The sequence below is a fragment of the Nicotiana tomentosiformis genome, chromosome 12, assembly GCF_000390325.3.
Source record: "Nicotiana tomentosiformis chromosome 12, ASM39032v3, whole genome shotgun sequence".
Classification (NCBI taxonomy): domain Eukaryota; kingdom Viridiplantae; phylum Streptophyta; class Magnoliopsida; order Solanales; family Solanaceae; genus Nicotiana; species Nicotiana tomentosiformis.
In genome coordinates, this window is record NC_090823.1 from 38,968,428 (window position 1) to 39,040,516 (window position 72,089).

Consider the following 72,089-nt stretch of genomic DNA (forward strand, 5'->3'; position numbering starts at 1 on the left):
CGTTATTGATGAAGTCAATATAGAGCTGGATCTTTCCTTAGTACCGGTTCAAGAAGGAAAGGATCATAGAGTGATTAGAAAGCCTAAGATATTTTCCTCAAGAGCCTTCATTCTTACTGATGTCTCATTAGAAAATGAAGAACAACTGGAACAACAAACTTACAGCCATACCATACCTCCTTTTCGCCTTGACCAATAGTTTCTAGATATGTGTCCAGGAAGCAAGGTTACGGTTTAAGAGCAAGTTTGCAATGATGATATTGAACCAGTCCTTGATATTCCGTGTATTATATCCAACAACAATCCTACCTTGTCTTGTAATCAAGGTATAATTGCAAAGTTTGATGACACTGCCTACAAAGATTGTGAGGTAGATATTGTAACGGATAATCATCATAAGACTATGATTTCTCTAAATCCGATGATGAATTTGTCAGAAGTTGTAGAAACTCTTTTCAGGAGGAAAGTGTGGCCAATACTCCCACGCAAAATGTTACCTACTTCAACAACCTCTCTCCTAGAGATTGCTCTAATTCCCATACTCCCAAATTTGTACCTCCAGCCATGAAAGAATAATGTATAAAGATATTATTACAAAACTTATCCCCTAATATTTCTAATGATTAGTATTCTTTCATAAAATATTAGAGGGATATGTTCTCAAAGTGCTACTAAAAGACTCAGCCCCCTTAAAAATGATTACGAGATTCCTTATATGTTCCTTCAAGAACTATGGTGAGAGCTAGGAAGATTGACAAATACACAAGGATGCTGGGCTATCATTTATGCTTCCATAATTGCTTTAGTAAAATTTGGATCTTTTGATCTTCTGAATGTACTTTGGATATAGTTGAAGACAATGAACAACATATTCTAGTCCACATAACTCAATCCTAGAGTCCTATTATTTTCTATGTCTATTTGTTTACCTAAAAAATGAATAGAGTTGAATTTATATGTAGTTCTAAGGATACGTGGTATAACTTGGTACAAATCGAAAAATTCAGTCGAAATATATATCGAATATTGACTATAAAAAAGGAATGAAATACAAACCAAATTGAGTAGAGAATGATTTATAAACAAGTAAGATGAATCAATGTCAAAGACCAAAAAGGATAATCTTTGCTATATATCAGTGTAATAATCTTTGAAACGTGAGAGTATCAATGTTTTCTTCTCTTGCTGTTCAATCTGTCCCATTACAGAAATGATACCCACTCTTAATATAGTGAAAAATTCCTACTTTGGATATAATAAAAAATACATAGTGGAGATCTCATGATAGATTAATTAATTAGCCTTTCCTTAATTCCCGCAGAGATTCTCTCCCTAAGTGCAGCTTCAACGACTCTTTGTCTCATAGTTCGATCTTGGTTGGTCTTGGTACTGATCTATCTCCGGATCTCGAGCTCGATGTCGACTCGAGCTCATAATCAACTCGAACTCGATATCGACTCGGGCTCGGTATTGACTCAAGATCGATATTGACTTTGAGCTCAGTATTGAATCATCCCGATATTGATTTTGAGCTCGGTATTGATCGGTCCCTAAATTTTGAGTTTGATAACCTGGCTTCGGATCTCATCTCGATATTATGAAGACGACCCTTGGTCCATCATGCTCCAATCTTGACTAACTATACGAAGGATAAAATCGGTTTTGATCGTATACACTATTATTTATAATAAATGTGATGAGCAAAAGAGATGTGCCCTATGGGATGAACTCAGGAACATTGCTAGTAAAGTCAATGGCCTATGAGGAGTAGTAGGGGATTTTAATATCATCACAAGTGCCGAAGAAGAAATAGGGGGCAGACCTTATAGAGTAGAAGAAAGCTTTGACTTTATTATCTCTTGCTTATCTGATTGTGATCTTCAGGATACAGTTTTTTTGGGCTCCATATTTACATGGAGTGACAACAAAGACCCTCCTAACACCATCTGGAAAAGACTTGATAGGCTTGCTTACAACTCAGACGGATTTGACAATTTTGGAGGAGCCTCTGTTATTCATATGTCTAGATCAAGTTCTTATCATGCTCCTCTCCTCATTTAATGCAATGCCAACAAATCTGATTTTATAAGGTACCTCAAATTCCTTAACACCTGTCATGACAATAAATACTTCTTAGAAGTAGTTCAATATGCTTGGGGCATTAATGTGTTAGAGAATCCTCTATATACCCTTCATCAGAAGATCAAGAATACTTGTAAATCTCTTAGTTTGTGGTCAAGAGAAACCTTTGGGTATATTTTTATGAGGAACCTAATAGATTAGAGATCCTCATCAGAAGTTTGGAGGATACTTCTTTTTGACTAACAATTGCTCTATCAACAAAATGAACCTATATAACGCCAAAGCTGAATTCACTAGATTCTTAAAGCTTCAAGATAGTGTTTTGAAGAAAAAATCCAGAGTTAAATGGTTTGAGTATAGTGATGCTAATACAACCTTCTTCCATGGTGTTATTAAAAATAGGAGAAAAAGATTGATGATTCAAAAAATCAAAGACATGAAGGGCAATTGGGTGGAAAGGATCAATAAGATTGAAGAAGCTGCTCTCAAAATTTTTGATCACTTGTTCACTGCTAAAGATACTCTTGAGGATAGCAGTACCTTGAGGGTGGTTAGACAAGTTGTTTATGATGAACTCAATGTTGCTTTGACTAGTATTCCTAATCTTGAGGAGGTAAAAGAATTTGTGTTATTCCCATTGATCCAAATAGCTCCCCAGAACCAGATGGTCTGACAGGCAGATTTTATCAATCTTGTTGGAACATTATATCATGTGACCTTCTTAGTGTTGTGGTATCTTTATTTAAAGGATCTTATTTGCCTAAATTCTTCACTCATACATGTATCATTATGCTTTCTAAAGTTGATGCTCCATAAAGTTTCTCTGACATTAGCCTATTAGTTCGTGTAATGTCTCTCTAGAAAGATTATCACTAAAATTATTAATGCTAGATTGGTAAAGATTTTTCTAAGATCATCATTCAAAACTAAAGTGACTATGTTAAAGGAAGAGCCATAACTGAGAACATATTGCTTGCACATGAGCTTTTCAATGACCTTGGCAAACCTAGGAAGGGAACTAATGTAGTTATCAAACTGGATATGGCAAAAGTTTATGACAGGACGTCTTGGCCTTTTATTTGCATTATGCTTAGGAAATTGGGCTTTGTAGAAGAATGGATTGAATTAATCCACAGATTTAATTCTAAAAACTCATATTACCTTATTGTGAATGGTAGCAAACATGTCTTCTTTAAATCTGAAAGAGGTCTCGAGCACGGGTACCCCTTTTCTCATTCTCATTTTATTCTTGGTGCGAAACTTATTTCCCGAATGCTCAACAATCTATATTCCAGCAGTAGGTACAAATGGTACTTTATGAATGACCAGGGACCTAAGATCAACCACCTATATTTTGTAGATGACACTATTATTTTCTGCACCAGTATAAAATACTCTCTTCAGCTCACATTGAAGACTTTAATTCAATATGAGAAGGTCTTTGGCCAACTGATCAACAAAAGCAAAAGCCGTTTTACTATGTCTCCAAGCACAACCCAAAGTACCATCACAAGAGTTTGTAGAATTCTAGGGATGGGTTAAGATCACTTCCCTATGAAATATCTAGGGTGACCTCTCCATTCAGGAAGGAAGAAGCTATCTTTTTACTCTGGCATGGTTTAAGGTAACTAAAAGAATCAGGGGGTGGCATTTGATGTTTCTTTCATTCGGAGGAAGAGCCATTCTCATAAGGCATATTCTTCTGGACCTCAATATTCACACTTTGGCTGTTGTACACCCCCCCCAAAAGTATTATTGACATGATTGAAAAGTATATCTCTATTGTAAGGCGCCGTAAAATTTTCTTTCCTAAAAATCCGTATTCCGTGATGCCAAAGTAAGTGTAGAGGTTAATAATAGTAATAATTCTCTGCGGCGAGTTTGGATTGAACAGTATACTAGGGAGTTGAAAAAAAATATTGGGCAGAAGTAAGCATTTCTGCGGCCCATTCTGCGACCGCAGAACCACTCTGCGGACCGCATACTGGTCGCAGAGTGGGGCAGTTTTCTGTGGCATTTTTGATGTCAATTTCGCGGCCATTATGCGACCGCATAACCGTTTCGCGGGCCGCACTCTTGTCGTATATCCCTCCTTGGGATTTTTTAGAGGGAGGTTTTGCGGTGCACTATGCGATCGCAGAACCATTCTGCGGTGCATTATGCGACGCAGAACAGGTCTGTGAGCCGCATAGTGATCGCATACCAGGTTAGTTTCTTTCTAGTTCTGGCACCAGATTTCACGGTCATTTCACGGACCGTATAACCATTATGCGGTCGCATATGCGACCACAGAACCTGTTCCGGAGTTTCATTTTTTGGGTTTTTAAACTCGACCCTATTCCGTTAAAACACATCCCATAGACCATTTTGAACTTATTTTCTGATATTTTTAGAGTGAGAGAGAGGGTCCTAGAGGGAGAAGTGATCTTCATCAAATTGCTCTTCAATTCTCACTTAAAACCTTGAAGATTATCGAGAGAGGCACCTAGGTCTTCTTTCAAAGATGTAAGATTCTATCACCCAAATTTTTAATTTTAAAATGTAACTAGAATGGGTCATTAGTAAGGTAATTCATGGGGATAGGAGTGCTTACCTTGCATGCATGTATGATTGAAGTATATGGGAAGATTGTGAGCTAAAAATGATAGAGAATGGGCTGGGGAATGACGGAATCTTCCACAAAAAGGGCCTTAAGACATTGATGCACACCTAGTGTTTGATAATATGCTCAAATAAGCTAAAACCATGTTCATCTTCCTAATTTTGGTTCAATTTTGTTATATTGCTAAAATAGATTGAAGGTACTAATATTCCGGAACATCTTAAAGTTTTATGAAGCTCAATTAAGGTATGTTGGCTAAACCCCCTTCTTCTTAGAATCGAATCCCATGGTGTTCATGTAGTTGGAGTAAGTCCTTGATCATTATTGAATTGGCTATTCCTAATGTGGTTGTGTTGAAGGATGTTTGTTCAATGTTTATTCTAAATGTTTCACCATGTCATCTTGCCATTTGAGAATATGTTCAAAATGTGGAATATGTGTTAGGAATGTTAAGACTTCATGTCAAGATCGAAATAAAGGTTGTTATGCCAAATTGTATGAAAAGACTCTATGTGCCTAAGATTCCCAAATTGCCCATATGTGAATCTAATGTATTGAATGGGAAGCCTTATTGTTGTGGATAATGATAATGATATTTGAATGTGGAAAAAGGGACTGGAACTATGAAATATGGCCAAGTGCCAAGAATAACTTTGTAATCGTAATCACTAGTGCTAATGAATTAAAAGTATATGAAAGAAGTATGATGTAAGATGATTGACTGAAAAAGATAATGTCTCAAATGAGATGGCCTAGCCGATCGGGCCAAGATCGGACTCCGTGTAAGAACACGGAGGTATTGTGGATGAAATTGTAAAAATGGCCGATGTCTCAAATGAGATGACCTAGCCGATCGGGCCGTGATCGGATGCCATATCGCACACATGGTGGTACTGTGCTGGAAATTATAACGAAACTATGGTAATGTATCAAATGAGATGACATAGCCAATCGGGTCAAGATCGGACTCCGTGTAAGAATACAGAGGTATTGTGAATTGTGGAATATCGGTACTAAAGATCACCCAACTTAATAATATGGAAATTGACTTGAAAACGTATATGATCCTTAACTTGTTGTTCTAATATCATTTGAAGCCCTTATTGAATTTTGACTGTTCCTCTTGTATTATTATTCATTCTATTGAGATGGTGTTTAGCTATACATACTAGTGCTATTCGACGGTACTAACATCCCTTTTGCCGGGGGCGCTGCATCTTTAAATGGATACAGTTGGTTACATAGCAGAAAGTGTTGATCACAGATAGTGGTACATCCTCTTCTCAGCGGACTCGGTGAGTCCCATTTCATTCCGGGGTCAAGTATTGTACCTTTTGTTTATATTGTGGTCACCTTTTGAGGTATAGCCGGGGGCTTATTGCCGGCACCATCTTTACTCTCTTTTGTATCTTTAGAGGTTCCGTAGATACTTTGTGGGTTGTATATGGGTGTTGGGAATGTTAAACAAGTTATGTTGTGATTGATCACTTGTTCTACTCGAACTATAAGAAATGTGTATTTTGAGACTTAAAGGCGCAATGACTAATGAAACGATTTAGGATTGTGTGAATGAGCTTCCTACTATATAATTAATGAAATCATGTCTTTTATTGATCATGGGTGAATTGGGTAGAAAGTATTTAACATGCTTGATCAGCCGGGTTCACTCGGTTGAGCGCCGGTCGAGCTTTTCGAGTTTGGGGCGTGAGAAACTTGGTATCAGATCCTAAGGTTTTAAGTGTCCTAGGATGTCTCGGAGCCGTGTCTAGTAGAGTCCTTCGTATCGGTGTGTTGTCGACCACATCTATAAGTTGGAGGCTACATGGACATTTAGGAATGTTACCCTTCTTCAACACTCCTGATCGTATAAATCTTGACTATAAGATTGTTTTCTAACTCTTGCGTTGAGATCCCAGGTAAGTTTAAACGCTCTTTCATCTATTCCAAGTAATGTTGTCATATGACATGACCAATAGGCAAAGGCATGAATATTAAGGAGATGGCACATGTATCTTGTTGAACGAATGGTATGGTATATAGGATAAGTACATAGTAGCATGAGCATAATTTATTCGAGAAAAGTGTTAAAAGTGATTACCCACCTCCAAAGAGACATTGATTTGATAAGTGAGACGTAAGCTTGAATAGCACATGTGGGTAGTGTGGGAAGCAAGTAAATGATCCTAAGGTGTGAAAGAAAATTGGTTATATAAGCACACGATATATGGGAGGCATGACCAGGAGGTTAATGATGAGAGTGTAAGTCTCTCCTAGGAGACAAGAAGTTATGAAAGGAGAGTCAATTGAACCCACGATGAGAAGACCCTTGTACTACAAACCTATAAGAATCCAAAAATGTACGAAGTTGTATTACACTCCTAAAGGATATTGACATGAGGAATTGGAATCCCAAGATCGTGTGGCTGAATAAGAGCAGAGAACTTATGAGGTTAATATCTTGGTGACTTAAATCTCCCGAATAGTCGACCATATATATGAGGGATAGAGACATGAGACATATGCCCCTGAAGTTGCTAAATTCAAGACTTGTGTCGAAATCCGGGACATTCGCCCCAAGTGGGGGAGGAAGGGCCATAGTGAGGCCACTTAAATACAATGAAACAAGAGTAAGATTATGTAGCTATGATGTTTGAATATTCTTTTGAAGATAGGTGTAACTTGAAAAGAGATAATGGGTAACGTGATTCTCTAAAAGGATATGCTAATGATAAACCACGAGTACCCCAAAAAGGTGGAAGGTTAAGGAAGGTAAATTCTTCATACATGGAAATGTGAATGATAGGGTCAACGATCCTAGAAACTAAGAGTATGTTTGTAAAGGGATTTTATACTTGTTAGAGGGTCAGGAACAATGGAACCCAAATAAGTACTATAGGTCAAATATGAAAGGTTGCGAGTTTTTAGAATGGGTTAACCATGGATTTGCGATTTAGCTAAAGTTCCAAGGCTTTAAGAAAGACATAATGAGTGGGAGAGATAAATGTGATGTTATAATAACCCAAGAGTTCATATGGACTTGATGGAGAGTCTCTTAAGAATCTTACAAGCAAGGAAGTGTTAAGTGATACACGGATGGACACACTTTCCCACGGATGGACACACTTTCCCACGGATATCCCAACAAGTGTCAAGCGGCGAGCGGGATGAATTCCCAACTAAGGGAAAAGACCACGTAACGTATGGAAGAGTGCATAGCTATTCACTAACTAGAAAGAATGAGGCGAGAAGAATTGGAAGAAAATCTATAAATTGAGATGGTCATGGTTATCGCAAATAGTTTGTATCAGAATGGTGGACTCGCCTAGAGCACAAGTGTTAATAGAAGATGTAATGCAGCCAACTTGAGTGACACTGAATATCAACTAAAAGAATTAGAGGGAGTTCATGTCTACATATTACATTAGAAAGTGAGAATACTGGTAATGAAGTGGTGGTGTGATCAACTCAACAAACCAGGTACAATGATACTACGAGCTCATGGGAGGCAGACACGTGTGTGGCACAATAAGGCTGTCAACTATGAATTAAGGGCAAAATAAGATGGGAATGAATGTTCTAGTCACAAAGAAAATATAGTGCCAGCATATGTACGAAACAGATTGAGAGAGGATGAATACTTGTTACGAACCAAACATGTTTAACATGATAGCTATTAGGCTGCAATACCAGGAAACACTATTGGTGACTACAATGCTGGGAATAAGGCGAGTTACTCATCGAGGATGGAATCAGGTGGACCAAGTCCTACCCTTTTAAGAAAAACAAGAAGTCGTCGTTGAATAATTTAGGAGGATCTCAAGTTTCAGAAAAGGACCTGTTCGGGCCAATGAATTGAATATATATAAAGGGTGTTGATATATGTTTTAGGAAGTGTTTAGCAGTAAAGAGGGATCGTGAGAATGTTCACAAGGGAAGTACAGTGGTTTCTTAAAATCCTATAAGACTTATAAGGAGGAAAGAGAGTGACCAAGAAAGGCCTGAGCACGATGTTACTTCACATTTGAGGCAATGTCATACAGGTTGATGTTATCAGGGTGTGCGCGCAAGCTAGCAGATTTTATTCATTTGAAACAGATGGTCATATAAGAAGACTGGCTTAGTAATGTCTTTTGTTGAGAAATTTGGAAAACAAGTTGCAAGTACTAATAAGATTGTAACCGTATCAAGGAAATTTTTGTAGAACTCAATTCCTAGGAGGTCATATGAATGAGAAATCTGATATAGATGTTCCACTAATGATGCAATGGGGCAAGACGATCATTTATACCTCTAGGCAACTCAAGAATCATGAAAAGAATTATCCAACACTTGACTTAGAACTTGCGGCGGTGATTTTTGCATTAAAGATTTGGCGTCATTATCTGTATGGGGTCCATGTGGATGTATTCATGGACCACAAGAGGAGCTGAATCTGAGGCAGAGAAGGTGGCTTGAGTTACTCAAGAATTACGACATCGATATCCTATATCACTCGGGGAAAGTCAATGTTGTGGCGGATGCTCTTAGACGAAAATCTATGGGTAGTTTGGCATACTTGGAGATATGTCAAAGGCCGTTGGCCAAGGAAGTTCACCGATTGGCTAGTTTGGGAGTCCGTCTTGTGCACTCTAATGAAAGAGGGGTAATTGTACAAAATAGGGCTGAATCATCGCTTGTTGTGGAAGTAAAAGAGAAGCAATACAACGATTCATTTTTGGTGCAATTGAAGGAGGGGATTCAAAAACATAAAACTATGGCTTTTACTCTTGGCATGGACGATGGTACACTAAGGTACCAAGGGCGACTATGTGTTTCGAATGTAGATGGTCTCCGGGAAAGAATCATGACCGAGGCTTACGCTTCTAGGTATTCCGTGCATCCAGGTTCTACAAAGATATATCACGATCTCAAGGAAGTCTATTGGTGGAATGACATTAAAAGGAATGTGGCGGACTTTGTGGCAAGGTGTACAAACTGTCAGCAAGTGAAGGCCGAACATCAACGACATGGTGGGTTGGCACAAAATATAGAAATTCCAATGTGGAAGTGGAAAATGATTAATATGAATTTTGTGGTAGGATTACCACGCACTCCACGCAAGTTTGACTCAATTTGGGTGATTATGGATCGGCTCACGAAATCAGCTCATTTCTTGCCAGTTAAATCTACCGACACAGCGGAACAGTACGCTCAGTTGTATATCAAGGAAATAGTCAGGCTACATGGTACTCCAGTTTCTATCATTTCCGATCAAGGGGCTTAGTTCACGGAAAAGTTTTGGAAGAAATTTCTGCAAGGTTTGGTACTCAGGTGAATCTTAGTACAACCTTCCATCCACAAACCGACGGGCAAGTAGAGCAGACTATTCAGATGCTTGAGGACATATTGCGTGCTTGTGTTCTTGATTTCAAGGGTAGCTGGGATGATCATTTGCCATTCATAGAGTTTGCTTATAACAACAACTTTCATGCAAGTATTCAGATGGCACCATTTGAGGCACTGTATGGTAGGAGATGTAGATCTCCCATTGGGTGGTTCGAGATTGGGGAAGCAGAGTTGATAGGTCCAGACCTTGTACATCAGGCTTTGGAAAAAGTTAATATCATAAATGAGCGGTTGAAAACTGCTCAGAGTCATCAAAAATCCTATTCGAATGTCCGACGCAGAGACTTAGATTTCAAAGAAGATGATTGGGTATTCTTGAAGGTTTCCCCCATGAATGGTATTATACGGTTTAGGAAAAAGGGGAAATTGAGCCCGAGGTATGTCGGGTCGTACAAAATCATCCAGAGTATCGGTGAGGTGGCGTACAAGCTTGAGCTACCACCTAAGATGTCATTAGTGCACCCGGTATTCCATGTGTCTATGTTTAAGAAGGTAGTTGGAGATCCGTAAGCTATTGTGCCGGTTGAGACCATTGAGGTTAATGGAGAATTGTCATATGAAGAAATTCCAGTTGCCATTCTTGATAGGTAAGTCTGAAAGTTGAGAAATAAATAAATTGCCTCCGTGAAAGTGTTATGGAAAAACCAGCATGTTGAAGAGGCCACTTGGGAGGCCGAGGAAGAGATGAAGAAGAAGTATCCTTACTTATTTGAGTAGCTGTGTAATCCTTTTTATGAACTTGTCGCGTATGAATTTTGTATCGCTTGTTCAGTTAATGTTAAGGTATTCCTTTTGATTATATGTTGCTTATGAGGCCACAACTGGTACTGTTATGAGTTTGTTACGTCGTTAGGTTGTGCATATGTTTGTAAGATATGTTTCTGGGGTTCTCTGACAGGTAGATAGGCCTAGTTACAAAGGAAACTCTGGCGAAAGTTTTGAAAATTTGAGGAGTTAGTTAAATTTAGGGCTGCTGGTGTGGGGTATGAAAATAAACTGAGTTGCATAGGGTGGTAATAATGGACCCTGATCCTCATTCGAGGACGAATGATCTTGAGTGGGGGAGGATGTAAGGCCCCGTAAAATTTGTTTTCCTAAAAACCCGGATTCCAAGATGCCAAAGTAGGCGCAGAGGTTAATAATAGTAAAAATTCTCCGTGGCGAGCTTGCGATACATGGTTCAGACTTTTTGGATTGAACAATGCGCTGGAGAGTTGAAGGAAAATATTGGGAAGAAGTACGTATTTTTGCGGCCCATTCTGCGGCCGCAGAACCACTCTACGGATCGCAAACTGGTCGCAGAGTGGGGCAGTTTTCTGGGGCATTGTTTATGTCAATTTTGCGGCCCTTATGCGAACGCATAACTATTTCACGGGCCGCACTCTTGTCGTATATCCTGCCTTGGGATTTTTCGGAGGGAGGTTCTGCGGTGCACTATGCGACCGCAGAACCATTCTGCGGTGCATTATGCGACCGCAGAACAGGTCTGCGGGCCGCACAGTGACCGTAGACCAGGTTAGTGTTTTTCTAGTTCTGGCAGCAGATTTCACGGTCATTTCGCGGACCGCATAACCATTATGTGGTCGCATCGAACCTATTCTGGAGCTTCATTTTTGGGGTTTTTAAACCCGACCCTATTCCGTTAAAATACATCCCATAGACCATTTTGAACTTATTTTCTGATATTTTTAGAGTGAGAGAGAGGGTCCTAGAGGGAGAAGTTATCTTCATCAAATTGATCTTCAATTCTCACTTAAAACCTTGAAGATTATCAAGAGAGGCACCTAGGTCTTCTTCCTAAGAGGTAAGATTCTATCACCAAAACTCTTAATTTCAAAATGTAACTAGAATGAGTCATTAGTAAGGCAATTCAGGGGGATTGGAGTGCTTACCTTGCATGCATATATCCTTGAAGTATGTGGGAAGATTGTGAGCTAAACATGATAGAGAATGGGTTGGGGAATGATAGAATCTTCCACAAAAAGGGCCTTAAAATATTGATACACGCCTAGTATTTGATAATATGTTCAAATGAGCTAAAACCATGTTCATCTTCCTAATTTTGGTTCAATTTTGTTATATTGCTAAAATAGATTGAAGTAGCTAATATTTCGGAACATCTTAAAGTTTTAAGAAGCTTAATTAAGGTATGTTGGCTAAACCCCCTTCTTCTTAGAATCGAATCCCATGGTGTTCATGTAATTTGAGTAAGTCCTTGATCATTATTGAATTGACTATTCCTAATGTGGTTGTGTTGAAGGATGTTTGTTCAATGTTTATTTTAAATGCTTCACCATGTGATCTTGCCATTTGAGAATATGTTCAAAATATGGAATATGTGTTAGGAATGTTAAGACTTTATGTCAAGATCGAAATAAAGGTTGTTATGCCAAATTGTATGAAAAGACTCTATGTGCTTAAGATTCCCAAATTGCCCATATGTGAATCTAATGTATTGAATGGGAAGTCTTATTGTTGTGGATAATGATAATGATATTTTAATGTAGAAAAAGGGACTGGAACTATGAAATATGGCCAAGTGCCAAGAATGAATTTGTAATCGTAATCACTAGTGCCAATGAATTGAAAGTATATGAAAGAAGTACGATGTGAGATGATTGGCTGAAAAAGGTAATGTCTCAAATGATATGGCCTAGTCGATCGGGTCGAGATCGGACTCCATGTAAGATCACGGTTGTATTGTGGATGAAATTGTGAAAATGGTTGATGTCTCAAATGAGATGGCCTAGCCGATCGGGCCGTGATCGGACGCCAAGCCGCACACATGGTGGTACTGTGCTGGAAATTATAATGAAATTGTGGTAATATCTCAAATGAGACGACCTAGCCAATCGGGTCGAGAGCGGACTCCGTGTAAGAATACAGAGGTATTGTGAATTATGAAATATCGGTACTAAACATTACCCAACCTAATAATATTAAAATTGACTTGGAAATGTATATAATCCTTAACTTGTTGTTCTAATATTATTTGAAGCCCTTATTGAATTTTGACTGTTCCTCTTGTATTATTATTCATTCTATTGAGATGATGTTTAGCTATACATACTAGTCCTATTCGATGGTACTAATGTCCCTTTTGCCGGGAGTGCTGCATCTTTAAATAGATGCAGGTGGTTACATAGCAGACAGTGTTGATCACAGATAGTGCTGCATCCTCTTCTCAGCGGACTCGGTACCGGCACCATGTTTACTCTCTTTTGTATCTTTAGAGAATCCGTTGACACTATGTGGGTTTTATATGGGTGTTGAGAATGTTAAACAAGTTATGTTGTGATTGATCACTTGTTCCACTCGAACTATAAGAAATGTGTATTTTGAGACTTAAAGGCACAATGACTAATGAAACGATTTAGGATTGTGTGCATGAGCTTCATACTGTATAATTAATGAAATCACGTCTTTTCTTGATCATGGGTGAATTGGGTAGAAAGTATCTAACAGGCTTGCTCGGCCGGGTTCACTCGGTTGAGCGTCGGTCGCGCTTCCCGAGGTTGGAGCGTGACATCTATATTTTCTTATCTCGACTTGAAGAGGGAGGCAAGCACCAAAGGGTCTCTTGATACAATCTTTGTTTTTCATATGAGGAAGGAGGTGCCAACTACAAGAGACAAGATGTCATTTGTTTGGTTTTCAATGCTAAACAATGGTGGAAGTTTAGAACCACTTGTTCCCCGTGGTCCCTATTTATGAATCCAAGTACTGTGGTAGTTCACATCCTCTAACGGAGTCATGGACTTAGGATAAGTCCCATAGTTGGAAAGCTATGTGTGGCATCAAGGATAAGGTGGACTCTAACGTCTTATGGAATATTGATAAGGGAAATATTAACTTCTGATTTGATAACTAGTCCACCATTAGACCTTTGTACAATGAGATTGATGATGGCTTGGCTCAACACAATATTCTCATATGTAGCATTTATAGATAGGAAATGGGATTGGTTTTTTCTCCATGTTCAACTTCCACACTATATTAAGTGGCAAATCTCTCAAATGCATATTATCCTCAATCCTGATGCTGATGACATCCCATACTAGATATGCTCAAGCATAGGTAACTTCACTGTTGCTACTGCTTGGAACCTTCTCAGACAGAGGAGATACACAAATTAATATTTCACGACCCAACTCCATGTCAGACCGTGATGGCATCCAACACCATTGCTGGACAAGTCAATAGTAAACAACTTAGTGATTTTCCGTTTAGCTTTACTTATATTTTTAAAATATTTGGTAAATAAATGATTTTTTAAGGCAAATAAACGGAAACATCTAAAAACAGTTATAACTATTGAATTACAACCCAAACTAAAAATCAAAGTCTACTAATACGTGCCAAGATCTGGTATCACAAGTGTATAGGCAATCTAGTTGAATATACAAAAGAGTACCAACCTACTGTCTAAAAGGGAATAGACAAAAAAATAGAGCATAATAGTGACCCCAACTGTTGCAGGACGGCTCGGAAGGAAGCTAACCGTGAAGTCTCGAGATGGGGATCAAAACTGCGCACCAGACTGGTAACCAGATGCACCTGCCTCAGATTCTGTATAATTAAGTACAGAAGTGTAGTATGAGTATATAAACAATATGTACCCAGTAAGTATCCCACCTAACCTCGAAGAAGTAGTGACGAGGGGTCGACTTGACACTTACTAGGCCAATAATAATATAATTAAAGTATTATACTAAGCATGGATATCATGAATGATACTGTCAGTTCAACAACAGGAAGAGATAAGTCCTTCTTTCATAATTATAACTTACATTTCAGTAATACCATTTAACAACTTACATTTCATGGCCTTTAAGAAGAATAAATCATGGAGAATTTCTAAATAATTAGCATGCGCAATTATGCCGAGGTCGTACGGCCCGATCCAATAAAATATTTAAACTGTGCATTGCCGAGGGTCGAATGGCGCGAACCATAGATGCATCTATTTTTCCCTCTCGCGAATCATACATGCGACACAATCAAATATAAATTTAAGGAATTACCTTACTCGCGAATCATACATGAAATGCGGTTACCCAAAAATCTCATAAATGTTTATAGAACTCTCCCATTCTTTTCAAAATATGACATTCAAATGAAAACTTTTAAGATCCCATTATTTTTCCTCAATTCCAATTCCTTTTGAAACATTTAATAAGCCCACTCCATTCCGCCCTTCTCAAGGCAAACAATACACATAAAGCAATAATAATATCAACGAGGCATGGTGTACGCCTAAGACTACCCGGATATAACAAGAATAGTAACTACATACGAACTCTCGTCACTTCGTGCGTACGTGGACCCCCACAAACAACAACACATATTAATTTAGTTCACCTATGGGGTACTTTTCCTCTTACAAGGTTAGAAAGGAGACTTACCCCGCCTCAAAGGCCTACTTCCCAATTCAAGAGCGCGCTTAAACCTCCAAATTTGATGCCAAACGGCTCGAAACTAGTCAAACATTACATAAACTAATCAATCTATGCTCAAAAGTTCATAATTTCACCCTTTAAGTGATTACCCAACTTAAATTGCAAGATTCCTAAAATTCACCCCCGGACCCACATGCTCGGATTTCGAAAATTTTTAAAGAAAGTTGTTACCCATAACCATAGGAACATAAATATATAATTTTTACTAAATTCCATAACGAATTTCGTGGTTAAATCTCATTTTTATCAAAAATTTAGGTTTTCATCTAAACACGTAATTTTCACTAATTTACATGTTATAACCTACCCATAAATCATGTATTTAACTCATATTTGATAGGAATTACTTACCTCAACTAGTTGATGGAAATTCCCTCTCTAACCAGCTCCAAAATTACCCCCAAGAAGAGTAAGAAGTGAGCAAAAGTGCTCAAACCCCGATTTAAAACATCACTGCCCTTCAGTGACTTCCGCACCTGCGATTCCGCTTATGCGGACAACTCGCGCAGGTGCAGACCAAAGCCAGGCTGCCTCCTCTCACTTCTACGCCCAGGTGATCGCACCTGCAGCCACTCATAAGCGAAAAATGACGCGCATTTGCGACACTGCCCGCTCCTGCGATGCCTGCCTTTGCACATGCGCTTTCACATGTGCGTTCCTTCTTCTGCTTCTGCGATGGCTAGGCAGCCTATGCTGGGACGCACCTGCGGCTGACCAAGCGCAGGTGCGATTATGACATCAGCTAGAGTTTCAGCTTTGGCTTCCAAATTCCAACTTGGTCCGAGCCTCGTCCGATTGACACTTGGGGCCCCCGGGCCCCCGTCCGAACGTACCAACAAGTTTGAAATCAGAAAACGAACTCGCTCGAACTTTTGGAACGCCCGAAACAACATTAAAACTAAGAATCACACCCTAAAACCAATTGAATCAAACTTAAGAACTTCAAGTTCTTCAATTTACTTCCAATGCGCCGAAACGTATTTATACTACTCAGAATGACACAAAATTTTGCGTGCAAGTGTTAAATGATACTACGGAACTATTTTCGATCTCGAAATTCCGTTTGAACCTCGATATTACCAAAACCCGCTCCAAACTAATTTTTTTTAAAGAACTTCTAAAACCTTCAAGAACCAACTTTCACTATTGGGCGCCAAAACGCACCCGGGTCTTCCAAAACCCGATCCGAACATACGCCCAAGTCTGAAATCATCATACGAACCTATTTGAACCGTCAAATCTCGATTCCGAGGTCGTTTACTCAAAATGTTGATCGAAGTCAAACTTGGCCTTTCAAGCCAACCTTAAGGAACCAAGTGTTCCGATTTCAACCCAAACTCTTCCAAATCCCGAACCAACCATCCCCGCAAGTCATAAATCAGTAAAAGCATGTACGAGAAGTCTTATTTAGGGGAACAAGGTTCTAGAAAGCAATATGACTGGTCGGGTCGTTACATAATATAACTCCAAGATTGGGCACAATGACATTCCTTTTATAATGTCATTCTTAACCTGGAGAGAAATTAATGACACAGTCTCCACTGATGATAAGATCATCAGGTTTGGTGTTGAATTACCCTCTGTTTGCTCATGTTACATGAGTGCTGGAATGACCAATGAATATGAGACATTGGAACATCTATTCTGTAAAGGCTAATATGCTTAAAATATATGAAAATACTTGGTTGGTCCTCTAGGGATTGCATACAGAAATGTTAATATGAGAATTCTTATCATCAATTGCTGGATCAGAGGGCTAAGAACTCTGTTATTGCTTATGTTCTTAAAATACTCCCTCCCCCTTCTTCAAATGTACTCCATTCAAAAGTGACAATAAAATCGTGACTCAATTAAGGAAAAGAAATACCAAAGTCTCGACATTAATCACCCCAGTCATCTCTTTTTACAATCTAATAATATAATACATTACTCAAGTACTCTCAAGTCAATTACATTGTTGGAGTTGACATCCAAGCAGCATAAATTCAAATTCAATACTAAACCCAAAGCATACATATAATTTCATCAATCACTATCTTAGTTCACCAAATAAATCCCTTTTCCCATTTTCTCATATTTCAAACAATGTAAATCCGACGAGTTTAGGCTAGTAAAATTATCTTTGGCAGTCAAGGGTTCATGAAGTTTGTTTTTGACTGGTGGGGATTTCTCCAAAAAGTGAAATCTATGAAAATTTGAAGAATCCAATTATACTTTCTGTGAATTCTTCCAATTCATTACAGTAAATACAAAAACAATCAGCACAACAGTAGAGCAATTTTTATATTAACACAGAATCTACTGTCTACATACTGAAAAGCACAAAGGGGACAATTATTTTATTTAATGTTACACAACATTAAAAGTTTCAAAACGAACACATATACACTCTACTTTTTGCTCTTTTTTTGTGTGTTTTGATTGCTAACTTCATCGTCACGTATGATTAGGTTCCTTCCCTTCCTAATATCTCTTGATGAAAATTTTCTCTTCAGAGTTAACACTATCATTGACATGTAGATCTTCCAGAGAGTCTTCAAAGTTGTCCAAAGAGACATCAGTAGATTCCTAAATAGTTTTCAGAAGAAATCTTATTTACATATCTTTTGAATATGTTAATTTTATACTAGTAGGAAGTTTGCTAAATAAAACAGAATAGAAAATTACCTTCCCTTCAATAAGTCCTTCTGTTTCAATGTTATCCTGCACTTTGCTTTTCCCCCTCAGAAGCAACAAAAACAAAGCATATTTACAGCGTATACGTAAATCTAGATTACCATTTGAAACAATCTATATCACAATACCTTTTGTTCTTTCCTTTTTCTATATTGCAATTCCAGGTTTCTCATCTGGAATGAACAACTTGATACCGAATAATTTTCAAGCTCCTCTTTAAGATTAAAATTGTTTAATCTTAGCTTGAAAACAAATTCTTTGCCGCAAAGGCTTTGAATTTGTGGCGGTACATTTTTTCTATCCGACGACAACCTATTGAACTTGTGAGCGGATGTATCAAAGAGCTTCTCCACAACAACATTAAATAAAATCACAGCAGTCTCTCCAGTTTTGTCTCTTATATTTACGTGTATTTAGTACCTAAAGTTATACAATCAGTTAGAATAAATGAAAATATAATTCATTATATTATTACTTGCTTCCTTACTTCACCAACGGAAACTTGCATTCTTTAGCGCAAATGTGGCATGTATAAACATCGTTTGCAGATACAATCTTCTTGGAGCAGGAGTTGCATGAAATGTACTACCAATCAAAATAGTTGTCCATTTCTGTAATGTTGCCCCTCACTACAACAATGTATTTCTAACATTAAAAAACTCTATTTAGTAGAAGCATCTTGAAGAATTGAGGTTTTAAAAATGAAGAAGCAGAAATAGGAAAATACTAACATATATTTTCGGCATTCCAGTCAGACTCCAACAACTCAGTAATGTTCATCATGTTCAGAAACATCTCTTTCTCAATGGGAATGCTATTGACATTAGAGCTGCCGATAGTTTGTACCTGCTAGAATAATAATCACGGGGCGAGAACAACATTAGCGTACCTGTCAACGATGCGGAAGAATTGTTGAACTACCACTGAAACAATTGCCTCAAATCGAACTTTGAATCACTAGGAAACCAAGTTAATCTTCCACTAATTAGATGCCCTAACTTATGTGTGTTTTTCATGTAGAAAGGATTAGTCAGAGAAAATTCTTATGCTTGAAAGTTCTGTATTTTCTCCTTAACATAAATAGGCAGAGTAATAGCGGTTAAGGAAGATAACCCACCACTCACCCATTTTTTTTGCACGTTCAGTTTAGTGGAGTTTGTGGTCTAGTGGTAACTTCCCTTAACCTCTCTCACTTATCTCTCCTGAACGGGTTGGGTCAGCCCACATGGAGCGATCCACGACCCATAATCCAACATCTCCCACTTTTCTCATAGTGGGCTAGACCGATATCTTTGACACACAGTTCATACTGGCAAATAGTAGGTGCGACCTGCGAGCACAAAGAGCTGTAACATTCCAAAACCAATTAAAGGTTGTACTAAAGCTCTATGTAGAAATCCAATCACATATGAAAAGGATTCACTGCTAGCGTGAGGATATTATTACTCGCAATACCCCAAACATCATTCGTTATTGCAATAGCTACTTATTCGATCCCTCATCCTCGAAAGATACTCAAGTTCTCATATAACATTGTATCCACAATTATACCCAATACCCTCATGGTAAGTGTAATGGTCGACCTATAAATACAAGTTAAATTACTAAATTTTAGTCGTCTTCCCTTTCTACTCGAATCTTTTCATTCCAAATCAACTGCTTTCCTAGACATGCACTGTATTGCCGAATCACTCATGACTATTAGTGGCATGCTAAAGTAGCAACACTGATTGGAACTTCAAGAGATAGTACAAGGTCAAAGGGTATTTCAATAAAAGTTAATATAACTTCTTTGGGATCTCACACAATGAAGAAGCATGGATTCATTCTTCCATTATCCCATGGTCGATAGCACACGTGGTATGAAACACATATTATAGTGTTCTCACCTTATATTGGCGCGTGTGTCTTATTCTTTTAATCATTCAACACCGTACATATCTTTGTCTAGACACCTTCAAATGTCTAACCTAGGTTTCTCACTTCAATAATCCTCAAATCTAACTTTTTGGAGAAACTCACATCTAGCTTACAAAATAAGTCATAATCGAATATTAAAATTCGTAAGCCTGACAAGCTGTCAAGACTGACCTTAATAAGTAAATATAACCTCGCATTATCCAAGGTTCTATAAGGTCTCATCTCTTCACGATTCTTAACGTAAGAGGTGATCGCTCGCGTGAGAGAGCCAATCTCGTGACTTGTTCGACACACTTTATCAACAAAACATTCATCATATGCATACGAGATATAAGCATAATTCAAGAGTCAAATATTGATGAGCATATTATAATAGTAAAGTCATTTTACAATACATAAATATATTCATATCCTTTACAAACCTAAAGCCATAACATGTTTCTCAAACATGTCTCTAGATATCGCCTTTGTAAAAGGATCAACTATCATGCTTCGCGTAGGAATGTACTGTAAATTTTTCTCTCCACTTGCTACCATGTCTCTTACAAAGTTATACTTGATTTCAATGTGTTTGGTCTTGCTGTAATACTTAGGATCTTTTGTATATGCAATAGCAGCTTGACTATCACAATATAGAGTCATGGGACCCTGAGAGTTCTTTGTAATATCCAAATGCTCAAAGAATCTCTTCAACCAAACAACTTCTTTTACTACAGACGCACAAGCCACGAACTCAGCTTCCATCGTTGAAAGGGTTGTGCAGGTTTTTTTCTTACCTTTTCATGATATAGCACCACCATTAAGTAAGAAGGAATAACCGGATGTTGATTTTCTATCATTCCGGTCACCAGCCCAATCAGCATCTGTATATTCTCTTAAGTATAAATTATTTCCACTATAACATAGTAAATAATTTGCAGTTCCCTTCAGGTATCTGAAAATTCTCTTCACAGCTTTCCAATGATCTCTTTCAGGATTTTGATGCCTGATCTCTTCCAGGATTGGATTGATGCCTGCTAACCAGACCTACGACATAACAAATGTCTGGGTGAGTACACATCATAGCGTACATCAAGCTCCCGATAGCACTTGAATATGGAACTCGAGACATAACTTCCTTTTCATTTTCAGTATTGGGACACATTTCAGGGCTTAAAGTTTCACCTCTCGCTATAAGAGTATCCATGGATTTGCAACTATTCATGCGAAAAAGCTCCAAAATTTTCTTTATATAAGTTTCTTGAGATGGACTCAATAACTTTTTACAACGATCTCTTTGGATCTTAACTCCAAGGATATAGTCTGCCTCACCCATATCTTTCATGTCAAATAACTTTGAAAGCCATGACATGATAGTTTTTAAATACTCCAAATTGTTTTCGGTCAATCAAATATCGTCCACATAAAGAAAAAGAATTACAAATATCCCATTGGACTTCTTCACATAAATGCAATGGTCTTCATTGATCATGGTGAAATCATATGAGATCACCTCCTTGTGAAATCTCAAATACCATTGCCTTGACGATTGCTTCAGGCCATAAATCGATCTTTTCAATTTACAGACCTTCTTTTCTTGGCCTTTGACGATGAAGCCTACATGTTGTTCCATGTAGATTTCTTTGTTTAGTTCTCCATTGAGAAAAGATGTCTTCACTCCATTGAGAAAATATTTCCTCATAATCTATTCCGGCTTCTTGAGTAAAGCCTTTTTCCACCAATCGTGCCTTGTATCTTTCTATTGACTCATCCGCTTTGTATTTAACTTTGAGAACCCATTTATTCCCAATGGCTCTACGCCCAGGCGGAAGGTCAACTAGATCCAAGACTTTGTTGGTTTTCATGGACTCTAATTCTTCTTTCATTGCTTTCATCCACTTATCTTTTCCAGGGCTAAATAAAGCCTCAATCACAGACTTTGGCTTATCCATTTCTGTAGGAGATACCAAGAAAACATAATCTTCAATGTCATAAAAAACATTTGGGTATATGTTTCCTGACACTCTTTCGTAGTTGAAATTCAGGTTCGTCAGAAGGATTTTGGGATTGAGAGTTTTCACTCCCACTCGGATCAAGAATAAGATCTTGATCAATTTGATTATTAACTGTGTCAGAAGACACTTGCTGACTGTCTGAGTTCAACATTTCATAAAGAGTCTCTCCATTCTTTACCTCGCCCTTCTTTGGAAAATCATTTTCCAAAAATGTGACATCTCGCGATTCAATTTCAGTAACACTTCCATCCTCTAATTCACCAATGAACACATACACTTTGGAGTGTTCTGAATATCTTATAAAGATATATTTCTTGCCTTTTGGACCTAATTTACCAAACTTGCTAAAAGAATCTTTTACATATGCAGCACAACCCCAAGGTCGTAAATCCTTTGAGTTTGGTTTATGACCTGTACATAGCTCATAAGGAGTGGAAAAAACTGATTTAGAAGGCACTTTGTTCAATATGTAAGTTGCAGTCAATAGCGCATCTCCCCAAAAGGAGATAGGTAAATTTGCCTGAGCCATCATGGATCTTATCATGTCCAATAATGTTCTATTCCTCCTTTCTGCTATACCATTTTGTTGAGGCATGTACGGAATAGTTAACTGTCTGGTGATTCCCTTTTCATTGCACAATTCTTTAAATTCTTTTGAAACATATTCACGCCCTCTATCGGCTCTTAAGGTCTTAGTCCTTTTGTCTAATTAATTCTCAACTTCATTCAAATATTTTTTAAAGCATTCAAGTGCTTCAGATTTATGAGAAATCAAATAGACATAACCAAAGTGTGTGAAATCATCAATGAACGTAATAAAATATAAAGCACCAGACCTAGCCCTCACATTCATTGGACCACAGATATCATAATGTATTAATTGCAATGGAAAATCAGCTCTCTTAGCCTTTTCAAATGGTCTACGTGTAATCTTTCCGGCAAGGCAATTTTCACAAGTTGGCATTTCAATTTTAGAGAAAGAACCAAGATGTCCTTCCTTAGCCAATCTATTCATTCGATCCTGCCCTATGTAACATAATCTTGCATGCCATGTAATAATATCAACATCATTGTTACTAGAATAACATTCCATAACACATCGGTCAACATAATAGTTATACATAGAAGGATTACAATATAACACAATAAAATCATCATAACGATGTCCAAAACCATAAAAAATATTGTCTTGAGTAATTCTAAGACCACTGCGACTAATGTTCAAATTGAAATCTAAATCTAGAAGAACAGACATAGAGACTAAGTTTCGTCGAATCTCTGGAACATACAAGATGTCATGCAACATCAAAGATCGGACACCACACATGTCTATTCTGCAAGTGCCTATCCCTTTGACTTCAAGTTTTGCATTATTTCCCACATATACATGCTTTGATCCAGGTGAAACTCGACAAAACTCTATGAACGCTTCTCTATCATGGCTCACATGGTGGGTGGCCCCTGAGTCTACAATCTACACATGATAAGATTCAGCTAGTAAAACAGTGCTAGAAACATATATAGCACTAAGAGATACATTTTGAAATGATACCTTTTTCGGCTCAGTGCACTCACGAGCAAAATGCCTTGGAACTTGGCAATTATAGCACTTCATCTTACTATTGTCTTTCTTCTTGTAGAACTGTTTTTCTTTATTAGAATTTGGTTTGTTTCTTTTCTTGAAGGATCTTTCTCCGGTCTCCTTACCCTTTCCGTCATTTTTTCAATTTCTCTTGATCTTGAAGCTTGATTTCTTTGTACCACTTGATTCTGCCACAATGGCATTAGGTACAACTTTAACAGCACCAAGCCGCTCGTCTTCAAGCTCCACATGACGGACAATATCAACAAAAATTTTGATGCTATCATTGTGGGTCAAGTTAACCTTCAGATGTTCCCAATTATTAGGAAGAGACCGAATCACTGCCTGAACCTGCTGCTCATCAGAGAGAACATGTCCAACAATTTTGAGTTGAGCAATCATATTTGATATCACCCTTAGATGTTGTTTGACACTTTGATCATGACGCTTTTTGTACGTGTCAAACTTGATTGTCAGCTGTCGAAGGCGAGTCACAGTTGTACCCCCATATGCCTCTCTTAAATGTGCCCACATGGCTTGAGCAGTAGGATATTGTTCACATTCGTGGATGAGATCATCAGCAACTGAACTTACAATGATTCCACGTGCAGTGGAATCTTTCTTTTTCCAAATATTGTAGGTTTCCAGATCCCTCCTGTGTTGGGCAGTGTTACCCTCCTCTGGATGACTCATAGCATGGTTGATACTTTCAAGAGCATCTTGCTCTTCGAGTACATACCACATCTTACGACTCCAGATGTCGTAATTTTCACCATTCAGTTTGTCACCCTTATTCACGTCAGCAATGATACTTTTCGATGCCATGTCTGTTATTAGAGACAATATTACACGTTTAACTCATCAATATATGTACTACAGTAAATTTATGCATGTGATATACACTCAAGTAAATTAATTTTAATATTAATTCTATATTTAGTATAGAATCGAAAGGTCACTACGTTTCCATTCATTATCTATATCTAAATATTTTAATTAATATTAAAAATCATTTCTTAGTGTGTGCTTTATTTCAAGTCTCAATCCATTACAAAAATAATATGATACACAATGTATGTAACTGGTGAGACAAGTAACATAATTTAAATTTCATTAAGATAAAACACATAATATCAATTTACATGTTTGCTGGGACATACATGTACTAATCGAACACTAACTCTTGCACATACACGCTAAAAGGTACACTGGGCCAAATATCATGATAAATCTCAGTTAAAATTTCAGCCCAAGGCTCTCGAAGAGAGTCCGCTAAAATAGCTAATGCTTCCCAATCAGTAATTTCTACGTAATTCGCCAATTCAGCTCTTTTTAACTGGAAAAGGTGTACATGTTCAGGAATGGAAACATCAGGGCCCATTTTAAATTCCTTAAACTCCCTAAATTTCTTTTCTCCTTCCATTCGTTCAGCCCTTCGATCCCTTAACTCATTTTTCCGTGCCCTTGGGACATTCCTGATGACTTCAAGCTCCAAGTCTGAATCATTATAGAAATAAGTCCAGCGACGGCGTATTCTTCTACGTTGTCCCCTTCCTTGACTTCGAGAACTCCCACTTGGAGTAATTCGAACTTGTCCCTGTTCAGCCATATCTGAAATATGACTAAGGAAAAACTTAGAACGGTTACAACCATTCAATGTGACAACATATGTCACAATAACTCGTAGAAGTATATCAATTTAAGGGATTAAGACTAACCAAAGTTTCTATTTAAGAAATCAACCGTAATCCTCTGGCCAATTCATAATATATTTATTAATGATCTTAGTAAAGCTGGAACACAGTTACTATTGTACCAAGCAATGTGGCAAAAACATATACTTCACTAAACCAGTAGCACATACAAGAAAATTGATTTAGCATATGTAGGTTTCTTTACACCCACGGTTGTAACCAACACATAGACACCAAATCAATTAAATAACAATGTGACTATTCTTTGAATAGATGTTGAGAACAATTAAATATTGCTGATGATATTAAAAAAGAGATTACAACCAAATATGTCTGCACGTGACAACTGGGTAATACTACACTAGCACCAATCACATTAATCATCCTTTTCTTCATAAGAAGATTATATGGCTTTAAGATAATACTTCATACAATGACTAAGGGATGAAGAATCAAGAAACCAAAAAATATATGTCAATTTCAAACAGAAACAAACGGAAGTGGCTTAAAGCTTTCATAATCCTTTTTTTTTTATATAAATAAAATTGTAGTAATTGCTTGCACAGTAAAGTGATAATCCCTTGTTTGCACCCCATGTACAACTATTCCTCTCGTATATACCCTTTCAGTGGAGTGCTACTTACGTGGCCCCTTTTGTTTTCCAAAAATATTGGTAATAGCATGGACTGAGAAGGAATCTGGATTTACTTTGATAAGCATCTAGGTTATTTCAAACTTGTCCACCGCAACAAAATATTTGTCTATCTTAGCAGAAAACACATAGTTTCATCGGGTTTCCTCTTGATTCCCAATTAAGAGAATTCCCATCGGAAAGAGACAAAAGACAAATTGAACAAAGAGCAACGTCTGTTACCATTACAGTGGGTTATTCCATAGAAAATACATAACAGAAAAATATTCTAACATCTTCGTTACTCGATTCTCGTTCTAACAATATACACAAGAAAATTGATCACCTAATACTGTAACCTTTTTTTAATATATTTTAATGCAGATTTAATTCTGCAATCTTTCAGTCACAAACTAGGAATCAATCAAAAACAATGCTCTGATACCAATGTTAGAAGAATAATCACGGGGCGAGAACAATATTAGCATACCTGTCAACGCATCGGAAGAATTGTTGAACTCACCACCGAAACAATTGCCCCAAATCGAACTTTGAATCACTAGGAAACCAAGTTAATCTTCCACCAATTAGATGCCCTAACTTATGTGTGTTTTTCTTGTAGAAAGGATTAGTCAGAGAAAAATTTTACGCTTGAAAGTTCTGTATTTTCTCCTTAACATAAATAGGCAAAGTAATAGTGGTTAAGCAAGATAACCCACCACTACCCTTTTTTTTGCACGTTCAGTTTAGTGGAGTTTGTGGTCTAGTAGTAACTTCCCTTAACCTCTCTCACTTATCTCTCCTAACCGGGTCGGGTCAGCCCACATGGAGCGACCTACGACCCATAATCCAACAGTACCCCAAGAAACATGGTACCAAACTTTTGAATCAAAGTTGTTATGTAATCTATTTCAAGATTTACATATATTTTACTTGCAAATGTGGGTAGTGAAAGTAACCTCACCTGTTAACAGTGAATGCAATTTAAAAATTAACTTTAATATATCTTCAGAATATCATTAGTAAATTACATAACAATGAACATTAAGCATAAAACAATTACCACGAAATTGTCTTACTGTTATAGAAGTTACTACCATAATGTACGGGTCAAAGTCGTTGTATAAACGTCTTGTAACATTCCTCAAATTTATAAAAGTTTCAACACATGCTAAATATAGAATTTAATTTTTTTCTTTTAATCTTAGATTATACTTCTATTACGGATTTAAACCCTTGTGATTGACTTTTGAGTTACTTCTCTATTTATAAATAATTGGATATACAATTAGGGGAATATTAATAATTTTAATATTATTAATTATTAAAAGTAGGTATAATTAAATATTAGTTAAGTCAAAACCAAAAAAGAAAAGAAAAGGAAAAAATAATAAAAAATAAGGAAGCACGTGACAAGCCTTAGCCCTTTAAGGCAAAGGATTAAATAAAGGGCTTTAAGGATTAAACAGAAACAGAACGCTGTTCTATCATGCAAGGCACGCAGGCAACGAAAATAAAATTCTAGGGTTCTTTATAAATCACTAGTTCTTGAACTTAGGTATATAAAATTCTCTTTTGTCAATTATCCTACAGTGGTAATAAGTAAGAATTGAATAGTTAATTCCCTTCTTTCTCTTTATCAACAGTAAATTTCATGTTTAGGTGAGAAACTTTAAAATTTAGGATAACAATATGAGTATGTATAGGATGTTCCAGAAAGAATTTAGACTTGAAAAGTCACAAGAAGAAGTTTTAGTAAGAAAAGATTTTTGGGAGTATCCTCTATTATGAGAATGGGTCATCGTCCAGGCCAAGGGTCCTAACCAAGGCGTAAACTACTTGTGCCAAAGTAGGGAGCACACGAGCCGAGGGTCTCATTGCTGAGAATTTACTTAGCCAGACAAAGGTATGATACATGAGCGCTGAGAAGTATGAAGCGAGTGGCACCTCATGGATTGGACCTATTCGATCAGGTTGGGATCGAACCCGTGCCGATCACACGGTGACTAAGACAGAAATAGGCCAGGATAGTTGGAACTCCTGAAGTATAAACTGAAGTATTTTTTAATAAGAAAGAAGAAAAGAATTTCTTTTAGAATCTTCATAAACTGCTATTATGCAATTATTTTAGAATTGTTCTTATAAGCTTTATGTTTTACATGCATTTAGAATCTTTGCTTGTAATGTATATTTTATTAAAGTTTCGTCCCCTGTCGTTGAGACTCACTGAGTACAATGGATGGTACTGACATTCTCTTTTGGGAACCTACGTTGGTCTGCGGTACAACGTAGGAACCGAATTTGCTGGCAAGCAGGCTACAAGTTAGGACTTCCCTCACTTCCAGTGCTATTGGTGAGCTCCTCTTTTGTTCGTGGAGTACTCCTTTGAGTCGTCATTATTTAGCTATTTCTTTGTTTACTTAGAGAATTGGCCAGGAAATCTCATGTCCCGAGCAATGTGTCAGTTTATCAGTAGAGGCTTCATAGACACAATCGTTGGGTTAAGATTCAAATTTTTTTGATAATAACTCAGCGGTATTTCAGTTGTTACTACGAAAAAAGTTTTGTAGTTGGTTTATTTTCGATATTTAAATTAATTGAAAGTATTTGGTTAAAGTTTTGTCTTGTTACATATAAAATTTGAAGTTATAATAGATTTGATAAGCGCAGATGGTTCGCTCGGTCAAATTTAGTGATCGGGTGCCGGTCACGACTTGTTCAGAAAATGGGTCGTGACACGTCTCTCCAAAATCTTCCCACAAAATTATTTTTATTTTGCAGAACTATACAGGGAAAACGATTAAACAAAATCTTATTGAGTAAAAACCCATATAATTCATCAAAAATGTAATGCAAAAATTTATATGCATAAACAACTTGGATAACAAAATAAAGATACACAAAATTAATCCGGTTTTAGGAAGTTAACAAACTAAAGATACTTCAAATGAGATAAGTGGCTTACTAATCAGTTATAACTTGGATGTCCCTTTTTTTCTCCACTCGCATCCAATACTCTCCATGTCACCAATACCAAATAGACAGCTAACCACATCTAAAATATCAATTGAAAGAAGTAGTCATTTCATAATTACATTGGTATAACGAAAAATATAGCAACAAACATTGATCGTAATTAGTATACCTGATAACATGGTATTTGTTCAACCTTGAGTCGATCATTTCTGGTTTTATAAACTGATATTTATTTATAGGAGTATTGTTAATATCTTCTCGTTGTTTCTGGAGCACAATTGTCAGGAAGAAAGAAATTTTAAAAGTGCTTGTCATTGGTCTTAATTCACCAGCAGTCTTAGTAACTTTAAAGTTCTTAATAACATAGACTGAACCTTCACCCAGCAAATTCTTGTACTTCTTTACTAAATTATTTTTTATTGTAGCATGTATCAAAGTTTTCTGGTAGAGGAAAGACAGTAAGTGTTTTCAAAATTAATAATTACAAATTGCATATTGAAAAAGAATAAGACACATGTATTACCTCTTCATCTATAAGGATCATGTATGTACTAATCAATTCTCTGTTTCGCTTGACATTAATAGAATCCCACATTCGACAAACCTTGACCCTCATGGTCAAATCATCTCTAGTACTATTCAAGTCTGAAAGAAGAGGATATGTTATATCCTACAACAGTTTCAGGATAGAAAAATAACATATGAGTTTAAGAAGGATGGCAGAAATAGTTTACGGACAATGGTAGAAACACACGTAAGGATGTTGTGGGAGGCTTTTATATAAAGGATTCCGTTCAAAATTTTAAACGATGCCAATGATTAATTTAAAAGTTACAACCCTTTAGAAAAGACACAATAACGGAGGTAGTTTTTGCATAGCAGGAAGAAGAGGCTGTCATTATGTCGTCTAACTTCCCGTTATCAATTAAGTCAGATATATGAATGAATCGATTAAGATAAATTTGTGGCTTATGCAAAAGTTGACGCAACGTGGGATTTCAGAGGGACAACCAAACAAATATAGTTGACCTTTATTGGGAAAACGACATATTTGGGGTTCCTTAAGCAGACAGGTTGTAGGGGTAAAAAGTTCTATTTTTTTATTTTTTCTAATCATTAGGCTACAACTAATGTATTAAATGCATATGTCGATCTTCAAGCATAATAAAAAAGAGTGGAGTAGGAAAATATAATAGAGCTAATATAACATCAATCTATATTCAATCAAATAAAAATAATAAGGCTGTCACGACCCCAAATTCTATTAGAGATCGTGATGACGCCGAACACCGTTGTCAGGCCAACCAACAATAATTGATTAACTTAATTACTCATTTTAGTATTGTTAAAATCATAATTTCCCTCAATTAAATAATAGGAGATAAAATTTACAGAGTAAACAGAAATGTCTCCACAACTACCATACCGAACAATCCATAAGTAGTCCCAAAAACCCGGTGTCACAAGTGCATGAGCATCAACTAGGAAGTAAAATAAAATACGGCATTTGTCCGGAATACAAATTGGACAGGAAAAGTATATAAATAACTCTGAAGGAGACTCTGCTGGCTGTGGATCGTAACATGGGATGCAACTCACCTAAATACCTGCAAGTACCGCGCCTCTGCGCTCATAAGGCCACTAAACATATATGTACCTGCACAAAAATGTGCAACAAGTGTAGTATGAGTACGTAAATCAACGCGTACCCAGTAAGTATTTAGTCTAACCTCGAAGAAGTAGTGACGAGGGGTCGACTCCTACACTTACTATAGGCTAACAATAAATACCGATATTATACTTAAGCATGGATTGTATGAAACAACTGTAAACTCAATAACAAGAAGTGAGTGGACAATTCTTTTATTAATAGGAATTTTTTTTTTCCAAATATATTCTTATCATTTAACAATTTATATCTCAAGCCAAAGAAGCAATATCAATTATAATTGGTTCCAAAGATTTATCATGCGCAAATTATGCCAAGGTCGTACGGCCCGATCCAACATAATATTTAAACTGTGCACTGCCGAGGGTGGAACGACATGAACCATAGATGCATCTATCTACTACCGAGGCGTTCGGCCCCGTTCCACAAAAGAGAAAATATATTTACAATAACCAATTCAAGATTTATTAAGGGGCAATCATTCAAGGGAATACTAAATTCTCATTAACGGTCAAGAAAATAAAGTTTAACCTTTTACAATTGCTTTATCAAGTTTCAATATGATTTAAGCAATTAAATTAAAAAGTAGAGCGCAAACATCGCAATTATAACATGATTTGGGTCCTAGACTACCCGAACATAAGCATAATAGTAGCTACGCACAGACTCTCATCACCCCGTGCGTACGTAGCCCCCACAAATAGAAGCACACATTAAATCGATTCACCTATAGGGTTAATTCCCTCTTACACGATTAGAAAAGAGACTTATCTTGCTCCGAAGTTCCATAACCGGCTCCAAAGCCTTTCCAACAACTTAACCCGATGCCCATCGCTCCAAAACTAGTCAATAAATGTGCAAATCCATAAATATATACTCTAATACTCAATATAATTCAATTTACAACAATTTATAACTCCGCTCGAAAAGTCGATAAAAATTACCCTCGGGCCCACATGCCTAGATTACGAAATCTTTCGGAGATAAACTTTACCCATAATATCATGAACTCAAATATATTATTTATTCCAAATTCCATGTCCAATTTCGTGGTCAAAATTCAAACATACCAATTTCTAGGTTTTTCTACAAAATCCCAAATTCCTACCAATTTCCATGTTTAAATCCATAGATAAACCCAGTATTTAACTTGCAATAGGTGAGAATCACTTACCTCGTGTTACTTGATGAAAATCCCTCCTTGAAGTTCTCCAAAAATCGCCTAACCAAGTGGAAATGAGAGGAAATGGGCCAAAATCCCGTACGTAAGCAAACCTTCTGCCCAGTGATCACCGCACCTGCGGTCGCTCTTCTGCGGTTCCGCAGGTGCAGCCAAAATACCGCTTCTGAGGTCTTCTTTCAGGCCCCTCATTTCCCGCATCTGCGTCCCTGCATCGCTTCTGCGCCTCCGCTTCTGCGGCTCTTCGTGCGCAGGTGCGGGCCCGTTTCTGCGGAACTTGACCGCATCTACGGTCCCAGCCTCCCCCAGCGAATTCTACTTCTGCGCCCCCTCTTGGCCGCTTCTGCGGCTCTGCACCTGCGGCCAAAACGTCGCAGGTACGGTTACACCAGATACCAACTGCCTTAGCATTTTCCTTAGTCCAAAAATCGATCCGTTAAGCATCCGAAACTCACATGAGGCCCCCGGGACTCCAACCAAACAAACCAACAAGTCCTAAAACGTCATACGAACTTAGTCGAGCCTTTAAATCACATCAAACAACGCTAAAACACGCATCGCCCTCCAATTCAAACTTATTGAACTTTGAAACTTTAAACTTCTACAATCGATGGCGAAACCTATCAAATCACGTTCGATTGACCTCAAATTTTGCACGCAAGTCATAATTGACATTACAGACCTACTCCTACTTCCGAAATCAGAATCTGACCCCGATATCAAAAAGTCCACTCCCGGTCAAACTTCTCAAAATTATCCAAATTTCTAACTTTCGCCAAATGACCCTAAAATGACCTACGAACCTCCAATTCCACTTTCGGACGCGCTCCTAAGGCAAGAATCATCATACAGATCTATTCCCAGATTCGAAATTCCAAACGAACATCTATAACATTGAAATACACTTCAACCCAAATTTATGAAATTCTTCCAAATGCCAAGCTTCCGTAATAAGTGCTGAAATACTCCCGGGTCATCCAAAATCTGATCCGGACATACGTCTATGTCCAAAATCATCATACGAACCTGTTGGAACCTTTAAATGCCGATTCCAAGGTCGTTTACTCAAAAGTCAAACATTATTCAATTCCTCCAACGTAAAGCTTCCGAATTTAGAATTTTCTTTCCAAATCGACTCCGAACTTCCCAAAACTCAATTCCGGCCACACGTACAAGTCATAATACCTGAAGTGAAGCTACTCATGGCCTCAGATAGCCGAACGATGTGCCAGGGCTCAAAACGACCTGTCGGGGCGTTACATTCTCTTCCACTTAAACATACATTCGTCCTCGAACGTGCTAAGAATTGCTCTGGAGTTGTCCGAAATTATTGTTTAACAACTCGTGCACCTATCCGTGCTACCACAACCCAGTTGAGCACATTAACTTGAGCCAGTCTAAATATCTTCCCCTTTATTTAGTCAAGTAAGCCTTAGAGTCAAATTCCAACATCCAAAATTCTCCACCAGGCCTGTTTCCAACATATGAACACCGTATCAATCACTACACGATGCACCAATACATGATTGCATGCCTTTGCTGAATTCACACCATGCACCGCATAATTCACATGACCATAATAACGTCCTCCGATAATAACAGCCAAAATTTCACGAATCTGATGCCCACAACACACCTCATGACACATAAAAGTCATGTTCCAACTCTTGTAATGCTGCCATGACGGAAGAGATGTGTAGAAATTCATAACCAACTACCGAGTCAACAAATCATTGAGTTTCTCCTTTTGACAAGAACCATTACCTCATTCTGGACTGAATAACAATATTTATTATTTAATATGCCTTATATAAATCTGATCGCACTAATCCCAGGTCCAATAATATCATTTCACCCAGTACAATCTGCTCAGGCAATAAGCCACCTCAGATACTGCAAAAGCCTCGTATGATGCCACATTGTGCTAACAAGCTATAAACTCGAATGTGATACATAAGGAAAACAAACTCTGGAATGTACTACTCAACCCATGTAACTAGTTTAATAACCGAAAAGATGTTATGAACCTTTCTCAGAAATGAGACACAAAACACACAAGAATAGCTATGGGAAACTGTACTCAACGTCAAACTGTTGCGGCGTGCAACCCGATCCACACATGATACCGTTGTGGCGTGCAACCCGATCCAACCATGATACCCGTGGCGGCGTGCCACCCGATCCAATCAACATACCCGTGGAGGCATGCCACCCGATCCACACATAATAATCTAAAGAAAACACACATCGAGCCATAACGCTAGTACTCACGAAATGCCAGAATATCAACCATACGCACGCCAAGTGCATAATACAAATCCTGGGGAGATGGGTAGCGTCATACGCTATAAAACTCAAGCGCAACTAAGGTGCGATATATGATCTGCATCTCGAGAGCCACCCTACTCACATAACACCACCACTACGCGGGACCTCAACACATTGTACAAATAATTAAGCCGTCTTACAACCCACATGACACAATAGAGTATTACCTGAAATAGCTGGCAACAAAATTAACATCCCACGCCCGAATACTCTTCCATAAGGAATGCTATGCTGAATGAACACACCCAGGCTGGTGTAGAGTACACATCCACATTTGGACCCATCAACGGACCTCAAATCGATTCTGATCATACCATGCTTGGGCAAATAACCTCTCAAGGATCCACAATGACCCTTTTCCCATGACACGCAAGAACAACCATCGAATCCGAAACAAACTTCAATGATTCACAACCAACTGAATAGAGTTCATTTTCAGGCCTAAACACTCACATTAGCGATAGTACAAAAATCTCCATACTCTATTTCAATCTTTAATCAATCAAGGGACTACATGTCACACTTATACAATTTTCCCGTGGAATACGCTCCCACGACCTTCCGCACCAGGTAACAAGCCTGCACCTCCATACCGCTGGCCACATTAATGCTGTAAAGCAAATCAAAAATCCGCAAATGAGTACACAAAGCCTCTTACACAGGAAACTGATCTCAGGTGATGCTAAAGACAAACCAGCTGATTCTAACCATCTGAATTCTTTCCTGCTCATCCGAGCTCGTGACATTCTTGTCGATACCAAACTGCAACCTTGATCCTTAACTTCAAATTCCCAAGCCGCTCACTGCATCTAACATACCAATACGTGAGAGTATAAGAATTTCATCATAACTCCTGAACCACTAGTAGGATATACACTTCATCATATATGAACCTTTCACTTAACTCATTTCAGTAGAACTATAGCAACACGCGACCAAATTCACATAATCGCAGAAAATACAACCCCAAGTAGTGGTCCAAACCACCATGACTCTTCCGGGATCTATCTACACATAACAGGCCATAAAAACTTGAATGCCTCCAAGTAACAACAATTATGGTGGCCGTCAAGCCTCGCACGTACCGCCACAACCACCTGCAAAACTTAACACGTTGAAGGAACTGATCATTGCCACCATCATGCCGATTCAACCATTGCTAACTGTTCTGACTTCTTCTAATTTACTCTGGACTTTCCTTAGGAATAATAATAGCTCCATTCAAAATATGACGAACCCAATCCGCACTCATCCAGAAGGACTCTATTTCACGAGACCACGTTATCTCAAAACCCACAAACCATCTCATACCCGCTTGTGCGCACATTCGCATCTTCAACTGGTATACCCATTCTGATATTTCCTTTACGAATCCAAAGTTTTTTTCTCCTATTCCTCCAATGCTACACTACAGACCGATGATAACATAGAACACTCCAAGCCCCTTTTCGTAATCCGCTGCAATGCTCGATACTTAACCATACTATGGACTAGAAATCCTTAAGCACCGCACTTTAAATTCTTGAATCCACTAGGGCCATTGTTGAGAGTCACCCACTCTGACTTGTTTCCAAATATGATAAAACTCCAAGGCTCTGCTAGCACATGAACGCCATCTGAAAGAAGCATCCGGCTGAATCACCTTTCTTGTACATCACATCTACACGAAGCATAAATCCGGAGTCTTTCCAAAGCCTGAACATGAATCGATAAGGCCAATTATAGCACACATTCCTCAAATCCTTTGCTCAAATCACCACTGATGTTCTCTTTCCTTAGTCGTAATAACCCACCAATATGCCGATAACCAGAAACCTCACAAGTAGACAACCATGCAATCCAATTGTAGGCGGTGTGGCTCTTCCACTTATCTTGAAGCTACCATTACATGACCCCGGAACCTACCAAGATTCCTTCTTCCTCACTGATATGACCTCGCGCAACCGACCTGTCAAATTCCTCGAAATCTTCCTGTTAACCATTCCATGAATGCTCTGAATCCCTAGCCACATTCACCTGTTCGACCTCCTACCGGGTAGCCAGTAGAATTCTTCGCAGAAGCTTCGTCAACACCACGCAGCTGTTAACCTGCTCACCGGAAATAACCCACCTATGGAAATTCCATGCCGACATCTTCCAACAATGCTGCACCGAGTACAATTACCACGAAACCAATAAACCATCCTGAGCCCGTGCTCATTCACCAGCTGTACAAGTCCGTTCATTCCTTATGGACATCAACTAAAGGTGCGACAATACATTCCAATCCAAAGTCATGTTGTATCCTTCTTCATATCAAGCAACTCCTTTCCGTCGTATCCAACCTTTCTCCGTATAATAGCCAATATTCCAAATTAAGTTCGTAGACTTAGTCACTATCCACTATGAGTTCCAAATCACTCAAAACTTTCCTCAACATGTGTATATATCCTACCACAGAACCCATATGATACTCTTCCACTCCCACTTTGGTCAAACCCTCTCCTTTAAGAAACTACTCAACTTCTGTTTTCTTACACTTGGCCTTCTAGAAGTTTAACCACTGCAAGACAACTCCCACATGTCCTTCCTTAACCTTTACTGCCCAGTTGTTTCCTTAAATCCAAATTCATCTCTGTAGCACCTGAACCAACAGATCGCCACCAACTCTAAACCTCCCCGAAGATCATCTTCCGTGAGCCATCAACATTAGGATCATCGATTCGATCCTGAACCACAGCACACCGTGACCTCTGATAGCCGCTTCCCCAGCACTATTCACAATACCCTGCCCTGAAGGTGAATTGAAGAAAACTATAACACCGGAGAACTTAATACATTCAATCAAGGACGATGACACCACATCACAGATAAAGATTCCACCACGCTCGAAAATACCAAGTCTCGTTACTCCATCAACCCAAACCTGAACATTCTTAGTACGATTGCCTTTCCTCCACTGGAAATAAAACACCGAACCTCTGAATCATGCATTGAGAAAAACCTCCTTTCAAATCATTCAGTGCCTCTACACATAGACAAGTATCCTACCATTACTTTAATACTGTGCGATAACAACTCATGAACATAATAGCAATTGGTTCATAGCCCTAAAACCATAAAAAATACAGCTACTGAGCTGAGATGACAGAACATCCTTCTGCAAGGCGACGACATTAGCCCAATCGAATACGCAGGGAGAAACATCCTGCACTACATCAGTAGTGCCATTAAAATTCCTTGATTCCAAATTTATAACAAGCGCTTCACGTCGCATAAGATTGAGTAGGAAAGAAATAAAGGCACTAGCCTCAAAGGAATCAAATCGCACGATGAGGAATCAAGAAGGGAAGTGCTCCTATCAGCCCTGTAGCCTCTCGAAGATAAGTACAGACGTCTCCATACCGATCCGCAAGACTCTACTAGACTTGCTCATGACTCGTGAGACCTAAGTGTACCTAGTGCTCTGATACCAAGCTGTCACGACCCCAAATTCCATTAGAGGTCGTGATGGCACCTAACACCATTGTCAGGCCACCAACAATAATTGATTAACTTAATTACTCATTTTAGTATTGTTGAAATAATAATTTCCCTCAATTAAATAATAGGAGATAAAATTTACAGAGTAAATGGAAATGTCTCCACAACTACCATACTGAACAACCCATAAGTACCCCCCAAAACATGGTGTCCCAAGTGCATGAGCATCAACTAGTAAGTAAAATAAAATACGACATTTATCCGGAATACAAATTGGACAGGAAAAGTATATAAATAACTCTGAACGAGACTCTGCTGGCTGCGGATCGTAACATGGGATGCAGCTCACCTAATTCCCCGTAATAACTGCGCCTCTGTGCTCACAAGGCCACTAGACATATATGTACCTGCACAAAAATGTATAGCAAATATAGTACGAGTACGTAAATCAATGCGTACCCAGTAAGTATCTAGTCGAACCTCAAAGAAGTAGTGACGAGGGGTCGACTCCGACACTTACTATAGGCTAATAATAAATACTGATATTATACTTAAGCATGGATTGTATGAAACAACTGTAAAGTCAATTACAAGAAGTGAGCGGACAATTCTTTTATTAATAGGAATTTTTTTTCTAAATTTATTCTCATCATTTAACAATTTATATCTCAAGCCAAAGAAGCAATATCAATTATAATTGGTTCCAAAGATTTATCATGCGCAAACTATGCCGAGGTCGTACGGCCCGATCCAACATAGTATTTAAACTGTGCACTATCGAGGGTCGAACGACACGAACCATAGATGCATCTATCTACTACCGAGGCTTTCGGCCCGCTCCACAAAAGAAAATACATTTACAACAACCAATTCAAGAGTTATTAAGGGGTAATCATTCAAGGGAATACCAAATTCTCATTAATAGTCACGAAAATGAAGTTTAACCTTTTACAATTCCTTTATCAAGTTTTAATATAATTTAAGCAATTAAATTAATAAGTAGGGCGCAAACATCGGAAGTATAACATGTATTGGGTCCTAGACTATCCGGACATAAGCATAATAGTAGCTACGCACGGAATCTCGTCACCTCATGTGTACGTATCCCCCACAAATAGAAGCACACATTAAATTGATTCACCTATGAGTTTAATTCCCTCTTACAAGGTTAGAAAAGAGACTTACCTCGCTCCGAAGTTCCATAACCGGCTCCAAAGCCTTTCAAACAACTCAAACCGATGCCCATCGCTCCAAAACTAGTCAATAAATGTGCAAATCCATAAATATATACTCTAATACTCACTATAATTCAATTTACAACAATTTCCAACTCCGCTTGAAAAGTCAATAAAAATCACCCTGGGCCCACGTGCCCAGATTCCAAAATTTTTCGGAGATAAACTTTATCCATAACACCACGAACTCAAATATATCATTTATTCCAAATTACATGTCCAATTTCGTGTTCAAAATCCAAAAATATCAATTTCTAGGTTTTTCTTCAAAATCCCAAATTCCTACCAATTCCCATGTTTAAATTCATAGATAAATCAAGTATTTAACTTGCAATAGGTGGGAATCACTTACCTCATGTTACTTGATGAAAATCCCTCCTTGAAGTTCTCCAAAAATCGCCTAACCAAGTGGAAATGTGCCAAAATCCCGTACTTAAGCAAACCTTCTGCCTAGCGATCATCGCACCTGCGGTTGCTCGGCCTTCTTCTGCGATTCCGCAGGTGCGGCCAAAATACCGCTTATTAGGTCTTCCTTCAGGCCCCTCATTTCCCATATCTGCATCCCGGCAGCGCTTCTACGCCTCCGCTTCTGCGGCTCTTCGTGCGCAGGTGCGGTCTCGCTTCTGCGAAACTTGACCGCATCTGCGGTCCCAGCCCCCCCAGCGAATTCCACTTCTGCGCCCCCTCTTGGCCACTTCTGCAGTTCCGCACCTACGTCCAAAACCTCACAGGTGCGGTTACACCAGATACCATCTGCCTTAGCATTTTCCTTAGTCCAAAAATCGATTAGTTAAGCATCCGAAACTCACCCGAAGCCCCCGGGACCCCAACCAAACATACCAACAAGTTCTAAAACGTCATATGAACTTAGTCGAGCCTTTAAATCACACCAAACAACGCTAAAAACATGCATCACCCTCCAATTCAAACTTAATAAACTTTGAAACTTCAAACTTCTACAATCGATGCCAAAACCTATCAAATCACGTCCGATTGACCTAATATTTTGCAAGCAAGTCATAATTGAAATTACGGGCCTACAACCACTTCCAGAATTGGAATCCAACCCCGATATCAAAAAGTCCACTCCCGGTCAAACTTCTCAAAATTATCCAAATTTCTAACTTTCGCCAAATGACCCTAAAATGACCTACGAACCTCCAAATCCACTTTCGGACGTGCTCCTAAGGCCAGATTCTTCATATGGAGCTATTCCTAGATTCAAAATTCCAAACGGACATCGATAACATTGAAATGCACTTCAACCCAAATGCATAAAATTCTTCCAAATGCCAATCTTCCGTAATAAGTGCCGAAATACTCCCGGGTCATCCAAATCCCGATCCGGACATACGCCCATGTCCAAAGTCATCATACAAACCTGTTGGATCCTTCAAATCTGGATTTCGAGGTTGTTTACTCAAAAGTCAAATATTAGTTAATTCCTCCAACTTAAAGCTTCTGAATTTAGAATTGTCTTTCCAAATCGACTCCGAACTTCTTGAAACTCAATTCCAGCCACACGTACAAGTCATAATACCTGAAGTGAAGCTACTCATGTCCTCAAACTGCCGAACGACACGCTAGGACTCAAAATGACCGATCGTATCGTTACAAAGGTAGTGCGATTTTGCTGAGAAAAACTATATATTTTCCTAATTATTTCAATATTGTCGCTATTTTTAATGCATACGTCGCTTCAATCACATGAAAGTGTAGAGAGGGAAATAGTAGCAGAGGAGGAAGTTGAATAACTATCCAATGTAAATTTCTGAGGCTATGATGAAAAAACTAATCTTATTCTTTTGTTCCTTAGTTATTGATTAGGGAAACTATTATAATATTCCAGAATATTTATGGGACTTTGCTCGGGAAAAAATTATCAGTAATAAAACATTAAGTATCAAAATATTAGGGACACAGTTAGTATCAATTATGAAATAATCATAGTAGCGAAGAATATTTGGATTTTTGGAAGTGATTTAGAATCTTTACATCCTTAATTATTGATTAGGTAATAAATTATGGTATCCCGAAATATTGACATCATAAGTAGGTAAGAAATTATAGTATCCCAGAATATTGACAATATAAGTATGAATTGTGGGAAAAAACATAATAGTGAAGAAGGTACCTCAAAAGGCTGTGTTTTGGTATCCTTGTTTGTCGATACCTATACAATTAGATTAGGGTTCATACAAAATTGTAAGAGTCAAATATATGAGAATTAGGCGTAAATGATAAATATTTTTTTGAAAAGATTACAGACCGACTATTATGAAGTGAATACCAATTTTCTTTGAAGCCATGGGCGAGGGATGGTTTTCTTCGGAATTCTTTAGTGGCGTCAAAGTTAGCATATGGTGTGGGAAATTATATAGAGTAACAGTGCAAACTATTTTTTTTCTAGTTCTCAAATTAATGAATAGCTCAAAGGTTAGATGTAGGAATTAACAAAGTGAGAGTTCTGAGGGAAATTTAGCAGGGAAACTGTTTATTCAATCCTTGCTTCTTACCTCTTATCTTATTGTAGGAGATAATCGGAGAGAGAAAAATCTTCCTATCAATTACTTTTGAATAAGGCTACGCTCCTTCAAGCCTTTGAAACTATTGAAAATAGAATCTTTTGTTTTCAGGCGGGTTTTCTTCTCCACCAACAACCAAGACACATGAAAGCCGTTTCCAGCGTTGTTGGGCAGAAAGACATGATGGCACGAAACTCGATTACATATGCTGATTGTTCGTCCTCTTCAAACGCTCAAAACAGACCATTTTCCGTGTGAAATGATAGGGATTGGTCTGGTTACTTAGGGAATCCCAATAAAAGCAATCTACATAATTTTCCGGTTCAGTAGTAGGAAAGAAAGGGACCTCTCACTCAATTAAATAACATGTTCTAGGGAATCTTTTTATAATAATAATATTCACATTTGACCAGGATATTTGGACGTTCTATGATTAAATCAACTAGCGGCACTTTCGAGATGCCACCTTGTTTATAAATATAAAAAAGTATTTTCAATTCCATTTGACTCGGGGCGTCAGGGACCCTCCAACAGAAAACCTTGTCTTTTTTATCGTCGATATGTTCTCCCTTAGTGCCCTACTATTCATAAGAAATACTGATTGTTGAGAGACTGATTTATGAAAGTCCGGTGAGGCCTCCACCGACAGCCTTGGTTCGTTCTGTGGCAGTTTTCAAGCTAGCACCCATTTCAACATATCATCTCGCTCGATTCCCAAAAAAAAAAAGATGTTGTTTTTGATTATCCAGTTATATATCAAAAACGAGTATTTGATCCCATGAAAACAACACTGGCTTTGTTGCGGGTTCAACTGGAATTGTAAGAAGTGAGGTAAATTGCCTTTCTCCCCACCGCATATGCCTCCTCTGCTTATGCCACTGGTGATGAACTTACTATGGCTATTCAACGTCAAACTCAAAGTTTTTCTTACTACATAGGTGGCAAAATGAAGCCCCTGTCTTGATTTGTCAAACCCCAACCCCCTTATTAGTAGCCGAAGTAAAGTCCATCATGAGATCAAAGTCACTTTCCGTCCGTTCGCTCTCTGTTCAACAAAGGCCATCGATATTCCCTTCTCCAGTTTTGAATTTTATGAGCCCTTCGATTGGTATCCCATAAGAAAATCTCTCTGATAAACATCTCGTCGATGATTCGATTTTAACATATTATTTATAATCTTCGTGTGCGCTTTTTTCCTGGCTTCTTTGTGTAAAGAACCTAACTCATTTGAAGTTAAGAAAAATGAACCATTTAACCATTTAACCATTGTATGCTAAGTAATGGCAATAAGAATCTGAACTTTTTGAAATTGGAACCAGAACTTGAATAGGAAAATAAGTGGACACAATCGCAAGGAAACCCATGTAACGACCCGACCGGTTGTTTTTAGCATTTACACTTTGCTCGGTAGTTTGAGGGCATGAGTAGCTCCGTATGATGTATTACAACTTCTGTGTATCGTCGGTTTCGGTTTTCGGGTGATTCAAAATTAGTTTGGAAGAATAAATTTCATTGTTGAAGCTTTAAGTTGAAAGAGTTGACCAAGTTTGACTTTTATGTATTTGACCCTAAAGGGGAGTTTTGATAGTTTCGTTAGGTCTGGATGGTGATTTTGGACTTGGGCATATGCCCGGATTTGCATTTGGGTATTTCTAGAAGGTTTCGGCACTATTTGGCAAACGTTGAAAATTTGAAGGCTTGGAATGTTCATAAGTTTGACGGAGAGTTGACTTTGATGATATTGGGTTCGAATTGTTGTTCTGGGAGTTGGAATAGGTTTGTTATGTCATTTGGAACTTGTATGCAAAATTTGGATTCATTCTGGATTGGTTAGGCTTAAATCGGACGCTTGGTTCGAAGTTAGAAGTTTATGAACTTAAGAGATTGATCTTGATCGACGATTTGTGTTTTTGATGTTAATATGTGTGATTTGAGGCCTTGAGTAGGTCCGTAATATGTTTTGACACTTATTGGTATGTTCGGACGGGGTCTCAAGGGGCTCGGGTGAGTTTCGGGGTGATTTCAGATCATTTCTAGGCCATTTTAAGTTGCTGGTTTTTGGCTACAGTAGTGTGCATCGCGATCGCGGTCTTGGGATCGCGTTCGCGAAGAGAAAAATGGGAAAAAAGGGTCTGTGAATTGCGTTCGCATAGAAAGTGTCGCGTTCACGAAGAAGAAATTCTGCTGTCACTCAGTCAACTTTGGAAGCTTATATCTTGCAATCTATAAAGAATTTGGAGATGATCCAAAAATAAAATTTGTAGCCCATGGTGTCTAGTATTCAAACAATTTCTAAAGCCCATGCAATCTATAATTATGGATATTATACTAGAGACTATCTGGAAAATTTGGGCAAGATTGTTGGACTTTGTTCATCGTGATCGCGGGGGAATATTTGCGATCGCGAAGGGTAAAAATTGAGCTGTAATTTTTTTAATCGCGATCGCGAAGAGGGAACCCTGGCAGTGCATTAAAACATCAAATTTTGGAAATTTGAGTTAATTTTAGCATATTCGGAGTTATGGAGCTTGGATTGAAGCGACTTTTGAGGCGATTCTTACCACATAGTTTGGGTAAATGTTCTATACTCGGTTTTGATTATATTTCATGAATCTATCTTCATTTTTGGCAATTGGGCTGATTGGCATGAGATTTGTGAGCCTGAGAGGCTGGAGAGATTGATGATTGTGCTGGGACCTGAGAGCCGTGTTATGAGAGATATGGTGGATCGGGTTGCACACCTCAGTAGGCCATATTGGATTTATATATGTTATTATTATATGGATCGGACTGCACACCGCAACAGACCCTGTAGGCTTTATTATTATTATTATTATTATTATTATTATTATTATTATTATTATTATTATTATTATTATTATTATTATTATTATTATTATTATTATTATTATTATTATTATTATTATTATTATTATTATTATTATTATTATTATTATTATTATTATTATTATTATTATTATTATTATTATTATTATTATTATTATTATTATTATTATTATTATTATTATTATTATTATTATTATTATTATTATTATTATTATTATTATTATTATTATTATTATTATTATTATTATTATTATTATTATTATTATTATTATTATTATTATTATTATTATTATTATTATTATTATTATTATTATTATTATTATTATTATTATTATTATTATTATTATTATATAGATCGGGCTGCACGCCGCAACATGCCTTATAAGCTTTATTATTATTGATAGGATCGGGCTGCGCGCCGCAGCAGGCCATATTGGCTTTATATTAGTGCTTGGGAAGGATCCGCCCCTCCGGAGTCTGACATACCAGCAGAGAGCACAAGTACTGTATAGTGCTGAGTGATTGAGCGTGATGAGCGGGAGTGTAAGACAGTGAGATTGAGTACTCTGAGAGTGTGAGTACACGAGTTCATCAATGTGATGCATTGCATTTGACATGCATACTTGACATACATGCATAAAGATACATTTTCTCATGCTACACGGTTTGTGACATTCATGACTTCGCATGCACATTGACATGTAAGCATAGAGATGTAATTTCCTCATGCTATCTCATAATGAAACATCTTATCTGTCGTTGAAAGTTTTTTTTATGAAAAATCATTGTTTTCGGATATTCTCATATTTTGGTGATTTCGGTGAAAGATTTGGGTTTTACCGTTATACCTAAAAAACATGCCTATTTTCCGTAACTGTGGACAAGCTGAGCATAATATCTTTTGAGTTATTACTTGTACTGATTTTATTATATTGTTACGAGTTGTTCTTGTTTATTGGTGTTGGACTCTATTCGTTGTCCAAGCTCGCCACTGCTTTCAACCTAAGGTTAGGTTTATTACTTATTGAGTATATGGAGTCGGTTGTACTCATACTACACTTCTTCACCTTGCATGCAATTTTTGGAGTTGATGTTGCTGTGTATGGTAGGAGCTGGCATTGAAGATCTACATGCGTTCCGGTTACAACTGCCTCTTGTTCTTGTTCTTGGTAGCTTTAGATTTATAAATCTGTTTATGTACGTTTCGAATAGATGATATATTTATTTCATATTAGCTTTGTAAACTCTAAGTCTTAGAAGCTCATGATTTGTACTACCAATCCTTGGCATTTTTGTATACAAGTTCAATTATTTCATCATTTATTTTTCTCAGTTAATCTCATTTCAATTGGATTGTTGCTATTTAGCTTACCTAGCGGGTCGGGTTAGATTCCATCATGACTAGTTAGATTTTGGGTTGTGACAACCCATCTCGAAACCGGCGAGTTGCCTAAAACCTCCCTTGTTGTCTTGCTTGCTTTCGGATAAGAAAGCCCAGTCACTTTAACCTACCTTCCTAGCTTTAGTTGCCTTAAGGCTTGTCTTTCTTTCAGATGCTTGTTACTTTTAATCTGTGTTTTCGCGTGAGGCTTTCGGACAAGACTACTTACTCCAGTAGGTTAATAAGCTACCTCTTTCAGGCAAGGATAGCTCTGAACGGAGAGTTGAGCGAAACCATTCATAAGGAGCAACAATCGCTATTGATAGTTCCCCTGCTGTGGGAACATCAAGAGAGGGACATGCTCTATGTCCACTGATTCTGTTTAGTATAGTATAGGAAGCCCTTGTTTGAGTGATAGCTTCTAGAAGGCCATTCATTTCGTAATAAGAAAGTTTTTCACATAGATATTTCAGCTACTTAAAGCGAGAGTGCATCCAAAAATTCGAGAAGAGTGCTCGGCCTTGGTTGAAACAATTATAGGTGTCAATGGACCGATTCACTAGTAGAGAACTTTCTACAATGTGTGGAAACAAAGATTCCACTTTCAATAATGGACACCGGCCTTTGTGTTAAAGTAGCATCGAGTTTTGCTTGGAAACCGACAAGTTTCTAGTTTCCAAATAATTGGTACCCTTTCTTTAGAGTCCGGTAGGTCAATTAAGTTGCCTAAATATCTTCCTTATCTGCTGCTCTGTATTTGCCTTCCTCGCTTCATCTTCGGCTTTCAGAGTTGGGAACTAATCTCTTCCTTTTACAGTCAGACAACTGGCAGATAAGCTGGGTATCTAAGGAACATAAGATCCGAGTTGCCTCCAAGCATAAAAGTCATATTGTTAACTAGGGAAATTGGCACAACCAGGCATCTCAAACATTGATAAGGGAAGAATCAGGCTTTCATTAGGATGATATTCCTTTCATCCGAATGGCAAGGCTTGCTTGTTTCCTGAAGTACACTCGCATCTGTCTATCTATGTCATAGTTTCTTGGAAGGAAGGTCTAAGATGTACCTTCGATATGTAAGAGATTTTCTTTTCTCTATCTATGTCATACTTGCTTGGAGTCAACAACCAGTTCGTGTGTTCGAATACTCAACTAGCAGAGAAAGTTGAAGGAACACACACTCCAAATGATCAATCAACCGGATCCTCCCCATCTCGCTCAAGGAAAACTTTCCTGCACGATCGGATAATGAATGACGAGGCTTGGAGGAGATGGTGACAGAATTCATTATACACCAGCGGAAGCTGAACACCCAAATCGGAGAGGTTCTGAAAGACCTAGTGAGTGGTGCAACAGTTGAAACACAAACCCCACCTCCAAGGGTGCATATTGACATGGAAACCCTGAATTCCAAACTAAGAGATACGACAACAGGGGGACTCCCAAATGACACTAGAGCCGGAGGCTCAAGTATGTCTGAAAATGCTGGATTAGAATGTTTAATACTAACCCTACATCACTAGGTTAAGGAATATAATAAGAGGATCAAGTAGATCCAGGAGTTACACCTGTTATCAAGGGAATCGACATAAACAAATGCTCTCAGCAGCCGTGAAAATCGAGCGTGACCTCGCTACCAATCCCTAAAAAGTTTAAAATACTGAAATTCCAAATATGATAGGACCTGGGAACTGCACAACTGGAATCAAAGGGAATGACCTCACGAAGGAAGAAATCAGACTCATAAAGAAATTCAGGTAAACCCTAACAAAGGAAGCTTTAACATGATATTCTCGTTTACTTGAATATTTCATTAGCTCTTTTGCTGAACTTGCACATGCCTTCATCAAAGCACACTCTAAGTGCAAAAGGTAGAGAAACAAGTGGAATATATCTTCGAAGTCCTACAAGGATGAACGGAGTTGCTCTGAGACTTCATAGATCTGTTTCAAAGAGAGTGGATGATACTCCCTGAGGTTCTAGATAATTAGGCAGTTGTGGGTTTCACTAAAACTTGAACCCGAATAGTTCAGAAGCCTTGAAGAAATCAAAGGAGAACTTAGTGGAAGTCTCGACCAAAACATGGAATGAGTTGTACCCCAGATACATCACTAAGCTTCGAATAAAGGGCGAGATCTCAACATTACCAGGATTTGAGCGAAGGGAGGTAATAGGATATAACAGCCTGACTGAAGAAGTCTATAGGCAATATGAGCCTAGACACCAAGATTCCAGGGTCCGGTACAAACCTTGTTCCAGACCCGTGCACCGAGACAGAGATCGTAGCCCGAAATTTGGTCGAGATGATAGAAATTCTGGGCGGAATATTAATGCAGTACTTCATGGAGCAGGGAAAGAATCAGAAACATAAATAAATAGTGATTATCACCTTTAGCCAAAACTAGCCGACTACAACTTCAACATCAGTACCTCTGAACTAGTAATAATACTTAAAGATATAGGGGACAAGGTGAGATGGACAAAGGAAATGATGACAGATCCGAGCAAATGAAATTAGGAATTTTGGTATGAATTCCACAACAATCATATTGGCCACAAAACCACCAACTGTAGAGCTCTTCAAAGAGAAATAGACCATCTTCTCAAATAGGGATATCTCATCGAACTCTTTAATGTAAAAGTGAAATAGTCATATATGAAGAAAACTAAGGAGCCACCGCAGGTTTTGTCACTGAAGAGAGTAGTCAACATCATATGTAGAGAAGAAAAAGAAAAGAACGTGACCTTTACAGTAGAAAAAAGGTTCGCAAAGGTGTAAATCTCATAGAAGAAGCATAGTCGGCAGCCACTGATCGTATAAAGCATCACCTTCGACAACAAATATGCCGACGACCTAACCATTCCTCACAATGATACACTAGTAATAGCTCTAGATATTTTAAATACTAACGTTAGATTAATTTTGATTGACCGAAGTAGCTTAGCAAACATCGTCCAATTGTGAACGATAAAAAATGTAGCTTATATATTAGATCATCCCGAAAGCAAGGGTGCTCTCCGGGTTTAACAACTTTAGCAAGATAACAAGAGGAGAAGTGGTCTTGACATCCTTTGCAGAGGGGGTGCTCAAAGAAACTCCATTTCAAGTAGTAGCCGAAGACATGGCCTACAACACTATTCTCAAAATACCTTGGATCCACGAGATGAATCCAGTCCCATCAACGTTGCCCCAGGTGATTAATTTCCCATCGAAATGGGGAATCAGAGAAATTCGAGTAGAAAAATGTCACAACGCAAAATTCTATCAACGGTTGTGATGGCACCTAGCCCTACTGCTAGGTAAGCCAACATTCAACCATTAAGCAAAATGAAACAAATACAATATAATTTGCCCATAACATAGATAAGTCATAAATAAGTCTCAAAACCATCAATCAAAAGCGGATTTACTATAATAATATCCCCCAATACCTGGTAGTACGGAGTCATGAGCTACTCAGATAAAATATAACTATCTAAAAACAATACAAGGGTACTGTTTGAAATGGATAAACAGTATGAAAACAAGAAGAAGGTTACTTCGAGGCCTGCGATGAAATAACACTACCCGAAGTCTCCTAAATCAACTACTGGGAACCCTCATGAGATCCACTAGTTCAATGCGAGAATCTATACAAAATATGTAAAAGTGTAGTATAAATACATAAATAACGTGGATGCAGTAAGTATCAAGTCTAATCTCAAAGAAGTAATTGCGATATTTTGACAACAATATGATACTCACCTTCACAACCTAAACAATACATAATATTATGATCTCACAGAAAATAATCGAGAATAACAGATATAACAAGATGGTGCACCAATTAGAGATAAGAAAAGCATCGTTCTCAAAATAAAATAACCCAAAAATAATTTAATTCATGTTCACATATAGAAGTGATATGCACCAATATATGAATGCTCCTACATGAGTCTAGGATGATTATGCATGCGCAAGACTCAATCTTTAACCAATATCCATCATATCTCATATGCTCCAACATGGTCCAGTACGTCCCACATGCTCCAACACGATACGTGTATCATTTGTACTCATAGGGCTCAATATAGCATGGGTAATCACCTGACTCCGGAGGGATGAATCCATATCCAATTGCGGCGGAGAAATTCATCATTCCCTAACGTATAAGTATCACAATAATTGCACAGTAGAAACCTTCTTCCATAACAATATCAATCTGCTCATAAAGTTCCAATGTGCCATAATCATATCTGACCATTGTTTATCCGTAAAGCGGTATAATTAAATTTATAATATAGTTTATAGACATGTGTATTAAATTGATCAGATAAAATAAAGTAATGAAGAACATAAACAAATAAAATAAGAATAATTAAGGAAACGACAAACTTGAGCTTTGAATTGAACTTCTCCGGGAACAAGAACAATACTAAGAAATATGTATTAGCAGAGTAAACTTTTGCTAAAGAAGAATGTAGTGGGATAGAGGATGCCCAAATCATGCTCCTCTTTAAGGTGAATAAAGTCCCCTCTTGATAGCAACATAACGGCTGAGAGTAAATGCCATGATTATATGTATTGGCTGCTCCTTTGATGCTTCCTTCTTCAATCGGTACCTTGCTTTCAAATTCTCTTTTCCAGCTTTGAGGTCTTCGGATCTCATCTAACACCGGTCACATGCTTATACCCGGTGATAACTTTTTGCGGACTCATCTCCTACCTGTCTTTACTGCCATATGTCAACTCGACGAACATCCATCTGTCATATGTTAATTTTACCTTATACAGATAGTCCCCCTACTTTTTAGTGACTCAACTGTATGTGACCGAAAAGTAGATAAGACCTTCTCTTTTCTTAGCGGGAAATTTCTTAAACGGTTTCTGACACATGAAAAGACGCACGTTTCTTTGCATTTAATGAGGCAAACACATGTTCACCTATGACTCGATAAGTATTTTTGCCAGTTACCTAAGAAATGATGCCCTTACATTGTGCCGCCTATAAACTTCTTCCATTTTCACCACTTTCATTTTTCACTTTTAAAACATTTCTTCTCCGCGTTTTCCTAAAACTTTTATGCAACTCCCCTTTTCTTAGTAAAATTTACAAATTCATACTTTTCATCACCATATCTTCTGCTATTTCTTGCTCTTGTTACACATGAACTTGTATTGGCGGCGGCGCATCCAAAAAGAACAAATCTAAAAAACCTGATGCCAGGCCTCCCTCTACTAACACGATCATCCATTCTCAGTTGTCTTATGAAAAGGATCTCCTTGTTCAAAATGAATCTTTTGACTATGGTAACGACATAAACAAAGTTGTTGGTAATATCTTTCTTCCATTCGACCGGCCAGTATTCCTATTGCAAAAGAAGATTGTGGCTAGAAGAAAATTGAGGTTTTAGCCCCTAGTAAAGTGGAGAAGATTACATTCAGCAAACCAGGGTATGTTTATGTTTACACATATCCTTTTACTTTAAGTCTTTTCAGGGAAATAGACCCAATCATCTTGGGTTTTGCCGGAACTACCAAGTTTGTTTGGCTCAAGTGGGGCCGACAATATGGCGCACTGTAGCTTGCATCCAATACTTGTGTTCTTGGGCTCAAAAAAACTTTACTCTTGCACATATGTTCAATCTTTATGCAAAGTTTTTGTGGAGGCGTGATCGAACTCAACAAATACGGTCACCATGCCATCGTTACCAGTGTTGATGACGATAATGACCGTGGTTGGATAGAGAGATTTGTTGTTGTCTCTTCCGGGGAAATTTTACCGGTGTCAACATCTCCTATTCCCGAATCTTGAAACTATGCTCGTAAGTTCTCTTAATATCCCTTTTTTTTACTGTGTTAAAGGAATTGCTTTTCTTTACTAAACTTTCTTTCTTTTTATTTAAGCCACCCATTGGGTTCCTCCAGTAGTTGAGAACTTAACTCAATGGGTTCCAAAAAGTTTTGATACCTCCACACCAAATTCCCGTATATTAAAGAAAATTTCAATCAGGTTCAACTGGAAGGGCAAGAACCATGGTAAGAAAAACTTTCCCTTTCCTCTCTTAACTTTTATCTCTATACAATAGATAATTTTGACTTCTTACAATAACATGTTAGGCCTTCCAAATGGATCTTCTATCTGTCCCATCGTCATGGTTTCATATGGTGCAAAGGTGGCACAACTACGGATTCGAGAAGCCCTTGAATAAAAGAGGGCTCGTGATACCGCTTTTGCTTCCGGGAAAGGCACCTCTTCCCTGAGTCCCCAGCCCAAGGGAAAAAAACTGAAAAGAAAGCATACCTCTAAGGCTGAGGCTAAGGAGAAGCCCCTAGTCATAGAAGAGATCCCAGAAGGACCGGGCGCAATGGCCCTTGATAAAGCTGAAATCGAGGACGATGATGAAACAATTTCTCTTCAAAGAATAAGAAAAAGATGAACTCCCCCAGCTTAACCAGAGAACATACAAGGACTCTTTTAATAGTTCGAATTGGTTAAGAATGCTGAATCCAGTTTCCGGGCTCCAGTTTTCAGCTCTGGTTAGAAGGGTTCTGTTTATGATGTTCCTCAAACTTCTATTCCATCACCATCTCATGCCTCGCCACCGGTTCCAGTCTAACAAGAGGAAGATGCACGTTCCTCATAATCAACCGATCAAGGGATCGTAGAAAATTCCTTCCCGGCATCTATCCAGAATCCAAATGGTAAATGCAATGTTACTTTTTCGGTTTAAGATGAATGCCAGTAGCCAAGTACTTGATGCCTTTGGCTTCTGTTAAGGACTGGAGAAAAATGGATGGTCTTTTCGTGGAATGTTTAATCAATAATAGTATGCATCTTGCTGCCCATATATCATTTTATACTTCTTTATTCCTTTATACTTGTTAACTTCCATCTTTGAAATTAATCTTCGTCTTTATAGGCTAACTTCCTTGCCTCAGAGGGCTTACAGAAGATAATCCTGGATAAAGTGGCACTTAAGGCTTACGGGATCAACTTGCTGAGCGCCTCGCGGCTCTAGAGGCAATACTTGCTCACATGGGTGAAATTAAATCCCAGTTAGAGCAAACTAAGAAAGAAAAGATGGCCTATAGTCAAGAGGCCACTCAGTTACATGTTGAACTTACTTAATTGAAGATCAAGTGGACAAAGCTGTAGGATGCCGTGACTTTAGCAGCTGAACGTGAGTCTACTTCCATTGAAATAATCAACAACCCGGAAGTGAACTTATGTTCGAAAATCGAGAAAGCTACTGTGGCCGAAGAGAAGAGGGCAAGAATGTAGGAAAGTCACAAACGGGTCATAGAGCACAACCACGAACATGCGAAGACCAATACTGACCTTTCTGGGACCATGACATCTTGAAAGTTGATAATTAATGGTAGCAGTTGAAAATCCAAAGACTCCAAGCCAAATTTTGAGATCAAGAAGATTGTTTCTTGCTTGAGAAAATTCATGCAGTTTATCATATAAGGAGGAAAACTTTGGACGATGCCAAACAAAGCATTTCAAATATAGATGACTTCATCGCTGAAGCCCTTCCCTTGGAGACAACTGCCTTCTAGAACATTCATGCCCGACCCACTGCTTCAAGCTCCTCAAGCACTTGCTCTTAGTCCCCGAATACTGAAGAAGTCGAAGATGATGAAGAAGTTGAAGGCGAAGATGCTGAACCCGATGCTGAGAAACCTTCATCTTTATAAGATGCGGCAGAGACTTCTCATCCTTTAAACTCTGCTCATAAAGCAGACTAATGTATTATTATTATTATTATTATTATTATTATTATTATTATTATTGTTATTATTATTATTATTATTATTTATTTATTTATTTTTATTTTTGTAATTATCCCGGAGTGTCTATTGGGTCCGAGTTTTTTGAAATAAAAGCTATCCTTTTTACTTAACTTCTGTTAAAAAGATATCTTTTTATTTTTATATTGACAAAAGTTAGAAAATATTTCACTCTCCGTTGATATTAATACTAGAAATTCATACTTCCAATTTTTAACCTTTAATTACAAAGGTTTCATAAGAGAGGGCCCTCACGTTTATAATGCTTTCGAAGAGGATGTCTCCCGTTCATCCGACACTTGCATTTGAAGTTTAGGTAACATTCAAATGAAATAAAAACCATGTCATTTGGACAAAAATATAATATATTTTCAAAAGTATTTTTACATTAGCCAAATCATTTTTACACTCACTTAAGTAAATGAAACTACCAATACATGTGGCTAATATGTACTTCTTATTTTGATGGGACTAGACATACAGTCCATGGGCCTGACTCAAGGTCTTTCATAACAACTGAACTTTTAAGTTCAAGATATAGTTTTCGATTCTAGTAGTCCCCGATTTCATTGACATTTTTCGTGCTCTGATATACAATAGTTTCTCCATCTAGTGTTTGGATGCAAAGTATGAGAATTCAAACACTAAAGTTCTTGTTTCTATTGAAGATCCTTCTTTGGAGTATGTTTTACGTTGCTGCCTTATTAAAAACCTTGCTAGAAAAACCCATTTGGGACAAAAACTGGACGAAGGAAAAAAATAGTGCAGTGCATACTTTCAGTACCATCAAGGATCTTAAATAGTAGTACCTTTTGAGGTGATTCACGTTCTAGTTGCTTGATAATTTTACTCCATCTTGATTTTCCAGTTGATATGAGCCTTTACCGGTTATTGCACAAATCTGGTAAGGTCCTTCTCAGGTCGGTCCCAACTTTTCGGCATTGACTTCCCGGGTATTATGAGTTACCTTTCGTAAAACCAAGTCTCCGACTTTGAATTAACAAATATTTTCTCTACAATTGTATAATCCTTTCATCCTTTACTTTTGTGCCATCATTCTTTCATAAGGAAAAGTCCAATGCTCTTTAAGCAAGTCCAACTTATTCAACATTACTTCATTATTCTCCTGCTTATTTTTCTGGGAATACCTTACGGTTGGTTCACCTACCTCCACCAGAATCAAAGTTTTCCTACCGCACACAAGGGAAAAAGGCATTTCTCAAACGCTCGACTCTGCCGTTGTTCAATATGCCCATAATACTCCTGGTAGCTCTTTTGGCCACCTGCCTTTAGCATCCTTTAATTTTTTTTTGAGGTTTTGAATTTGCATCTTGTTAGTTGATTTTTCTTGACCATTAGCAATTGGATGGTATGGCTTCAATCCCTCTAGGAATTTTGTAATCTTGGAACCTATAAATTGTGGCCCATAGTCACGAGAAATTTCATTTGGTATTCTAAACCCACAAATGATATGATCCCAAATGAAATAAATCACTTCTCATTCTCTAACTTTCTTTAAAGAACCTGCTTCAACCCATATAGTGAAATACTCAATCAAAACTAAAAGAAATTTTACTTGTCCGGTCCCTTGCGGCAAATGACCAACTATATCTATTCCCTATTTCATGAATGGCCACAGTGATACCATTGAATACAAAAGTTTCGCCGACTAATGTACCAGTTGAGCATGATGTTCGCAATTATCACATTTTTGCACAAACGCCTTTGCATCCTGCTCCATTCAGGGCCAATAATAACCATCTCTCATTAATTTGAGCACTAGTGGATCTACAACGGAGTGATTTCTACAAACTCTTTCATGAACTTCCCTGATCGGATAATCAGCTTCCGGTGGACCTAAACACCAATCTAACGGTCCTTGAAAAGATATCTGGTATAACTGTCCATCAACAAGATAGTACCGAGCCAACAATACTTTATAAACTCATTTCTCCAATCCTAGATTAAGTTTGTTGAGTTCACTTTGCAATAGACATCTATGTCTAGGACCAAATGCAATAGCTGAACAAATGCACCAGAATCATCGCCTTTAATTTCTATGGATGAACCTAAGTTAGCCAACACATCCGCTTTCACATTTTCTTCTCTTGGAATATGGATCACTAATCATTCCCTGAATCGGGAAAGTAAAAATTGAACTTTATTCAAGTATTTCTGCATGCGTTCTTCTTTGGCATCAAAGATCCCATATATCTGATTTACCACTAGCTGAGAATCACACTTTATTTCAATCACCTCAGAGACGATTCCCTGGGCTAATTCAAGTATGGCAACCATAGCCTCATACTTAACTTTATTATTAGTCAACATAACAGTTTGAATAGCCTGTCTCAGGATTTCTCCCAAAGGAGTGACTAATACTATCCCAAGACCAGAACCTTTTACATTGGAGGCGCCATCTGTTAACAAGGTCCATACACTGGAAACAGTTCTCTATACCAGGACTGCTTCTTTTGACGCTAAAGGCATCATACTCGGACTAAAATTAGCCATAAAGTCGGTAAAACTTATGACTTAATCGCAGTCCGAGGTTTATATTCAATATCAAATTCGCCAAATTTCAACTGCCCATTTAGCCATTCGACCCGATACTTCAGTTTTATGAAGGAAGTGTTCGGGAAAAAGTCATCACAACAACTATTGGATGACATTGAAAGTAAGGTTTACGCTTTCTAGAAGCGACTACGAGAGCTAGAGCCAACTTTTCTAGATGTGGATAATGTGTTTCCGCACCTGACAATAATTTCCTAACATAATATATAGGAAATTATGTACCTTCTTCCTCTCGGACTAGAACTGCACTCACCGCAACTTCTGATACGGCTAAATAAATTAACATTTGTTATCCATCCTTTGGTTTAGACATCAAAGGAGGACTGGAAAAATTCCTCTTCAAATCTCTTAATGCTTGCTGACACTCCGGTGTCCACGAGAAGTCATTCTTATTCTTCATTAGTGAAAAGAACTGGTGAAATTTCTCCAATGATCTTGATATGAATCTACTAAGGTCCGCCAACCTACTGGTCAACCTTTTCACCTCCTTTACACTTTTCAGTTGGTCAGGGATATTTTCTATGTCTTTAATCTTGTCAGGATTTACTTCAATTCCTCTTTGAGGAACCAAGAAACTTACAACATGAATTGAACCTATATTTAGCAACCTGGTTACCTCTTCTTTTACAAAGTTGTGTCCGACCTCGGCTATCAGCTGCTTCTACTTTATCAAAGGGAAATTAGGATCTAAACTTAGCTTGTGGACAGCTATTTCCAGTGGAATACCTGTCATATCTAAATGAGACCATGCAAAATAGTCAATGTTAGTATTCAGAAATTCAATAACTTTAAACCTGAGTTCGGGGCCCAACCCTATTCCCATGTAAACCTTCCTCTTCGGGAATTTCGTGAACAAAGTGACTTGTTCAAGATCTTCTGCGGTTGACTTTGTTGCATCCGTTTCTTCTATTACCTGGAAAGATCTGAGAACCTGGAAAATATTTGATGTTCTCTTCCTCTCCATCGTTTCTAAACAGGGACCAGACCAGAAGTTATTATCGGTTCCTATAGTTGCTATTTGTTGATTCCCTCCGCCTTACTGTTAGACAAGGTGACACCATTCGTTTCCCTTTACAGAAGGTTGATCACCTCTAATCTGCTTAACCCTGTCCAGTGTTGGGAACTTTAGCAATTGATGGTACGTTGATGGCACAACCTTCATTTCGTGAATCCATGCCCTATGAAGAATCATATTGTAACCCATAAGAACCATCCACAACTTCGAACAAAGTGGATTTCTCACCCCTTGGGCATATGTGGAAAACACGTTCTCTCCTCGGGCCATTATGCTTGTTATGTTAAACCCGACCAAAAGCTTTGTTGCTGGAACTATGTTTCCGGTTAGCATTACTTGTTCCAAGACCCTCAATTGGATAATATTGGCGGAAATACTTGGATCAACCAACACACGCTTAGTTATAAACTCTAAAACATTTAAAGATATTATCAGAGCATCATTATGCGGTAAAATAAGGCCATCAACATCTTCCTCTGTAAAGGTGATCTCATCATCTTTTGACGCTTCTCAGATTCTCCTGCCATGAGTGAATCATATCTTCATATTTTTTGCTACCGAAAATGTCATCCCATTTACTTCAACCCCATAAAAAATCATGTTTATTGTTAGGCGGGAAGATCCTGTGGTTGGTTTTGCCGATTATGTTGCATCCCGACTCATACTGTAGTTGTCCTTAGCCCGGTCACTTAAACATTTTCTAAGATGGCCATTCTCCAACAACATTGCTACTTCTTCATGAAGGTGTGGCATTCCCTAGTCCTATGACCATGTGTACTTTGGTACTCACACCATAAATTAGGATCCTTTTGATTGGGGTCTAATCGAATTACTTTCGGGAACCTTGCTTCCTTGATGTTTCTCAAAGCCGAAACCAACTCTACCAAACTGATGTAGAAATTGTAATCCAATAACTGGGGATATCCTGAATCCCGAGACCTCGATGGTTCTTTATCCTATAAAGTTCTGCTATTCTTTCCACGAAATGTCCCTCTGTCTGGTCCGAATCTTTCCGATGACTGAAAACCTTTAGCTCCATAAGATCTTTCATTTTACACATTAGACTGAAAATGATTCTTGGATAATCTCCGGTCTGCATCATGAACATTCTTGAACTTTTCTTGATTTCTATCGTGATTACGACGCTTGCATGACACCGAAGAACCCGACTTATCATCTTCAATTCTAATTTTTGATTCATAATGATTATGGACATTAGCCTATGTGGTTGCCTGAAATTCCAATAGACTTTCTTTCAACTTCCTCAAGACATCAGAGCTTAAGGAATTAAGACCACTGGTTAATGCTTCTGCTATCCATTCATCCAGTACTGCCGACAATAGTATTCTCTCATTTTGGAACTGGATCACAACCTCTTGTAGCAACTCAGAATCTCCACACGCGATTCTAAATATATTCGCCTTCCTGGCTTGGACTTTCCTTGCCGCAACATGAGTTTTGTTGAAAGAATCTGCAAGTATTTCAAAAGAATCAATTGAATGTCCAGGTAAGAGTGAATACCAAGTGAAAGTTCCCTTTGTTAGGGTTTCCAAATTTCTTTAGCAAAACTGATTCGATCTCATGCGGAGTCAAATCATTTCCCTTCGCAGCCATAGTGTAGGTAGTGTTATGTTTCTGTGAATCCGATGTTCCATCGTATTTTGGAATATCCGGCATCTTGAATCAACTCTAGGGCCATACTTGGTTTGAATGGCAACTGAGTATACTTCTTTGAGTCCGATCCCTTCAGTATCGGAGGTGCCCTCAGAATCTGATCCATCCGAGCGTGGGATTCTTTAGCATTTTGATCCATCCGATCATTCATTTCCCTCATGAACCTCATGAACTCGGTTTTAAAAGGATCATTTTTATTGTTTTAATTCTCGGATCCGCTACCTGCACCACTTGCTTGATTATCATAAGATTTAAACTCCTCCCTTGAAGCGATGCTACCAGTTCTTTGAGTTGTCTGATTTGCAGGAACACTGGGAGGACCTCGAACTCCTCCATTGGAATTATTTGAGGCAACTAATAACACTTGCTGGAGCTCAGTCTATATTCAATCGTGTCTTGAGATGAATCGTGTTTTCCCTTTGATGTGCTCTCTAAACTTTTATTGTCTCAACAATGGGTTCATCATCCATATCATCAGGGGTAGGACTCATCGCACACAAAGTATTTTGTTCCTCCTGGACTGGAGTTGTCTCACTTCCATCGATACGAGTTTCACTGGTCGAATCATCCTGCTGATCTCCACCGTGGAAATTATCCTCATGCTCATTGAAGTTGTTTCTTCCAATATTGAGCGAATTGTTGAAATAATAAGGTTCCATATCTATTTTTTTCCTTCACTATAGAAAAACGTCAAAGTATGTAAGTAAAAGACGAGTGGATCAAGGTAATACCACAATTGTCTATTCTCCACATATGACGCCAAATTGTTTACCCGCAAAATAATACAATTGAATTTATAATACAGTTTATAGACACATGGATTATATTGATCGAATAAAATAAAGTGATGAAGAACATAAACGAATAAAATAAGATTAATTAAGGAAAAGGCAAGCCTGAATCTTGAATTGAACTTCTCCGGGAATAAGAACAATACTAAGAACTAACTATTAACAGAGTAAAGTTTTGCTAAATAAGAAGTAGTATCAACCTTTTTTCACACAAGTATATCATGTTCTTCAATGAGTATATATTTTCGTATTTATAGCTAAATTAGGGGAGACAAGATTCCCAAATCATGCTCATCTTTAAGGTGAATAAAGACCCCTCTTGATAGCAGCATAACGACTGAGACTAAATGCCATGATCCTATATAATAATTTCTCCTTCAATGGTGTATTCTTCAATCAGTACCTTCCTTTCAAATTCTCTTCTCCGATTTTGATATCTTTGGAGCTCATAAAACACCTGTCACATGCTTATGCTCGGTGATAACTTTTTGCTGACTCATCTCTTGCCTGTCTTTAGTGCCACATGTCAACTCGACGAACATCTACCAGTCATCTATTAACTTTATCCTATGCAACCATATCACGGTTTCCATCTCTAAGGATGAATGCATATGCTCATACAATAATGATAAGATGCACAAGGACATAATAAATGATGCGAATGTGTGTTCATGATATAAAGTATGACTATGGCTAAGTCAAGTACATCAATAATCTCAAGAATAGTCCATTTGCTCAAATAAGATGTCATAAGCTAAAATATGATCTCTTGCATGATAATTTTACTCACGTAGTACAATCAAATAAAGCATAAGTCAAGAAAAACACACAACCAAATAAAGCTTAAGGAAGCCTAAAACTACCTTGTACATGGCATAACCTTAGTGTACGTATATACGCTTGACACCTCGCATATACGCCACCCCCAAAATAACATAACATATAGCATATAAGTCCAATTTGTAGCTATTAGAAAGGTTAGACAAGAGACTTACCTCTCTTGGAACTACTTCAATCCTCAAATAAGAATTTTCTTCTATTCAAAACCTTCAAAAGCTCCAAATCTAACCAAAAAAGCACTTAACGAAGTCAAATAAAGTCATAGAAACCATAAATTAGGCTCCTTTTGATTGGGGTTTGCTCGAATTGCTTTCGGGAACCTTGCTTCCTTGATGTTTCTCATAGCCAAAACAAACTCTACCAAACTGATGTTAAAATTGTAATCCAATAACTGGGGATATCCTGAATCCCGAGACCTCGATGGTTCTTTATCCTACAAAGTTCTACTATTCTCTCCACGATATGTCCCTCTGTCTGGTCCGAATCTTTTCAATGACTGAAAACCTTTAGCTCCATAAAATCTTTCATTTGACACATAAGACTGAAAACGATTCCTGGATGATCTCTGGTCCGCATCATGAACATTCTTGAACTTTTCTTGATTCTTATAGTGATTACAACGCTTGCATGACACCGAAGAACCCGACTTATCATCTTCAATTCTAATTTTTGATTCATAATGATTATGGACATTAGCCCATGTGGTTGCCTGAAATTCCAATAGACTTTCTTTCAACTTCCTCGAGACATCAGAGCTTAAGGGATTAAGACCATTGGTGAATGCTTCTGCTACCCATTCATCCTGTACTGCCGACAATAGCATTTTATCATTTTGGAACCGGATCACGACCTCTTGTAGCAACTCAGAATCTCCACGCACGATTCTAAATATATTCGCCTTCCTGGCTTGGACTTTCCTTGCCGCAATATTGGTTTTGATGAAAGAATCTGCAAGCATTTCAGAAGAATTAATTGAATGTTCAGGTAAGAGTGAATACCAATTTAAAGTTTCCTTTGTTAGGGTTTCCAAATTTCTTTAGCAAAACTGATTCGATCTCATGCGGAGCTAAATCATTTCCCTTCACAGCCAGAGTGTAGGTAGTGTTGTGTTCCTTTGAATCTGATGTTCCATCGTATTTTGGAATATACAGCATCTTGAATCTCTTTTGGATCAACTCTAGGGCCATACTTGGTTTGAATGGCAACTGAGTGTACTTCTTTGAGTCCGGTCCCTTCAATATCGAAGGTGCCCTCTGAATCTGATCCATCCGAGCGTGGAATTCTTTAGTATTTTGATCCATCCGATCATTCATTTCCCTCATGAACCTCATGAACTCGGTTTTAAAAGGATCATGTGCGTTGTTTTAATTCTCGGATCCGCTGCCTGCACCACTTGCTTGATTTTCATTAGATTTAAACTCCTCCCTTGAAGCGATGTTACCAGTTCTTTGAGTTATCTGATTTGCAGGAACACTGGGAGGACCTGGAACTCCTCCATTGGAATTATTTTAGGCAACCAATAGCGCTTGCTGGAGCTCAGTCTATATTCAATCATGTCTTGAGATGAATTATGTTTTCCCTTTGATGTGCTCTCTAAACTTTTATTGTCTCGACAACGGGTTCATCATCCATATCATCAGGGGTAGGACTCATCGCACACAAAGTATTTTGTTCCTCCTGGACTGGAGTTGTCTCATTTCTATCGATACGAGTTTCACTGGTCGAATCATCCTGCTGATCTCCACCGTGGAAATTATCCTCAGGCTCATTGAAGTTGTTTCTTCCAATATTGAGCAAATTGTTGAAATAATTGGGTGCCATATCTATTTTTTTGCTTTACTATAGAAAAACATCAAAGTATGTAAGTAAAATATGAATAGATCAAGGTAATACCACAATTGTCTATTCTCCACATACGACACCAAATTATTTACCCGCAAAACAGTATAGTTAAATTTATAATATAGTTTATAGACACATGGATTAAATTGATTCGATAAAATAAAGTGATGAAGAACAGAAATGAGTAAAATAAGAATAATGAAGTAAAATGCAAGCCTGAATCTTGAATTGAACTTCTCCGGGAATAAGAACAATACTAAGAACTAACTATTAGCAGAGTAAAGTTTTGCTAAATAAGAAGTAGTATCAACCTTTTTTCACACAAGTATTTCATGTTCTTCAATGAGTATAAATTTTCGTATTTATAGCTAAATTAGGGGAGACAAGATTCCTAAATCATGGTCATCTTTAAGGTGAATAAAGACCCCTCTTGATAGAAGCATAACGGATGAGACTAAATGTCATGATTATGTATAACAATTGCTCCTTTAATGGTGTATGCTTCAATCAGTACCTTCCTTTCAAATTCTCTTCTCCGATTTTGATATCTTCGGAGCTCATACAACACCTGTTACATGCTTATGCTCGGTGACAACTTTTTGCTCACTTATCTCTTGCCTGTCTTTAGTGCCACATGTCAACTCGATGAACATCTACCAGTCATTTATTAACTTTATCCTATGCAACCATATTACGGTTTCCATCTCTAAGGATGAATGCATATGCTCAAAAAATAATTATAAGATGCACAAGGACATAATAAATGATGCGAATGTGTGTTCATGATATAAAGTATGACTATGGCTAAGTCAAGTACATCAATAATCTCAAGAATAGTCCATTTGCTCAAATAAGATGTACTCACGTAGTCATACAATCAAATAAAGCATAAGTCAAGAAAAACACAGAAACAAACAATGCTTAAGGAAGCCTAAAACTACCTCGTACATGGTTTAACCTTAGTGTACGTATATACGCTCGACACCTTGCATATACGGTACCCCAAATAACATAACATGTAGCATATAAGACTAATTTGTAGCTCTTAAAAAGGTTAGACAAGAGACTTACCTCTTTTGGAACTGCTTCAATCCTCAAATAAGCATTTTCCTCTATTCAAAACCTTCAAAAGATCCAAATCTAACCAAAAACAACACTTAACGAGGTCAAATAAAGTCATAGAAACCAATCCTAAACAATAAAGCTTCAATCTTTAATCAAATCAAAAAAAGATAACAAAAATAAACTCGGGCCCACATAGTTAAAACCCGAGTCTAAGGATTGATATCATTGACACATAGCCTCACGAGTCCAAATATGTGATTAGTTTCCATATCCGAGTCCAAATTGGTGTTCAAAATGTCAAAATATAGTCTCTTAAGTTGAAGACAAAATGTAAAGCCCCGTAAAGTTTCACCTAAACTCCGGGGTTTCGTGGTGCCGAGGTAGGCTAATGTATATGAGGGTTGTGGAAAATCAAGCTCGCCGCGGTACAGACTTTTTGGGTTTAGCAGAGTGTTGGGGAGTTGAAGAAATATTGTTACAGAACAGGGTGTTTCTGTGGTCCATTATGCGACCGCAGAACTGATCTGTGGACTGCAAATCTACCGAGTGAAGTAGAGAAATGGGCCAATTTTGGAGGTTGTTTTGCAGTGAACTATGCGACAGCATAATCATTTCGTGGGCCGCACATTCGTCGTAGAACAAGCATGAAGATTTCCCGAGGTAGATTCTGCGGTCAATTCTGCGGCCGCACAATTGATATGCGGGCCGCAGACTGGACCAGGCCAGCCCAGGTTTTGGGACCATTTCTGCGATCCATTTTGCGGGTCGCAGATCTGATCTGCGGTGCATCCTGCGACTACAGATTTGAGTTCGGAGGGACCATTTTCTGATTTTAACACCCGACCCCATTTTTATAAAATAACTTAGGGTTCATTTTAGAAGGCTCAAACTGAGATTGTAGATAGAGGAAAGTGATCTAGAGTGAAAAGAAGAATTTCTAAGCTATTTGTTCATCAATCTTTGCTCAAGTCTGGAAGAATTTACTAGGATAACTCACAAGGCCTTCATCCAAGAGGTTAGATTCTAGCCCTAGCCTTCAATTTCGAAATTTCGGTTGGGAATAGGTAATGGGGAAGAAGGTTTTGAGAATAAGAGTTGTTATTTATGCATGCATGTACTAATAAAGGTGGTAGGAAGGTTGTGGAGTATTTGTGGGTGGCCTACTGAAGTGGGGATTTATTGTGGGGGGTAAAGGAATCCACCATAGAAGGACCTTGAAACCTTAATGCACAACTAGTGCTTGATAAAATGCTCAAATGAGCTGAAACCCCGAGTATCTTCCTAATTATGGTTCAAATATGTCATGTTTCTAATAGATTGAAGTCGCTAGGATTTTCGGAACATTTTAGTAATTTAAGGAAGCTCAAGTGAGGTATGTTGGCTAAACCCCTCTTGTAGAATCGATTTCCATGATGTCCTCGTATGTTTTGATTATGTTTGGCCCAATTTCTTATGTCTCATATTCCGAGTCCTTCCTAATAGAGTTGATTATGGTAAAATAAGTGTTGTGTTGAAAGATGTATGTACCCAAAATGTCTTCCAAATGTTCCTATCATATCATGATTCCTTCTGAGAATGTAATCTAGTATGATCAATGTATCAAAGGTGTTGCAATTTAAAAACAATGTTTCAATTCCAAGCTAGTATTCCTAATCGTGGTAGAGAAAATCAATGTGCTTAAGACTCTTATTTGCTTATATGTGTACTTAGGGTCTTGTTTTGAAATTCTCTTATTGATGATAATCCTTGGTAACGCCTGAAAGTTATAGGGGTGAGTATGAAATATGAAATACGGTCGACGTGCCAAGAATGATATTACAATTATGGCCACTGGTGCCAATAAAAATGGAAAGAGGTGTGAAAGATTATGAAATGCGTTGTAAATCCTTTAAATAATAAATGGTTTGGGAGTATCGTTTAGTCATCGAGGAAGGGTAGGTCGAAATAACCAAATCCCAAAATTACACGTGCCGGTGTAGGAGTGATTGAGGGGTAAATCCCCGTGTTGATGTGACAGGATTGTTTCCCCTTATATGGGATAAGATTGATGTGTTGAGATATTTCCCCTTAAATGGGATGAGATTATTGCTAGAAGGATGTGATGTGATGTCGACCCGCACGGCATTGTGGTGAGACGGCTTAGCCGATCGGGCTGAGATCGGATGCCATGTCGCGCACATGGTGGTGTTGTGATTGGATGTCTTGGGGGTGAGATGGCTTAGCCGATCGGGCTGAGATCGGACTCCGCGCTACAATCACGGTGGTATATCGGTGCTAAATATTGAAACTTACTTGAAATTTACTTTCCTTCTAAATTGACACCTTGATATTGTTTGTGGCTTTTATTGATTTCATGTTTCCTTCTCCTTTTACGGTTACTCGTTCTATTGAGAGGGTGCTTAGTTTTACATACTAGTACTATTCCATATGTACTAACGTCCCTTTGCGGGGGGCACTGCATCTTTAATGGATGCAGGTGGTTGCATAGCAAGTGGTATTGATTAGTGATAGTAGCACACACTCTCCTCAGCTGACTTGGTGAGCCCTATTTCATTTTAGGGTCTTGTATCTCTTGTCCTCTATGTATATTATTTTGAGGTATAGCCGGAGCCTTGGTGCTGGCACAATCATGCTACTCTTTTGTATCTATTAGAGTCTCTGTGGACATAGCATGGGTGGTACCGTTGTTTTGGGAAGTTAAATTAGAAATGTTGTATATGTATCATGTGTTTCCACTTCTAAACTATAAATGTGTAATGTAATATTTTGGGGAATCTTGAATGAAGTTCTATCGGTAATGAAATTTGGATTGTTCATGTAACCTTCTCATTGTCTAATTAAAGAAATATACCTTTTCTTTATTCATGGGTGAGTTTGGGTAGAAGGCATTGTACAGGCTTGCTTAGTCGGGTTATCTTGGTTGAGCGCCGGTCGCGCTCCCTGAGGTCGAGGCGTGACACAAAACCCCAAATTTCACTCTTAAATTCCTTGTTTTAGGTGTAGAAATACATGAAAAATCATGATATACGATCAAAACCAAGTAAGAATTTCTTACCTTCAAGATTAGGGTAAAACTCTCCTAAAAACGCATCTCTTCCCGATCGCCAAAACTCAAAATTGGTGAAAAAAAACTAAATCCCAAAATATGGACATTAAATACCCCTGCAAGTGAAAACTAGCAATCTAACTCAATTTGAAATGCTCCGAAACCACCTTAAAAATTACCTTAGCCCCTCGGGACCCTGTCCAATCATTCTAACAAGTTTGTATACTCTATAAAAACTTGTCCAAAGGCTCAAATTACCAAAAACAACATCATAACCAAGAATCGTGCATAAAACCAAAAATCCCAAATTCTCTTAAATTTAAAATTCAACTTTCGACTAAAAGCGTCCAAAATCATCATACAAACATACTGGAATCTTTAATCACTAATCCAGGGTCGTTTACGTATAATATTGACTTTGGTCAACTTTTCCAACCTTAGGCCTCAACCTAGGAACTAAGTGTTAATAATCACCCCCGAACCCTTCTGGAACCAAACCATCTATTCCCAAAGGTCATAAAACATAATAACAACCTACAAGAAGTATCAAATAAGGAAAAGAGGTTCTAGAACTCAAAATGACCAGTCGGGTCATTACATTCTCCACCTCTTAAACAAACATTCGTCCTCTAATTGGTTTAGAAATATAATTGAACTACTGAAAAGATATGGATATCGGCTCCGCTTATCCGACTCGATCTCCCAAGTAGCGTCCTTGCTCGATTGTCCTTTCCAAAGAACCTTCGTTGAAGCGATATCCTTTGACCTCAACTTCCGAACATGTTTGTCCAAAATATCTATCGGCTCTTTTTCATAGGCCAAATTCTCATCCAAATGCATTGTGCTGAATTCCAAAAGGTGTTAATTATCTTCATTATACCTCCAAAGCATAGAAACATTAAATACCAGAAGAACCCCCGATAGGATAGGAGGCAAAGAAAGCCTATTAGCAACCTCACAAACTCTCTCCAACACCTCGAATGGGCCAATAAATCTCGAAATCAACTTTCCCTTCTTCCCAAACCTCGTGACACCTTTCATTGGTAAAACTTTCAGAAGTATCTTCTCACTCTCCATATATCCATACCATAAACATTCTTGTCTGTAACTCTTCTGTCTACTCTGAGCTGTCCGAAGACGTTCTTGAATCCATTTCAACTTCTCTAAAGCATCACATACCAAGTCTATACCCAACAACCTAGCCTCACCAGGCTCAAACTAACCAACAGCAGAACGACATTGCCTACCATATAAAGCCTCAAATAGAGCCATTTGAATGTTGGACTGAAAGTTGTTGTTGTAAGAAAACACTACCAAAGGCAAGAATAGATCCCAATGAACTCCAAAGTCAATCACGCAATTTTGAAACAAGTCCTTAAGAATCTGAATAGTTTACTCGAACTAACCATCCGTATGTGGGTGAAAAGTTGTGCTGAACTCAACCTATGCACCCAAATCATATTGAACAGCTCTCGAAAATTGAGATGTTAATTGGGTACCACAGTCTAAAATGATAGAAACAAGTATACCATGCAAACGAACTATCTCCCTAATGTAAATTCTGACCAACATCTCCGAAGTATAGTAGTCAACATTTGTATGCAATGCACAAACTTAGTCAACTTGTCCATAATGAACCAAATAGAATCAAACTTCCTCAAGGTACATGGTAAACCTACCACAAAGTCCAAAGTGATACGCTCCCACTTATTTTCTGGTTTAACCATCTTCTGAATCAAACTACTCAGTTTTTGATGTTCATATTTAACTTGATGGCAATTCAAACACCATGAAACATGACCAACAATGGATTTCTTCATCCTTTGCCACCAATAATGCAGCTCCGTGATACATCTTCATATCACCTGATGAATAGAATACCGCAAACTGTAAGCCTCCTAAATTATCAATTCCCTCAAGCCATTAACATTAAGAACTCAAATTCAACTCTGGAGTCATATAACACCATCATCTATAATAACTACCTTCTTAGCACCACCTCGCTGCACCATGTCACTAAGAACCAACAATTGGGGATCATCATACTAGCAAGCTATAATGCGCTCAAATAAGGATGGCTGTGCAACAACACAAGAAAGAACTCTTCTAGGCTTAGAAATATCTAATCTTATAAATCTATTGGGTAAAGCCTGAATATCCATAACCAAAAGCCTCTCCTCACCTGGAATAAATGCCAAACTACCCATACTCTCTGCCTCAGGAAATCTGCTACTACATTCGCCTTGCCCGGATGATGCAAGATAGAGATATCATAATCCTTAAGCAACTCAGGCCACCTCCACTTCCTAAAATTCAAATCATTTTGCTTGACAAAGTGTTGAAGACTCACTGATAATTACCAACCTGACATGACACACCGTACAAGTAATGCCTCCAAATCTTGAGCACATATACAATCACTGCCAACTCCAAGTCATGAACTATATAATTCTTCTCATGAGGCTTCAACTACCATGATGCATAAGAAATCACTCTACCCTCCTACATCAATACCATACTGAGGTGAATGTGTGAAGCATCACAAAACACGGTGTGTGGCCCTGAACCTGCGGGTAACACTAACACTGGGGCTGTAGTCAAAGCAGACTTGAGCTTCTGATAGCTCTCTTCACACTAATCAGACCACCAAACAGGAATGACCTTCTAAGTCTACTTAGTCAATGGAGCTACAATGGATGAAAATGCCTTCACAAATGATAGTAGCCTACCAAACCCAAAAACAACTCTGAGCCGCCTCAATATTCTTGGGATCAACCTTAATACTATCACCAGATACCACGTGACCCAAGAATGCAATTGAGTTAAACAAAAATTCATACTTAGAAAATTTGGGGTACCAATTATTTTCCTTAAATCCTCAAATGATGCTCATGCTCCTCTCTACTAAGAGAGTAAATCAAGATGTCGTCAATAAATACAATCACAAAAGAGTCCAAATAATGCTTGAACACTTGGTTTATCAAATCCATGGATGTCGCTGGAGCATTAGTCAAATCAAATAACATCACAAAAAAATCATAATGACCATATCGAGTCCTAAAAGTCATCTGAGGGATGTTAGATCCCCTAATATTTACCTAATGGTAATCCGATCTCAAATCAATCTTAGAAAATACCTTAGCACCTTAAAGCTGATCAAACAGATAATCAATACGAGATAATGGATACTTGTTCTTAATAGTAACCTTGTTCAACTGCCTACAATCAATACACATCCTCCTAGTACCATTTTTGTCATTCACAAACAACACCGACATACCCCAAGAAGAAGCACTCGATCTTATGAATCACTTATCAAGCAAATCATGTATTTGCTCCTTCAATTCCTTTAATTCAGACGGAGCCATGCAATATGGTAGATAGATATGGGCTGAGTATCCATCACCAAGTCAATCAAAATCAATATCCCTATCCGGTGGAAATACCCGACAAATCCACAGGGAAACCTCAGGACACTTCCTCACAACTGGCATTTAACCCGTGGAAGGAACCTCTATACTAGAATCACGAATGAAAGCTAAATATGAAAAATACCCCTTTTCAACCATATGTTAAGCCGTCAGATATGAAACCACTCTACTTGTAGAGTAACCCAAGTGACCCTCTCGACTCTAATCTAGGCAACTCTATCATAGCTAAAGTCACAGTCTTTGTGTAACAATCCAAGATGGCATGATACAGGGGTAACCAATCCATGCCAAGAATCACCTCAAAATCCACCATGTCCAATAAAAAGAGATCAACCCTAGTATTATATCCATTAATGGTAACCACACAAGGCCAATAAACCCAATCCACCATAATAGAATCTCCCACATGTATAGACAGATAAACAAGATTATCGAAAGAATCGCGAGTCATACCCAAATATGCTGTAAAGTAAGATAACACCTACGAATAAGTATAACTGAAATCAAACAATACCAAAGGATCTCTATGATAAACTAAAGAAATACATGTGATGACTGCATCAGTTGCAATTGCCTCTGGCCTACCTGGAAAATCATAGCCATGAGCCTGATTTCCACCCCTGGCCTCCACCTCTTAGACTACCTCTACCTGCATGACCTTTATCTCTAGCTGGCTGGGCAGGTGGTGTAGCAAATGGGGTTAGAATTTTGGCTTGAGTACCCTGCTGCTATGTAACACTACAAATTTGAGGACAATCTTTACTAAGATGCCTCAAATCTTCACACTCAAAACAACCTCTATGCTAATGTGGATGCTGAGACTAAGTTGGTCCCTGACAACCAGAATAACCACCATAGAACCATAAGCTGGAGGCACACTATAGGATGCTTGCCCCGAACGACTACCGTGGGAACCATGACTGAAGTGCTGAGTGAACTTTTCTAACATAATGACCTCTACCAAAGTAACTCTTGCCTCAGATGAGGCACTAATAAATCCTCCTGAATGACGAGGGCTCTAATCCTTCATTGACTCTCTACCCGACCATAGATGCGCTCAATCCTCTGTACTATCTCTACTGCCTGCTAAATGGTAATACCAATCTCTGTCTCTGTAGCCATACTAAGCTTAATTCCAAAATTAATCCCCTCAATAAACCTACTCACCTTTTTAGTCTCGAGAGGGATTAAGAAAGCTTTATAGCAAGACAACTCTGTAAACCTCATATCATACTCTATAACTAATGGGCACTCCTAGCGTAAATGCTTAAGCTAACTGCACAACTCATCTCTCCTAGTGAGTGAGATGAACTTGTCCAAAACAGAGTAAAAGACCGAGTCCAAATGAGAGTAAATAACCATGTTGGCCTACTCTGCTCATAAGTCTGCCACCCCTTTTTGGCTGGCCTTCTCAAGTGAAAAGTGGTAAAGTCAACTCCATTGGACTCCACGAATACCCAAATTATGCAAAATCACACGACACCTATCCAAGGGCTCCTGAGCATCAGTTGTGGGATCACCATCAAAACAATAAGGATCTAAATTCTGGAACCGATCCATCATCTTCTGCTTATCAATAGTTATAGCAAGACTAACCTTAGGCATGACTGTAGCAATAAGATGAACTACCCCAACTGGTGGCATAACTGGAACACCCAGAGTTCGAAACATAGCAGTGGCCTGCTCTAGAGTATGAGTAGGTTGTGTTTATGATCCCCCTCAAACATAAGAAGTAGCTGGGACCAGAAGAATCATACCAGCCTATGCGAAGCCACCAAGGTAACTCAAGATCCGGACCGTAGTTCCTTAAGCACTGGAGTAGTAATAAAACCTTCAGGAACCTGACCCATTGGAATAACTTGATCTGGAACCTGGACCACCACTAGAACTATATGCGGCTCCTAAAAACTGGCTCTAGCACAGACATGAGTGGTTGCGGGTACTCCATCCCTAGGCGCTGCTACACGTGCCTTGGTCTGGGCTCTAGCCCTCCCTTTGTCTGACTTCAAAATTTAAGATAAAACAAAGTTGCACGATAGCGAAAGAAAGAAAGAAAAGTTTCCTAAATATCCCATAGCCTATCGAATATAAGTATAGACATCTCCATACCATTCCACAAGACTCTAGTAGACATGCTCATGACCTGTAAAACCCAGGAACCTAGAGCTCTGATACTAGCTTTGTCACGACCCAAATCCCACCAATGGTTATGATGGCACCTAAAGCCATTGGTAGGTAATCCAATACTTAATCATCAGTCAAAACAAAACAATACAAGATAATCTACCAATAACATAGATAAATCATAAATAAGTCTCAAAACAATCAATTAAATGCGAAAGTACTACAATAACATCCCCAAAACCCTGGTAGCATGGAGTCATGAGCTACTAAGATAAAATATAA

General features: G+C 38.2%; 1 long non-coding RNA gene across 1 annotated transcript; it reads right to left on the reverse strand.

Annotated features, from left to right (window-relative positions):
• Positions 1–24,920: 24,920 nt before the first annotated feature.
• On the reverse strand, positions 24,921–26,659 carry LOC138903568 (uncharacterized). The gene is made up of 2 exons (XR_011412843.1): positions 26,516–26,659; positions 24,921–25,311 (listed from the first exon to the last, which is right to left on the reverse strand). It is a non-coding gene; the product is annotated as an uncharacterized lncRNA (long non-coding RNA).
• Positions 26,660–72,089: the final 45,430 nt, after the last annotated feature.